Source organism: Artibeus jamaicensis, unplaced genomic scaffold (assembly GCF_021234435.1).
Source record: "Artibeus jamaicensis isolate MK-2021 breed Jamaican fruit bat unplaced genomic scaffold, CSHL_Jam_final contig_1016, whole genome shotgun sequence".
NCBI classification, from domain to species: Eukaryota; Metazoa; Chordata; class Mammalia; order Chiroptera; family Phyllostomidae; genus Artibeus; species Artibeus jamaicensis.
The window spans coordinates 9,483,554-9,554,780 of record NW_026521195.1 but is presented as its reverse complement, the minus strand read 5'-3'; the positions used below and the strand labels follow the sequence as shown (position 1 = coordinate 9,554,780).

General features: G+C 47.3%; 1 protein-coding gene across 4 annotated transcripts; it reads right to left on the bottom strand.

The window, feature by feature from the left end:
• Positions 1–33,749: 33,749 nt before the first annotated feature.
• Positions 33,750–69,083, bottom strand: NOD1 (nucleotide binding oligomerization domain containing 1). 4 transcript variants are annotated; one of them, XM_037126496.2, is made up of 14 exons: positions 68,869–69,082; positions 60,412–60,489; positions 56,109–56,205; positions 55,423–55,832; positions 54,034–54,208; positions 49,987–51,811; positions 47,348–47,431; positions 46,071–46,154; positions 44,961–45,044; positions 42,729–42,812; positions 42,125–42,208; positions 39,519–39,602; positions 35,779–35,862; positions 33,750–34,912 (listed from the first exon to the last, which is right to left on the bottom strand). In XM_037126496.2, exons 4-14 carry the CDS (start codon positions 55,624–55,626, stop codon positions 34,840–34,842), a joined length of 2,865 nt encoding a protein of 954 aa, XP_036982391.2. In that variant the 5' UTR covers positions 55,627–55,832; positions 56,109–56,205; positions 60,412–60,489; positions 68,869–69,082; the 3' UTR covers positions 33,750–34,839. The 4 variants fall into 4 exon arrangements, with proteins under 4 accessions (XP_036982391.2, XP_036982389.2, XP_036982390.2 ...); XM_037126494.2 differs by lacking the exon at positions 60,412–60,489; XM_037126495.2 differs by lacking the exon at positions 60,412–60,489 and having other exon boundaries at positions 55,423–55,732.
• Between the last annotated feature and the right edge of the window lie 2,144 nt (positions 69,084–71,227).

The following is a 71,227-nucleotide window of genomic DNA, read 5'->3' as shown; positions in this document are numbered from 1 at the left end:
CCTTAACATGTTAAATTAATGGAAAGTTTAACATTATCAGAATGCAGTCCAAAGAGTAATCAGGTCACATAATTACATTTTAATTAATTAAATCTCAGAGTGTCTCCTGAATTACAGTTCATTAAGTGTATTGTTTCCTCCTAAATAAAACTGCTGACCGAGAATCGGCGAAGTCGTGCAGCTGTGCAACTTAAAAAAACCACAGTTACGAGTTTTAAGTGCTGCCAGCTACGATGACTCTGTTTTAACGGGTATTTTTGTTTGTTCTTTTCATGTAATTATTTTATTGTGCTTCGCATCTCCAGGCAGTTTTCCCACATTTGGGTAAAATGCTTTTAGCAGGTTGTAAGCTTAATAACTTGTGAAAAGGGTAAAATAAAATTTTCTTGAGTGGAACTTGGAATAATTTGAGGAACTTTTTATATACTTTTAAAAATCAGAATTTAATTAGGATGCCAGATTTATAGCAATTTGCATCTTTAATTTTCCAGATAATCTGGAGGTTAGTGTTTGATAAATGATTTTTAAAGCAAATATGAAGATTTTGTTAATTTATAATTTATTAATGTGTTATTACTGTAATTGAAAATGTTATAGAACTTTTAAATTCAGTCTTGGGTAGAAAGAAATGTATTAAGCAAAATTATGTGAATAAATATTCCCACAAAATACATCTGAATGGTTAAAAAATACCGGAAGAGAGCTGTTAGGGTCACAGTACTGAATGTCCTTTTTTGAAATATCAGAAATATCAGTAAGTAGATTTCTGTTTCCAACATGGGGAAAATGTTATCAGTGAGCATTTGAGCCCCGCACTTGACTCAGTGTAAGTGAAGGTTGCTCGGTACTGTTTCCTTGTTTTAAGCCTTCTTTAATGTATTTAAGTATTTGCTTTTCTATTCATTGCTGCTACTCTTTATTCCCCAAATTTTTCTCTACTCTATTGCTTCTGTTTTATTTTTTTTAAGGGCATGTACAGGAGCAACTGCTGCTACCCAGAAAAAAAATTGTGTATTATAAACAATTAAAAGTTTTCCATTGCTCTCTGTGTGATTCAGAGCAGATAACATTTTCCCTAAAATTATGCTGTGAAATGCCTTTTGTTACGCTGCATCTGATACAGAGAATCTCAAACCTCCAGTGTACAGCTGACAGCACAGTTTCTTAGGTGCTTTTTAACAAGTTTTGGAAAATATTTTTCCATCAAGGAAAATATTCTTAAATTTTTTCCATTAATCATGAAATCTTAATATAAATCCATTTTATTTCACATTTTCAATTTTGTAAGCTTTCACACACACACACACACACACACACACACACACAGTCCCTCCACCAAGGAAAAACCTCTTAGAATGTGAATAATTCACCTTTTTTCTACTACTTGTCTAGGGTTGTTTCATTGTCTTCCATTCCTAAGGAAAAGATACACTGTTGCTCTGGTAGTTCACTTAATATTCTTCCTGGAGTTAAGTTTCTGATATGAATTACTCACTGACTTTGAAAATGTAACAACTCAAGTCCACTTTTCCAGCCTCCTCTTCTGCCGCCCCCTCCTGTCTTACTCTCTGTTGGTCAAGGTCTGTGCTGCAGCTGCCGCAATGGAAGCTCCTGCGGTTTCCGAGGTTTCCGAGAAAGTTCAGCGTTTGTCAGTGTCAAGTGCAACTTGTTACATTTGTCTAGAACAGTGTTTACTAACATGTGTTCATAGCTGTCCCTTTTTCATTAAAATTGACACGTCAGCATTGTTTACTTGAAACTCCGTCTCCATCAATGACTCCCTAAACCGAACTGAGAAACTGAAAAGAAAGTGGTTGTAAAGCCCAGCTGCTCCAGTTTTTCCTCAAAGTCGCTGTCCTGGAAAATGTCGTAAGTGGTGTTGTACACGACGTCACTTGTAATGTATCCGGACACTAACTAGTGTGAGTCGGACGAGGACTCATGTTAGGGATTTATGTGCGTGGCTGGAAGTACCGACAGCTGAACATTGTGGAGACAAGCGAGATCGAGAGCCTAGGCCATCAAGTTAGTTTCAGCTTTCTAGAATCTTCGTAAATGTTAATACTTGTTTTCAAATAAGATCACACTTGCAAATACAGAAAACACTATCTGAAATTTCACTTGAGTGCTGCTGTTTTCTTCACAGTGGATTTATTGCCAATTTTGACTCCGCCTTACTTTGATCTGGCCTCCCCCCCCCACCCTCACCCCAAAATGTGTAAGAGATAGCAAAATTACTGTCTGTCTTTGGGCTCTTTTCTAGAGAAACAGACCAAGCACATTAATCCTTGCTTTTCAGATCTGGGTGTAATCCAATGTAGATTGTGTTTTGAGAGCCGTGTTCATGGTTGAAATACAAATAATGGTTTCTATAATTGGGTTTTTGTGGTAGCTGAAAGAACATTTAAAAACTCATGTTGTTAACTGTTGCATACTATATACATTTTATATTTATTTTATATGTTATACAATTATTTCAGTTTTTGCCCACTAAACATTAATGCAGTGTAGCCCAAAAAAGCCTGAGGGGCACCCTCAGCATATTTGCAGTGTGTATTTGGAAAGAGTTCAGTTCAAATGCGTTAGTGAAAATGGCAGATTCCTTTCCAAATCTTATTTTAATTTCTAAAGTTTAGTTAGGAGTAAGAGCAACCATTTACATTAATACAATTACAGCCAGATTTAGGGGTAGTCCTTTAAATGAAAAAGATTGTAAATTCAATATAAACATAACCTAATTTTTTTTACTACCTTGGGGAGTGGAAAGGGGAATTTCCTGACAATAAGCTACATTTTAACAAAGCATGAAACCTCTTTCTTAAAACTCAAGAGTAATTGAATTTGCCATCTGATTGACATTCACATTATGTGTTGATAATATCAAAGTCATCTTACTCTTTCACAGAGGAAGTTTCCATATAAATTCGGTTATTGGGAACTCTATAAAACTTTAAGAGGTAAATTTAAGGGAACTTTAAGTGGGAACTTTAAGAGGTAAATATTGCTTATTAAGGATGAGGACTGTTTGTTAGTTGCAGGAAGTCTTCCCAGTCATTTCGGCCGTTTTCTTGCAATTTGTTTTATCCTGAGTTGTGCATATTACATACTGACAACGGGCAGTTAAATACGAAGTGTCCCTTGTTCTTGTACAGATACTGTCTAAGGTAAAAGCATCCTGGCAGGCCAGTATTTTGTCTTTGGCCCGTTCCCCTTCTGAGTTATGTAACTTCTGCTGTTTTCTTTGCTGTGTTGTAATAACAGTAGGTATCTGTTACACTGCCTGCTTTTCATCTCTACTGGGAGCTTTTTCTTCTGAGACTGAATTGCCACACGTTTCCTTTGGAGGAAGTTGCTACTTGGTGTGCTCCTGGTAGTGATTCTTGTTCAAGAATAGCCGGTGAAACTTTTTTGATAATTTTTTACCCAGATAATACCGTGAATACCTACCATATTCTGTGAATGCTGTGCTTCAGGTAGGGAACTGAATGTTTTGTTTTCTTTTTTAAATCACAGGATTCCTGTGTTGAATGGGAAATACTCTGGAAGGTAAAAGGCATTGAAGAAAACCAGATATGTTAATATTTATGAAAATGCAGCGATACTAAGGGGAGTTGGTATGTTTCCAGATACTTAAGCCATCATTAGTTTTACAACAATAGCTAATAGTAAGATAGACTGGTGGTTGCTTATTTATAGAGAGGCAAAGAGCAGCACAGCATAAACTGACGCCCCAGAAATAAATGAAATTTTTTTAAGTGGCATCATATTACCTATTAACCAGCATTGTTCTTAGCTCTGCCCTGGACGGTGGGTTACCTGTCAGGACCCCAGGTCTTCCACCTGACTCAGCACAACTGATTTCTTCCATTACTAGATTTGCATGCCTGCTTTTTGATTGGACACGCAGTGATTTGTAGGTACTGATGATTTGTGTTTGTAAACTTACATTTCTGCTGGCACCCTGTTGCCAGTGCACTGGGTACTGGCATCTTGGAAAGGTTTCATCATTTGTCAATGGCATTTTGAGCACTGAGTGTGTACGATACAGCTAACGGGCTCTATAGGGAGCTACACAAGACACTTGGGGGTGCTGTGAGGATACTGGCCTTCTATTACTACAGTGGTCCGCTTCATTTTGTTTCTTTGCAATGACTAGGTGGGTTTCATTGTTTGAAAGTCAAGGTACTAATAGATATTTACCTCTGTTGCTTTGTTTGTGGTCTTCACAACTCTTCTGTAATATCTCTTAATTTCCTCTATTAGAAATTGTCTTTCTGTTAAATGAGGTATCACAAGCATCAATCACAAGAAACACAGAAAATGCATTAGGCACTACTTGTATTAGTATGTTCCTAATTAAAACGAAGCAATTCATTATTGATATTTTTAATAAAGCTTCCAAATGATCTTGCCAAGTCATCCTGCTGTTTAGAAATAGAACATGAGAGAATGCTTTCAAGGAGATCTGTCATCTCCACCCTTACGTCTAGACGTTGGCAGCACCCTACAATAACACTGAGAATTAGCTGTACGCTAAAAGATTGCCATGAATTAACCAATGTCACAGTTTCATTATCTATTTTTGTTATAATCATCACCACAAGATTGAATCCAAAAGGATTAGTTAAAAATTTTTAATAGCTTAAGAAACAACTGTTTGTGGTGGTAATGGGTAAAGCTCTTTCTTTATTACACTAACCATGTGTAGAGATTTACTTTGGAATTTCTAATATAAAACCTATTTTTAAATTTTATAATGGAAATATGACTGGAGAACCATTAAGTTTTGCAGAGAGAGGGTCTGTCTGTACATCATGGTAACTTTTAAAATTTAAATTTTATTTAGTGACATTCCACCATGGTTTCAAAAGTGGACCCCTTCGTCTTTCAGAGCACGGTTCCAGTGGTGTAGGAGGGGCTGCGTTCGCAGCGCGGCGGCTCAGGGCACGGCTCCGTCTGCAGTCAGACCGCCTGGTCTCGCCCTTCCCGGGACATCGGGCGACGTGTGCCGCTTCCCCGTGCCTTTGCCTGTAAAGGAGATGCTACTACCGCCTGCCTCAAGCTTGTCGTGAGACTTCAGTGGGAAGGCACACATGGGTACCAGGCACGTAGTAAGCACCTAATAATGCTAGTGGTTATTATAAGCAATAAAAGTGTTTGCGTCCATCTACGAATTAATACTTTTCGTTATTCTCTCCAGTCATGAGGTGTAGACATAATAATGCCTAGACCTTAAGGGATGCGTTTAAGAAACCTAAGTATAATAGAGGGCATTGTGAGTTCCGATCTTCCCTCCTGCTAAAATCTAGAGATCTCCTACTTCGGCAATCATATATTAAGCACTGCTCGGTTCTGTGGATTGTTAAGGACCAAGAATATTGAAATCAAAGATAGCTGGCCTCTGGGCACGAATCTTTGATAGGTGACGCAAGCAAGTAAACAGGCGTGTAATAAGGAATAATAAATGCTGTGATAGACACGCGCAGGGCGCTGTGGAGGCAGGAAAGGGGTTCGTTAGACAAGGCAAGAGCACCCACCATTCAAGTCTAAGAGCAAGTGCATCACGGCACCAGGGGTACAGAGGAAAGGGTGTGTGGAGTGGGGCGTTCAGGAAGGGCATTCCCAAGGAAGAAAGCAGAGCTCAGACCGACATGACAGTCCCAAAGAGTGGCTCTATCTAGAGAAGTAAGCAGGCGACAAATCCTGAAGGGGCATATGTGCCAAACTATGACCAAAGGACCGTAAGCAGGAAAAAGAAACATCAGATTTGCCCTTCAGAGTAGAGAGGGAGGAGGCTAGAGGCAGAGACGCCCTGTCAGAGAATTTATAGTAATTCAGGCGAGATGATGAGGGCCAAAGCTGAAGCAACGACACCAGGGACAGCATGCGGGGAAGAACTGAAAGCTTAGAGTAGAACGAGCTCATCCTGGGAGCCACTTAGGTGTGAGGGATGGAAGGCAACACCAGGGCAGCTCCTGCTGAACTGCTTTCCCATGTTGAGGGGTTGGATCTTAAGGACGGAGTGTCTGTCCCTGGGGGAAGCTCCTTATGCCAGAAGCATCTGCTGGACGCCCTGAGAAAAGAATGCCGATTCGGACACGAGGGCACCGGGTCTTCAGTGGAAGGCAGGGTCTCGAGAGAGGCCAGACAGGGATGCCCAGTGAGTTGTGAGTGCGCGTGTGTGACCAGGTTCAGGAGGTGTGGAGACACCATTGTTGCCAACACTGTTAGATGAGTCAGTGTGGTAAGGGCACTGAGCTGGTTTCACGTCCAGGCTGCCTGGGTTAGACCTTCCCGGACACCCTCTTCTTCCTCCTTAACCTCAGATGCCTGTGGGAGGAGGGCCATGCTTTCCCAGGTTTGCTTAGTGAAGTGCTGAGACGTACTCTGAGGCATTCTTAGGGTTTCTCTTTGTTTCATTTGCCCCATGTCCTTCTGTCTGTCGCACCAGTGTGCTGAGACGTTCACAGCAGGGGAGAGCTATGGCTGGACGGGGAGCCTTTGCAGAGAAGCATGGAGGCAGGCAGGGCGAGTCCTGCCCCTGCGGGTGCTGCTGTTGGGGTGGGTGGGTTCAGTTCGCAAGAGAAGGACCAGAAAAAGCGGATCAGTCCCCTTAAGACTGGGCCTCTGTTGGCTGCACCGTGATCTCTTTTCAGCCAAGGACGGAAAACGAGGACTGGTAAACCTGCCCTGGAGGAGCAGCAGAAACCTCGGGGTGGCCTCACATTAGCTTAGGTCAAGGGGTCACTTCTCCCCACAGGTTTTGCCTAATCGAACGCAACGTGTCCATGGGAACAGCGATTCCAGCTTCCACCAGTTTTTCCAGGCCGCCTCGGAGGTGCTGCTGGAGATGATGTGGAGCTTTGCAGACCGGGATTCTGGCCAGGCGGGGCCGTGAGAATGATAGAGACTTCACACCAGGAAGGGAATGGCCCTAAAATGTTTTTAAATTCATTATAGTCATAAATATGCATGATTTAAGATTTGACTTCCCACTAAAAACAGTGAAAATGACTGTTCGGCATTACCAAACGATGCTGTAGCTATAATACAGAGTTGCGCGGTTCTGCCACATAGCGCCTTCCTCCTGGGGCTCTGTTCCATGAGCTTCCAAATTCAGTATTCATTACTTTGTGAGATTAAAAAAAATACGCAATCGAAAAATATCTTCCCAACAAAGTCCGTTTGAGATCTCAGTGCTTTCTGACTGGCTTGCTCTTTTAGTAAGTAGCTGGGTGACTGAAGCAAACTGCAGTGTTTACAGTGTAAATTCATATTCCAGAAGAGCATCAAATCACTGTATGTCATGAGCCTTTCAAACTTGCGCATTAATCATTTAAGTTTATCAAATTGGTAAATGTTAGGGGTGTTCATCACACAACTAGTCAGAGGACCCCCACGAAAGAAGGCTCAGGGCTCACCGCTCCTCGTCGTTGGGACTCGGGCACTGCAGGGGCCTCGGGCCTCCTTAGGGTATTTAAACCCAAACTGTCACCATTTTAGCATGTAACCGGTACAAAAGCTACAGCAGTGAAATATTTTACATTCTTTTTCTTGTTTCAGTCTTGGAAATTCAGTGCATTGTATCTCTGTAGCACATTTGTATTCAGAACTAGCCGTGTTTTAAGTCCTCAAGAGCCAGGTGTGACCCACAGTACCATATTGGGTGCAGGTTGCAATGACTGTGGGAGTTTGGTTTTCCGCTCCCGGCTCTCCTGACCTGGACATTTTTGAAGGTCTCACAGCTGCAACTTGGTGCAGACCTGTGTCTCTCGAGGTTAATGTAGCCACTGTACTTGAGCAGAGCTGGCCATCGCCTGTTACCACACTGATGCAGGTCTCTAATTTTTTCAGTGAAAGAGGCTGGAAATACCTCGAAAAGGCTGATAGTCTGATGAATCCTCTCCATGTGCTCTCACAGATCCCACTGGCTTTGGTTGTGTTTCCCGTTGTTTGGGTAGGAATGTGCAGGCTCCGAATAACAGGCTCCAGTAGCTCCGAAGGATTTAGTTGGTTGTGAGGTTCCAGCCAAGGCCAGCAGTAATTGTGACTAGTGCCGAGGAACAGCTCCTTTCTGTCCTGCTCCTGTGTTGAGCTCTGTAGAGGCAGGTCCACGAGTTTCCATCTTTCTAGCAGAAGCTGCCTCTTCACCATGTTCAAGCTGAAACTGCTGCACTTGTGCACCAGACCCTCAGTTGAAAGCTGAGCCTCTTCAAAGCCAGCTTGAGAGTCACCAGTAGCCAAGCCCAAGCTGCCTCCCAGAACGTGCTCCCTAGTTGGTGTGGGAATTGTGCCCAAGTGCCCTGTTGAGAGAGTCTGGGGGTGGGGTTGCGGGGAGTTTGCCTGCAAGGATGGACTATCCCAGGGGAAGACACACTATCTTCTGCTTGGGGACCCTCCCAAGCCAGAGATTCTCAACACTTGGCTAAGATTAGACCAGCTCAGGAGGGAGGAAGGGAAAGGCAGAGGCAGCTTATTAAAGATGCTAAGGCCTTGCCCCCACCCCAGAGATTCTGAGTTCATTGTTCTGGTGTGATCCTGTTCTATAGCCAGTGTACAACGCTTACTCGGGTTTTCTCACACCCCACTCATGAGGACGAGAGTACCAACCACATCTCAGACCTCTGTGATAAGCTCTCACTGCATTTTCTCTGGTTCTCTTAACCGCTTGATGGAACCGTTGGCTCTGTTTGAATGAGAAGACCACTCCTCTGTTGGTATGCATTCTTCCCAGCTCTGTGGTTCGTAGACTGCACTGCCCAATAAGGCCAGGCCCAGGCCCTTGATGTGCACAGTTACGTTTGTAGATTCCTTTAAGAGAAAACAAAAACCAAAAAAACTCTTTCTGCCTCCAGAACATGGTTCTGCCAAATAGACCTTTGGCCTTCAGACTCTTGTTTCTTCTTTTGCTTTAAAAAAATGACTTTCCCAAAGCTGAGCAGTGATGTCTTTGTTTTATCCTTATTGTTTCTCCCTCCTGGAGCAGCAACTGCCGGTGTAGTCACCGAGCACGCTGACATAACCAACCACAACGCAAGGAATGAGACCACGAAGCAGTTCATTCAAAACAGCATTTCTGTGTATTGCTTTCCTGTCGGTCACTGGTGAGCCACCATGGGCAGCTGTGTGTAATCGCTGTCCGAGTCCATTCTGGGAGTTACGTTGGTAATCTTCAAAAGTCGTCTCACCCTGAAGAAGGAGGTGCGGGAGTTAACTTGAACTAGATCACAGGATGACTCGAAGTGTTGGTTCGTTCACTTGCACAAGTTCATTGAATGTTAAACAGATGTAAGGTGCTGTGTGAGCCATTGCATGTCCGCCACTGGGAGAAGATAGTTCCCGCCCTTAAGGAGCTCATGGGTCAGCTTTGCAAGCGAAGGTTGGCAGCGGGGTGTGTGGCGCAGCAACCGTGTGAACAGCGGCATGGGCGTGCAGAACCTGCTGCTCGAACAAGCGCCTTTGTCAGGTCTTTCAAGGCATGAGATGTGTCAAGTCCCTGGGAAATAGGTGAGTTGACAGGTATGTGTCTGTGCAGCCGGATCAGGTGAGAACAGATGGAAGTACCACACACGCCCGGGCTGCAGCAGAGACAGCCAGGCAGAGATTTGTGAACTTGCCTTTGCTTTTAGAGGCCTGTCTCTTAGTAAGTGTGGTGCTGTGTTTCTAACCAAAGTTTTTCTTCACAGCTTTTTAAAAACAACTCGAATAAGTTCTAACTTCCCTACAGTAAAACATCCATCTCAAGAAGACCATCTGGTGAACTTGGACACACATAGACACTTGTGCAACTCTCCCCATGACCGAGCTGGGGACCGTTTGCATCACCCCCCAACATTACCTCTCCCACTGGGACACCACGTCCCCCCAGCCGGTCACCCTCAGCCCTGGGCAGCCATTGGCCTGCTTTGTCTCACTGGAGAGCGGCTGGAAACACTCAGTCTGAGCTTCATTTGTGTGAGGCTGTTTTGCTCAGCAGATCTGCGATGGGCATCACTGTTGTTGCTGAATCAGTTCTTTTTTATTGCTGAGTAGCATTCCATTGTACGACTATACTGCTGTTTGTTACCCGCTCTTTCAGGGGACACCTGGGCTATTTCTAATTTGGGGCTTTTATGAATAAAATGTCTGAACATTTATATATAAATTTTATGTGAACATGTGATTTCATTTCTCTTGAATAAATGCCCAGGAGTGGACTTACTGAGTTGTATGGTAAATATTATTTTGCTGTTTAATATTCTGCCAAACTGTTCTGCATAGTGGCTGTACCACAATACATTTCCACCTGCTTTGCATAGTGTTTGTGCCACATTATTGCCAACACACTCGGGTGGCAGTCGGTCTTTTTAATTTTGGCTATTCGAGTGGGTATGTATTTCATGGTTTAGTTTGAATTTACCTAACCACTAATAATATTAATCACCTTTTTATGTACTCATTAGCTATTTCTATATCTTCTTTGGTAAAAGGTCTGTTCAACTATTTATCCCACTACTTTTAACAGTTTCGTTGCAGTGTAATTTACATACCATAAAATCCAATAATTTGAAGTGTACATGTTTGTGGGTTTTAGTATAGTGACAAAGTTGTGGCCTCCTCAGCATATTCTGACTTTGGAATATCTTTATCAACGTAAAGAAACTTCACACCCATTAGCAATCACTCCCCACCTTCCCCTCCGTCAGCCCCAGGCAACCACTGATCTGCATTCAGTCTCTACTTTCCCACTTCTGGCTATTTCATTCAATGGGATCCTACAAAATACGGCTTTGCCCCTCGCTCCTTTCACCTAACATAGTGTTTCTGAGGTTCACCCATGCTTGGCATGTGTCAGAGATTCTTACTTTTGCTGAAGAGCATTTTAGCATATGAATGTACCACATCTATCCACCCACCAGCACATGGGCACGTGGGTGGTTTCCCCGTTTGGGGCCATTCTGAATAAGCTGCTATGACCATTGGCCTTCAGGTCCTTGTGTGGAGGGATGTATGTTTCTCATGTGCCTTGTAAGTACCTAGAAGTGGGACGGTGGGGTTATCTGCATAGACCTGTCGTCCCATCCCATTCCGGAGCGTGTCAGAGGGCCACCCCCTCTCATCCCCAGGTCACTATGTTAAATTTCTGCCCTCCTGCCCAGCTTCTGCTGGCCACACCAGTATCTCAGCCTCAGGCAAGCTACGTGGCTGGTCTGTCCTGATTTCCGGCAAGATTAACATTGTTTCCAACCTTGCCCCTGAGTGTGAGTTTTACCCACATTTGATCCAAAGCACTTCTGTCCCCTCCAGCAGGGAAGCTGTAGATCCTCAGAGCCACTCTGGTGGAACTACAGAACTTGGGGGTTATGGGGGGGGGTGAACCTATTCCTGGCTGAAATGGCAGATCCCACTGTTTTCGCCAGGGTTCAGCAGGTTCACTTAAGTAAATGTTTCTCAGTCTGTTACGTGCCTTTGGCGAGTTTCCAGAGTTCTGAAGTGATTGTTTGACAGTTGTGTCAAATTTCGTCATTACTTTTGGGGAGAAAATTTGCCATGCTCCTTACCCAGTTACTCCTAAAGTTTCATGGGGCTGCTTGTTTTTAAATTGGGTTGTGTATCATGTTATTAGTGACTTGTGAGAGTTTTATGTGTTCTGCATCCATTTACCAGATATATGATTTGCAAATGGCTTCAGTCTACAACTTGCCTTTTCATTTTTTAAGTGTCTTTGAAAGAGCAAAAGTTGAATTTTGATGCAGTCCAGTGAATTAGTTTACACCTTTCCTGTTCATGTTTTCTGTGTTTGAGATACTCGTGCATAATACAAACTCACAAAGATTTTCTCTATAGCACATTTAGATTTGTGATACAATTCAAGTTAATTTTTATATATTGTGTGAAGGTAAGTATTGAGGTTCATGTTTATTCATATGACTCAGTTTATTCAAATAATTATCTTTTCCCTATTGAATTAATTTAGCTTTTTTGTTGAAAATCAAATAACTTTATATGTGCGGGTCTGTTTCTTTTGTTCCAATGATGCGTGTGTCTGTGTGTGTCTCTGTGTGTATGTACGTGTCTGTGATGTGTGCGCGATGTGTGTCTCTGTGTGTGTATACAATGCCAATAGTACACTGTCTTGGTTACTGTAGATGCTAAGTCTTGAAATCATTCTCTTCAGTTTTGAAAGAAATCTTGCTGGACATCAAATTCTAGATTGTCTTTCTTTTGCCTGTGCTTTAAAGATACCACTCCATTGTATTCTGAATTATATAGCTTTAGGTGAGAACTTTGCCATCATTTTTTTTTAATTGTATTGAGATATAATTCATATACCATAAAATCTATTTTGAAGTACACAGTTTAGTGTTTTTAGTGTAGTCACAGAGTTGTGTGGCCACCACCGCCAATTCCAGACTATTTATATCACTCTTACACGAAAATTTCTACTGGTAGTCACCCTCCATTCTCCCCCTCTCTCCTTGCCCCTGGTAACCATTAAACTACTCTGCGTCTCTATGGATCTACTTATTTTGTACTTTTCATTAAGTGGAATCACACAGTTCTTTTGTGTCTGGTTTCTTTCACTTAGCATTATGTTCTCAAGGTTCATCCATGTGGTAACACATATCTGTACTTCATTATTTCTTCTTGTGGTTGAGTAATATTCTGTTGTATAGATACATTTTGGTGATGGGCATTGGGTTGTTTCCACGCTTTGGCTATCTTCAATAATGCTGCCATGAGCATTTGTGTACAGTCTTTGTGAACATATGTTTTCAGTTACCTTGGGTATATACCTGGCAGTAGTATTACTGACTCATACCTACGACAACCCCCTGTCTAACTTGCTGAAAACTGTCCAGCTTTGTCCAAGAGGCTGCCCACTTTACATTCCCACCAGCAGCAATGTATAAAGGGTTCAGTTTCTCTGCATCCTCACCAACACTTGTTATTTTCATCTTTAATGCAGCCAGCGCCCAATGAGATACCGTGAAGTGGTATCTCACTGTGGCTTTCATTTGCATTTTCATGACAAATTGTGTTAAGCATCTTCGTGTGCTCATTGCCCATCGATACATCAAATGTCCCTTCAAATCGTTTCCCCATTTTTTAATTATTTCTCTTTTTATTGTTAAGTTTCAAGAATTCTTCTTCTGTATTCTTCATTGTAGACCCTTATCGGATATATGATTTACAGATGTTCACTCCCACCTTGTGGATTATCTTTTCCCTCTTTCACCGGTGACCTTTGTGGCAGAAAAGTGTTTTACTTTGAAGTCCAATTTATCTTTTTTCCTTGGCTGCTTGCGCTTTAGGTGTCATGGGAGAAACCATTGCCTAGATCAGTTAGGAAGATGTACACCCATGTTTTCTTCTAAGAGTTTTATCATTCTAGCTGATACATTTAGGTCTTTAATGCATTTGGAGTTCATTTCTGTGTTCGGCATGAGGTGTAGGGGTACAACTTTATTCTTTTACACGTGGATAGCAAGTTGTCCCAACACTATTTGTTGAAAGGACTCTTATATGTTCCGCATTGAACTGTCTTGCCTCCCTTGTTGAAAATCAGTTAACTGTAAATGGGTGGATTTATTTCTCAACTCTCAGTTGTGTTCCACTGATCTGTGTCCATCGTGTGCCAGTGCTGCACAGTCTTGATAATTGTAGCTCTGTATTGTGTTTTGAAACTGGAATGTCATCTTGGCTTAGAAATGTAGGAAGTTCTTTTTATGACAGTTGACCTAAACATTAGTATTTTGGGCCTTTAAATTGCTGGGCAGTAAGCAATCCATTGTGCGAATGTACCGAGCATGAGCAGTTGAAGGATATTTGGGTTGTTTCCAGTTTCAATGACAACAAATACAGCTGCTATTAACTTCCACCCAAAGGTTTCTGTGTGAAAGAAGATTTCATTTCCCTCCCAAGTGTGGCATTGCTGGGCTGTGTGATGATTATATGCTTACTTGATAAAAACTGCCAGACAGTTTTTCCAAGTGGCTGTGCCTTTTTGCATTCCTACCACAATGTACAAGAACTCCTGGTGGTTTACCTCTGCCAGAACTTGGTATTGTCAGGAGGGTTGACTTTTTAAAATGTTTTTGTTTTGTTTTTTGGCTGGGTATATACATGATACCTCACTGCGTTTTCTGTTTTCATTTCCCCCATGACAAATGAGGTTGAGTATTTTTTCATATTCTTATTGAAAAATATGAGTTTTTCACCTCTCTTCTTTAGCAAAGTGTTGAAGTCTTAGAAATTTTTTCAAAACTGGGTTGTGTTCTTTTATTCTTGTATCTTGAGAATTCTTTACATATTCTAGATACATATCTTTAATTTAAAAGCAGGATTTGCCAGTGTTTTCTCCCAGTCTGCGGCCTGTCTTTTTATTTTCTTAGCAATGTCTTTCAAAAAACAGAAGTTTTAAATTTTGATGGATGTCTACTTTTTTCTTTTATTGATTTTTGATTATGTTTTTTATTTTTAATCTAAGGAATTTTTGGCTAACCCAAAGTAACACAGATTTTCTTTGTATGTCTTAGAGAACAGAGGTGAGCAAACTTTTTCTGTAAAGGGCTAGGTAGTAATTATATTAGGCTCTGCAGGCCATAGTGTGAGTCTCTGTGTTGTAGGAGGGAAGCAGGCATAAGCAGTGTGTAAGTCAGTGGTGTTCCAGTGTAATTTTATGGACGTCAGGGAACAGGTCAGATTTGGCCTGGGGGGGGGGTCTTAGTTTGTGGACTCATGTTCTGGGAGATTTAGGTGTTACAGTTAGTCTATGATGCATTTCTAATTAATTTTTTGATATGGTGCAAAGTATGGGTTGAGGTTCATTTTTTTTCTGTTCTTGAATATATGTCTGTCCAGTTATTCTAGCGCCATTTATTAGAAAGGTTGTTCTTTCTCTGATTATCTTTGCACCTGGTCAGAAATCAGTTATCAGCACATATTCGGGTTTACTTCTGGACTCTGTGTTCTGCCTGTTTCGGCCCTTCATGGTCCTGCTCCGTCCTGATTACCGTAGCTCGGCACTTTGCAATGAGTCTTGAAATTAGGTAGTATGATTCCTTCCTTGTTCTTTTCTTCAACATATTTTTGTTTTTCCAGTTCCTTTGGTCTTGCACATAAATTTTAGGGTCAACCCATCATTTGCTACAAAAACTCTTGCTGGTACTTTGGTTGAGGTTGCATTGACTCTAAGGATCGATTGTTTTAGTCTTGACAGTATTAACTCTTCCAGCCATTGAGCACAGTGTCTCTCCATTTATTTCAGTTTTTAAAAACATCTCCAGTATTTTATAGTTTTCAGCATATAGATCTTGATAGATTTTTACCTGATTATTGCATGAGAGTGTTATTGTAAATGATACCGTTTTAAAATTTTTAATTCCCAGTTGTTTACCGCTATTACAGAAAAACAACTGCATTTTGTGCGTTGATTTTGTATCCTACAATCTTAAACTCACTTATTCTTGTAGCTTTTTTGTAGATTCTTTGGAATTCTCTGCATAGACAATTGTACTGTCAACAAATAGGTCATTGCTTTCTTTCTAATATGTGTGCCCTTTTATTTCCTTCTTTATTTTTAGCTCCTCCCTCCTTTCCCCCTCCCTTACGTCCTTCCCGTTCTTTTTCTCTCTCTCCCCCTCCTGTCCTGGATTCCTTCTTCCCTTCTCTCATGTTACATTGGTTAGGATCTCTGGTCTGATGTGAATGGAAGTGCTGAAGCCGAGAACCTTGCTTATTTTGAACGGAAAGGGAAAGCATTCAGTCTTTCACTGTTAGATGTATGTGAGCTGTGAGACCTTTTGGTAGCCGTGCCCTGTAAACTTCAGGAAGTTGCCTTCTGTTCCTGTTTCCTAAGAGAAGTTGCCATGAACAGATGGTGAATTTTGTCAAACGCTTCTTCTCTATCCACTGAGATGATCATACTGTTTTTCTCTTTAATTGGCTGATATGAATTTCATTGATTTTTTTTTGAATGGTGAACCAAGCTTTTATGTATTTCTAGATTCAATTTGCTAATATTTAGGTAAGGCGTTTTTGGCATATATATCCATGAAGGCTGTTGGTCTGTAGTTTTCTGTTCTTGCAGTATCTTCAGTTTTGGTATCACAGTGAGGGAGCACTGATTAAAGGGGTTGGGAAGTGTCCACCTTTTATGTTCTGAAAGGGTTTGTACAGAATGCTATTAATTTTCCTCTGTGTCCTGCTTTAGCTGTAGCCCACAAATCATGATATGTTGGTTGAAAAAGAATGAAAACAAGGTTGGTTGAAAAGAAGGATGGGGGTAGACGATACTGGGAGTGGAAATAACATCACCTTAGACATGAGCCAGCCACTTGTCCCTTGGGGCAGGCAGAGTTCCTGAGTGAAGGTAAAGAGTTCTTCCAAATCGTCTCCAAAGAGAATAGACTGGCCATTTCCCCGAGAACAGCTCTAGTATTTGTTCCCACTCCTAGTGAGCCTGTAATGTCCATCCTGTAGTAATTCCAGTGGAAGTATTTTGTTGACTTGAGGTTAGGTTCCAGTTTTTAAAAGACTGGAGGAAAATTCAGGTGTCAGAAGGGACCTTCCTTTTGAGGTCTATAAAGTTAGAGCTGTTAGCTTTTGGTCGTGAGGTCAGATGGGGGGATGAAAATCATCTGTCGGTCAGTAGATTTAGAGCAGTCACCGTGGACCAAGAGGAACACGAGAGTGTTGGCTTTTCTTACATCAGAGGAGACAGGAGAATGGAAATACACCAGCAAGAATATGGAAAAGCAGCCTGGGAAACCTCAGGTGATTGCGAGCGAGCACCCAGGTATGCTGAGAAGTCAGCTTGGCAGCAAAGCAGCAGGAAGAAAATCTGAGATATCAAAACAATGAGCCTTGCCCTGCTCTGTGGCTTAGAAGCTGTCTGCCTTTGCCGTCCTCTCTCCCACCCAAAGCTCTTGAGTGGGCAGTCTCCACCTGCAGGGCCTCTGCTCTGGGGTGTTCGTGACCCCCGAGAGCTGAAGGTGTCCTGGGAAGCTGCATTTCTTGACTCAAGGTCAATTTTCTCCAATTTTCAATCACTTTTTAAGACGTCTATTATGATTTGTCAGTTTTTGTTCTTTTAGCCTATGTTTGGGAAACTAAAGAGCTCTCGTAATAGCTTTAAGTTAGTTAAAATTTGAAGTGCCAAGCAAATTGAATTATTTCTATTTTCCTTCCTTTTATGAGGTGAAAAAGCAAATTGTAAGCTACCTGGTAGTTGTTCCAGGATATCCAAGGAATATTTAGTTGTAAAAGACACATTTTCAAATTGGGAAAAGCAAAGTGGAGTTAAGGCAAAATATAATTATAAGTAAGAAGTATCTAAATGCAAGAAAGTTTTAGAAGTTGATCATGTAAAAACAGTAATGATTAAAATAATTTTTTTAAAGAGTAATTTTGTGTTGAAATAGTTCAAGGGTATGCCAAAAGTATAAAGATTTCACAATATTTTTAAATAGAAATTCTGCTAAGGCACATTTCTAAAGCCTTCTGAAATATTTGTTTAGGCATGGAAATATGTAATGTAAGTGAGGTTTTTAATTAGCTTTAAGATATCTTTATGAAGTACATTAAATAAACCAACATATCTTTGCATTGATTGCATTGACCTTGCCATCTTAATAAAATTAACAGGTCCCCTAGTTGATAAATCATATCTACGATCTCATGTAGGAGATGTCTTATTTGGTAACTGTGCTATAGTATAGAGTCCCAGCCATTTCAATAGTTACAACCTTAGCCAAAAATAACCCATTGTATTGCACCCAAACACAGAACTAGAATATATAAAATCAAAACCTGTTTAAATGTTTTTCTTCATGGTTACACATTTTGTATCCTTTATAGATTTAAGGTGGCAAAAATAATGTTGTCCAAAGGCATATGCAATTATTTTTCAGTCTTTCTATAATGTATAAAAATAAGAGACAAAGATGAATTAAAACCATGGTAGATGACCAGGGTTTTATATCTTTTTCTTATAAATTGTCAGGTATCTGAGGATTATTTATTAATTTAACTCAATTTCATATTAACCTAAGTTTTTAATATTAACCTAGTTCTTAACTGTGAATCTGGAAACTATGATTTAAGTTACATATTAAGTCCTTATGGTTTGTAGCATGATAAGAATTATGCATGACTAAATCAACTTGACCCACAAAACCAATGAGAGAGATTTAGGAAGTTTAAATCATAAAAACAGTAAATTCCAGTCTTGTACAAATGAGCACTTTGCACTGACATTATTTTCACATGAGGGTAAATTAGAAAACCTGGAGCTGTTTTTAACTAAAATTGAATTATTTCAATTTCCCAGAGGGATATGCTCAGGACTATTACATGAACTGTTACTTAGTATAACTAACTTTAATGCACGGAGACTCTCTGTATTTATTCATCTAAAATGTATATCATGCCTTAAGTTTTAACAAGGGCGTTATTCAGAGTAACAGTTAACTTTTTCTCCTGGATTGGTATTAGCAACAAAAATGTAAAGAGAAAATATGTGTAAAACTTGAGACTTTTTTAAAAAGTCATTTGAATTTTATTTGGACTGAATGGATGTGTGAATAACAACACAATATTTTTTATTAAGTTTTTCAAGAAGAAAGGGGAAAGAGGGTGGGGTGGGATCAAATGAGGGAGCCATATATAGGCACATCAGATGGCGGGAAGTTTACCTACTACCTGGAAATTTATAATTCTGAAAAGTTCAGTTGTACAATTATAGAGACAGTGGCCGGATTTATAGTACAACTAGTGTGCATCCGAAAGGTTTGTTCCCATCCTTCCACCAGAGAGAATTCACCTCATTGGGCTCAGGAACTCACTGGGATTCGGATGCTGCGGTTCCCCTTGGGTCTCCTTTATGCCCACTCAGGGGAGTCTAGTTCTTTCTCTTTGGGGCTCAAATGAGGCAGTTCCGCAGTGACCTTTTTGCTTATAATATCAAGTTTTTGCATCTCCTAGACCCATCAAAGAAGAGCTGTTTGATAGAGGTCAGGAAGATACATGGGCCAGGGCAGGATTTGAGAAGTCCTGAGCAATGGCACAGAGACCCCGAATGTAACCCGGAGTAGAAGTTGACGCGTTAAGAAACATTAGGCACCTCTTCACTGGGGGTTGTAACACTCAGGGACTTCAAGTTAGTACAGATTATTCCAAAGATGGAAGGGCCAGGAGGGAGAGGAAAGATAACAAACAGGAAAATTTGGAACAGGGTTAAAGTGAACCCACAAGCGAGGCAAATTTAACCATCTTTTCACCTATTATTGGTCTGGGTCAAGTCTTTTAGGGAAGTTTTATAATCTGAACCATATAAGGTGGGCCACTCAAGTTCATCTGTCCTGAACCTGTAAGCCAGGAGGAGATCAGTCTTGGGTTTGTTCATCTGTTTAGTGGAAATTTTTCAGTGTATACAAACACAGAACAACATAGTGGACTCCCACATATGGGACATAATAACCCACTAGTGTTAGTAATTGTCAGCTTGTGGCCGATGCATATCATCTGTGTTCTCCCCTTCCTCAAGTATGTTTAAAAGGCTCTGTTTTAAAGCAAAATAGTGGTATAAATACTTCAATGTGTATATGTAGAAGTTGGAGGCTTGTAAAAAATAACCATCGTCTATGTAAGAATGCAAACCTGCAGAGAACTTGTAAAAGAGAAAGAAAGATTGCATGAGGGTGGGAGAAGGCAAGGTGGAGGATTACAGGACGGTTAACAACATTATGTGCTTTCTTGAGGATGGAAATGCTTATTTCAAAGGCTTATTAACCTAGATGCGCAAGAGCAATGGACAGGGCTTGCAGAAGGCAAAGATGAACCTTCTACTAAAGACGCTGCATGCCTGGGGCGTGACTGCCACCAAGACCTGCCCAGTTAGGAATTATGATCAGATCACCCTAGAACCCCTTTTTGTCCACACCACAATAACAGTATCACACATTTAAAACAAACAATTCTGGAGGTTGTGGAAGCATGTGGAGGTGTGTCTGTATGGGAGAGAATGAAGCAAAGATGTGTAAATAGCCTGTAATGTGGAAAAGAAAGCATTTGGACCTCAAGTCCTGGGGGAGGGTCCAGTTCAGCAGCTCCTCCTTTCATGCTGACAGCCACCCCTTCTTTCTCTCCTACGAAAGCCCCTCCTTTTGTGGTAGTGCTGGTTTGTGCTAGGTTTTTCTGATTTAAAGCTGGGCATGCCGTGACTTCTGCTATTGTCTGATGGCTCAGTGTGCCCGTTCTCTTCACACTCTGATCTCTCACATCATTCAATTTAGTTACAATAACAGTGCTGTTGGCTACCGTCTGTCAGATGACTGTCACAGGCCACACTCTTCACATTTAATCCTCACCACAACCCTGGAAGACAGCAATTTCCCTACCTTGTAGACGGAGAAGTGGAGACACACATGGATTAGGTCATTTGCTTGGGTTGCATTGTTGATATGTATGGAACCGAAATCTTACCCAGCTCTTTCTAACCCCCAGCCTGTGTCCCCACTGTGCCATGCTGAACGTCACATAATTCTTCTTTCCTAAAGTCAGTACAACTGTGCAGCATCAAACTGAGCTGTCCCTCAGACTCCGTCCTCATCCTCATAGGCACAGTCAGACTCCGTTGCAGTTAGGCCGGGTCACGCGATTGGGTTCCACCCACCCGACCGACGAAATGTGAATCGAAGACACACCCTATTTTCTGACCAGGCCCAGTAGAACGTCCCATTTGCTGTTCTCTATGCTCTCTCTGCCCCCTCTGTCTGCTTTAAACAGCCTCCGGTGACCTTGGAAACTACATGTAAAAGGTGGCAAAAACACGGCCTGGGTCCCTGAGTGACTGTATGCAAAAGCCACCTGGAACTGACCCGAAACTTCCTCACACTGGTTATGTGAGCAGCGGCTAAACTTGTATTGTATTTAAGCCATTTTGTATTTTAGAGTCCAATTATTACAGCAGTTAGCCTTCCTTCATGTTGGGGTACCATTGCAATTATCCTTTGCTGGATCGCAAACCACCTCAAAATTTACTGGCTTAAAACCACAGTATTAATCTCACAGTTCTGAGTCAGAAAGGCAGGCTGTTGCCTGTACTTGTCCATGCAGCCACAAGCAGCAGGTGGGTCTGCTGGGGCCGATGGGCCTGGCCTGGCCTCCCTCGCTCTGCTGGAGGTAAGTGCTGGCTGCTGGCTGGATCTCGTGTCTCCAGCAGGTTTGCCTGGGATTAGTCACTTGGCAGCAGAGGGTTCTCAGCAGGAAATGAGGGCAAACCCTCTTGCATTTGAAAGGCTTCTGCTTGCTCTGGGGTGGGCGCATTACCCAGTGCAAGGCACACAGGCCGAGGGAAGTGAAATTTATTGGGGAGCCTTTACTGCAGCTGCCTGCCACACCTCTACGGAGCTCATGCGCAGATTGGGAAATCATTCACTACAACATCTTAGTCACACGTTTGGTAAGAGTCCAGCTAGGAGGTGGTTTTTCTAACCCATGAATTAAGTCCTAATATCAGTGTTGGGTATAATAAAAATCCTGTTGAATTTGCTTTAAAATTATATTTCAGGTCTATATATGACAATGAAACATTGACCAACACGTCATCAATTTAGGGTAGCAGAATTGACATCGAAAGAAGTGAATCTTACTCATTTCTTCAGACCACTGTAGCCTGTAGCTGTTTTAGCTGATGGTGCAAATTAAGGGGCCCTCTTTACCTGAGGTTTAATGGATCCGATTTCTCCAAGTCCTGCAGGTTCAAAACCAGGTCCATACTTCAACTAAAGCAGACTTTGAAAGGCTAAACGCAGGTTCACCCTTATTTAAAGTAACATGATTGGATGATGAAGTTAGAGATTCAGGCAGCCTCACTTCCCTTGAACTCCTGTACCAGGTCACCCTGAATCACCCACAAGAGCAGAACGCTGGCAAACTGTCCTCCCTGCCCGCATGACCGTGGTGACCGGGGAGCACTGTGGTGTCCGAGAGCCCGAGTGCCGTCACTTCTGCTCATTAGTTGTGTGCTCCTGGGCGATTCAATCACTCAGCACCTCAGCTTCTTCATTTGTGAAGTGGACATAATAACCCTTTCTCACAGGGTTTTTGTGAGGATTGAATGAGAGAAAATACCCAAAGCCCTTAGCTCAGAGGCTTGCCCAGCTTACAAGGAAAGTCATGCTGAGTTCCCTTTTAAAAAAATTTTAGTTTTATTGAGGTACAATTGACAGTTTTATTCTTTAATTACACTTCGTGTGTATGAGTGAACGAAATATTTACCAAGGCATCTTAAATTAGGTTTTGTAGGTGATTACCTATTTTCTTAGGAGATGCATGCTAAAATATTGAGATAAAGTTCCATGATGTATATAACTTACTTTTAAATGCCACAACAACAAAAAAATGCATTGAAAATATATAGTGAGAAAGACAAATATAATGAAATGTTAACACTCGTTAAAGGATGTAGGATATGAATGTCCATCATATCTTGAGTTGTGTGTGTGTTTGAAATTTTTCATAGTAAACATTTCAGGGAGGATGGAAATCTTCATTTCTCTCCATCTCCTGTGTCTCTTTGCATTTCTTTTCCCCTGAACTCACCCAAATCTCTCCCGTCTGTGGGCTGCTTATCTCTCCTCATCCGTGGGCTATCTCTTTGTTATTAATTATCTATAGCAGCTTTATAGGGGAAGTGGTTCGACTCGCTCTGGAGCCAGACCGCCGGCAGCGTGGGAACATCTGCCCTCCCATTCCTTGTATGACCAAGGGCCACTCACTTCGAACTCCGCAGCACACTTTCCTCGGCCCCGTGGGGTTGGTGCAAGGAGGGAAAAACAATGAACGTGGACTGTGTAAAGGAGCAGAAGAGGGTCTGGAACATGGTGAGCCTTCCACCTGGTTTTCCCACAATTAGACTAACATCTCCACGGCCCTGACTTCTTCCTTTGTCTGTAGTGAGGTGCACCCTGGGCCCTTCCTCCTGAGGGGAGGGAGTTGGCGGAAGATTGCAAATGCTTCTTTCTTAATACTTGAACTTTTCTTTCTCTTTGAACACACACAAAGTTGAAATAGGTAACAATCCTGAAAAATGTTTCTACCTTTTGAAAAACTATATTTCACTACCTCTTTCAAAGTTGCAAGGCCAGTAAGAGGAAGAACCAAGGCTCAGTGTAACTATATCTCACTGTGTGTGTGTGCGTGAATACACACACACACGTTACATCTTGTTGCTCATCTATCAGCGGACACCTGGCCTGCTTCCCTGTCTTGGCTACTGTAAATAATGCTGCCTTGAGCATGGGGGACATCTATCTTTTTGAATTACTGTTTTTATGTTCTTCAGATAAATTCCCAGAAGTGGGGTTGCTGGATCATAATATGGTAGTTCCACTTTCAATTTTTTGAGGAAATTCCATACTGGCTTTCACAGTGGCTGCACCAGTCTGCATTCCCACCCGCAGTGGTCTAGGGGCCCTTTCCCACCACGTCCTGGCCAGCACTTGTTGTTTGTTGATTTGTTTGTGATGGCCCTTCTGACCGGTGTGAGGTGATACCGCACTGTGGTTTTAATTTGCAATCCTCGGATGATTAGTGACGTTGTGTGTCTTTTCCTGTGTCTACGGACCATCTGTGTCCTCTGTGGGGAAGTGTCTGTTCAGTTCCTCTGGCTGTTTATAAATCAGTTTGTTTGGTTTTCTGATGTTGAGTTTTATGAGTTCCTTATAAATTTTACATAGTTATCCCTATTGGATATGTCATTTGCAAACAACATCTCCCAGGCAGTAGGTTGCTGAAGACATGGTAGGGATTGAACTCTTTCAGAAGAGCCACTCAAGTTCTGGAATTATTCTGGGCTTGGGAGGGAGATGACCGAGGAGACCTGCCGTTTCTCTGGGTTCATGTGTCTCATTGGAGAACATTCCGACCAGCCACCCCCTCCCCTTCCCCCCCCCCAGCATAAACTGCCCATCAGGGCCAGGCTGAGAAGACAGTTGCGTTTATTGAGTCACTTGAATTGGTGTCCTAATATCTCACTGGGCTTCGTGGTAGTTTCTGGTGAGCCAGGCACCCTGGGAGTGGGCGGGAGCCTGGATTCTGTTTCAGAGGGGAATTCAGGACATTCCTGGGTCCCTTGGAGGGGGACTGAGAGTAGGCAGGCCAGGAAGTGAGAAAGGGAAGTCGGATAAGAGCAGAGGCACACTCGGTCACCCTCAAGTTCTGCCCAGAGCCCTGGTGTCAGTAGCCGGGGATTTGCCGGGGAAATTCCGCCCGGAAGCTGCTGGCCCCAGAACACTGCTGACAGCTGTCCCTGTTAGGACAGACTTCCCCTTTCACAGGCAGCATGTTTTTATAGCATGAGCTGAGTTCTCTCACACAGACTAAAACTGTTTTCAGGATAGATCAAAGAGTGAAAAGGAGGAATGAGGATGTTGAATTTATAACTGTCGAGATTAACTGACTAGAAGCTGAACCGCCCTGTGGGTGACAGAGGGGTTCTCAGAGATGACAAGGGCGACAGGAATTGTCAAGCTTTCTGAACAGGAATGACATCCCCACGAAGACGAAGGGGGTGAAATTGGTTCTTGGGGACAGAAAAGACCTTGATGTTCGATGGTGTGTGGCCCTCCAAAGGTCCAAAGTATATAAAGTACAAAAATATAGTATATCTGTGGTATCAGAATGCCAGGGTGGAAGGGGCGAGTAGGAAACCGTGTCTTACAAGGTCTCCTTAAAGGTTAAGAGATGTTGGACTCGGAAATTCAAATGGAAGGGTTGCATTGACCGCCAGTCAGTGGTGGAGGGAATGGACAGGAAAGAAGCGCGTTGTCCCAGCAGAAGTGCCAGGCTGCCTCGGGGCCCCGCGGGGCCACCTGGAAGCAGCGTCGGGCAGTGGGACACCCCTCCCTGCTGCTCCGTAGGTGATGAGCTGCCGGCCCCCCTGAACTTCAGGTGCCCAGGGTGCTGCTCACGGCCCCAGACCCACCGGGCCAGTCCCTGGACACGACGACCGGAGGGACGAACCAGTGGACGTCGGAGTTCCAGGACTAAACGCACCCTTTCCCCGCCTTCTAATGTGTTTGCTCTTTTCTCCTGTCCTGCGTGCTCTCGGGACGCCCCTCATCCACTTCTGCTGCAGGCAGTGGCCATGGTAATGAGTGAAAGGAAAACGATGCTAGAAACTGAGAACCGCATGCTGGCATCAAAGAGAAAAATGACCCTCTGACCATCGGCCATGTGACTTCAGTGTGGAAAGCCAGATAGTGCATTCGAACATCTGTGACACTGAATCAAATGCAAGTGGGCTTTTGGGGCTTTTTCCTGATCTGAGCTTCTGAGTATGACTTGGACGTGCGATTTCTTAACAAAACAAAACCGAAGACAGTGCTAATACAGGGGACGGTTCGTCCTTATCCGACAGGTATCTAACCTTGGAAGTGGCTTCTGGTCTCCGGGCTGCTTAGAAGTCTACACTTTGCTCTCACTTTAAAAGTAGCAGTGTTGTTTTGGAGGGGCTCTCGGGATGGCAAGGGCGTCCAGCACAGCCCCCTCCTCTCTCGCCTTGTCCCTGCTCCTCATTAAGCCAGTGCTGTTGGGAAAAGGTCTGGGGAGATGAGAGTGACTCTTGCTGGAACCCTACTCCATGTCAGGTTTGAAGTGCTCCTCCTGTATTAACTTACTTCTCATAATCAAACAACCCTGTGAGGGCAGCATTATCATCATGGGTGGGAAACTGGGTCACAGAAAAGCTGAGTCACTTGTCCAAGGTCACACAGCTACTGGTAGCGCTGGGATTTGAACTCAGATCCTCAGCACCCAGAGTACTTTCTGTAATAGTGCTGTTTATGGTGCCTTGGGGCCAACTCTTCCTACTGACCAGTGTCTCTGAACTCAGGGATGAGTGGGCTTAAGATGAAATTGCTTTTGACCCCTTGTACTTTGGATAGAACCTTATTTAAAGAAAACAATGCATCCCTCACCAGGGCCCCTGACTCCTTCTGGCCACTTACATAATGAATCATTGCTGGGCACGTGCTGCCCTCTGGTGGTGAAACCATGTAAACAGGACAGGCTTTCCAGCATGCACCTGCTTTGGTCCTCCAGTGGGTGGGGGGCGAGGTGGGGGTGTGGCCAGAGAAGAAGGGGCAGGCTCTGTTGTCACCTGACGTTCTGCAGGTGTTCCTGTCCTTGGGAGGCTTGTCAATGTAGGCTTAAAGGTCAGGCTTCCCAAAGAATCCCAGGGACATTAAAGAGACCCCACATGGGTGTCATTTTGCATAACCTGCCCTAGGGGATTGGGACCAGGTTCAACAGAAGTGGCAGAAAGGTCAGTTGCAGAATGAACTGAAGGCTGCAGACTCTGTCAGAACTGAGGAGAAATAAAATCATCCAGAAGGCCCATGTTCTAGTTCTTGCCCCACCAGTATTACTTGACCTTGGGCATGCTTTTTTGCTCTGCAACACCAGTTCCCTCACTGGCAGAACCCGAAAAATGAACTAAGATCTCAAAATCTGAGATACTGTCAACTTTCTACATTTGCCAAAATCCCTGTCCTGAAGGGCTTTGCCCTCGTTTTGTTCCATTTATATATACATCCGGATTATATGTGTATAACTAGGTTGTGTGTCTGTACTCTCTGGTTCTCAGTTTCCTTATTCATGAGATCATTCCCACTTCACAGGGATGCTTGGAAGAAGTTTCCATGTGATCCGGTTTGAATGGGTTCGGTCAGACTGTTTAGACAAAGCAAGGGCACACACATATACACACTTATATATACTTTTTAACCAAGGAAGACTGTTTTTGAAGACATTGACATTCATACTACAAAATGGTCTCCTGGCACAGCATCCCTTTCAAAGAAATGCCCACATGTGGGTCATGCATTCCTCCCTGCAGCTTGGCTGTCTTTACCGCCGGCTCCAGTCTGGGCTCTGACCAGTGTGGGGGGCACCACCCAGGGTGAGGTCCAGGACAGCGGTGCTGCTCCCATTCCAAGGAGTCACCACTGGTTTCACATCTCACTGCTCGCCCACTCCACCTGCTTCCCGCCACGTGCTACACCCCTACCCTGTATGGGCTACACAGGGTGGAAGAGAATAAGCCAGACACAGAAGATAAATACTTCATTGTCCAACGTATCTGGAGGACTTGGTCAAAAGGATAGAAAGGGAAAGTGAGTTGCTGCCTGTTGGGGGCGGGGGAGGGTTGCAGTGGGAACAGCGGTTACTTCTTCACAGACCGAGTTTCACTTTCCCAGGAAGAGCTGTGGGGGTGAGGAGGTGGCGGTCCCACAGCAGTGTCAGTGTCCTTAATGCCACTGGACTGTGCACTGAAACATGGTTAAGACGGTCGGTTTTCCATCTTGTCTATTCGACCACAATTTTAAATATTGGGGAAAAAATTCTCAAAGGCGGCAAAACGTGGGAAGATGACGTGCAAAACTTGAAATAGCTGCATCAGGAATGTATGTTACCATAAACATTACTTTTAAAATTTCCCTATTGTGATACTGCTTTTATAAGAAAAATAAAGCACTGAGAAACAAATCAAGAAAAAAAGTTGAGATATTTTGATATTTGCCCAGAAAAGCACCCAAGGGTATCAGGAGAAACCACAAATTTGTTTAACATCCTGACCCTTGTTTTATCTTATCATTTAGTTTTTTTTTTTTATTAAAGATTACTGGGGGGCCATAACCTTCCCAATGTTTAGTGCCTCTGAAAGTTTTAATAAGACTCGGACGCAGGTGATTCACTTTTACAGCTGAGAGCACCGTGCTGGGGCGGCCCTGGGTCCCACAGCTTTGCTTCAAGCCCATCTGTGTGGTGGCTCAAGTCCCAGCTGCTTTTACTAAAATTCTTCCCTACGCACCTGGGATAATGGCCGTGGTTTTGCCTTTGAGTTCCAGAGTAAGGTTGGTTTTGTTGTTGTTGGGGTTTTTTAAATGTCTTGTTGTTTATACTATTAGAGTTGTCCCAACTTTCCCCCTTTGCCCGCCTCCGCCCCGCACTGCCCTCCCTCCAGCATTCCACCCCCCCACCCCTTAGTTCACATCCCTGGGTTGTGCATATAAGCTCCCTGGCTTCTCTGTTTTCTGTACTATTCTTAACCTCACCCTATTTTGTGCCTACCATTTATTCTACTTATTCCCTGTACGTTTTCCCCATTCTCTCCCTTCCCTCTCCCAGCTGATAACCCTCCTGTGATCTCCATATCTATGATTCTGTTCCTGTTCTGGCTGTTTGCTTAGTTTGTTTTTTGACTCAGTTGTTGATAGTTGTGTATTTGTTGCCTTTTGAATGTTCATAGTTTTGATCTTTTTTTTCTTACGTAAGTCCCTTTAACATTTCATGTAATAATGACTTGGTGATGATGAACTCCTTTAGCTCTACATTGTCTGGGAAGCACTTTATCTGCCCTTCCATTCTAAATGAAAGCTTTGATGGATAGAGTAATCTTGGATGTAGGTCCTTGCCTTTCATGACTCTGAATACTTATTTCCAGCCCATTCTTGCCTGCAAGGTTTCTTTTGAGGAATCAGCTGACAGCCATGGAAACTCCTTTGTAGGTGACTGTCTCCTTTTCTCTTGCTGCTTTCAAGATTCCCTCTTTAGAGACTTCTGCCAAGATGGAGGTGTAGGTGGAAGCACTGCGCCTTCTAGCACAACTAGGTTTAAAAACAACAAAGTTTTAGCAACAAAAATGCAGCCAAACCACAGAAAAGTGAACTACACGGAAGTCTGACAACAATGAACCCTTCAGCCAAACCAGTAAGAGGGGCAGAGCCAGCAGCAGAGCAGGGTCGGGCAGGAAAGATCCACCTGACTGACCCGGGCTCACAACCCAGACGCACCAGGAGCTGTGGGCAGATCCCAGCTGTGGAGAAGTGGGCAGACCCACTGAGGGCACAAGGCAGTGGACTCACTGAGGGCTGACCGCAGTCACGCATTAGCATGCAGATAAACCCATGAAGAAGCCAGCAGTGAGACGGACCGCGCAGGCCCCAGCGGCAGAGGGGACCACCATTGTCCCTCTCTGACCTCGCCCCCACATACGGCATCACAAACCCGCGACCTGGGTAGCCCCACCCTGGTGAAAAACTAAGGCTTCGCTCCTCAAAGGTAACAGGCACGAACAGATCAAAACATGGCTCAAGAACAACTCAGAGCCCCAGAGCCAATAAATATAAGCGATGAGGAAATAGCCAAACTTTCAGATGCACAGTTCAAAACACTGGTGATCAGGATGCTCACAGAACTGGTTGATTTTAGTCACAAATTAGAGGAACATATGGAAGCTAAACTAATTGAAATGAATGGAAATACACAGTAAACCAATAGTAATGGAAAAGAAACTGGGACTCAAATCAAAGGAGTGGACCAGATGGAGGAAAAAAATGACCAAACAGAAAAGGATGAAGAAACAAGAATTCAAAAAAATGAGCAGAGGCTTAGGAACCTTCAGGACATCTTTAAATGTTCCAACATCCAAATTATAGGGGTTCCAGAAGGGAAAAAGGAACAGCCATGAGTGGAACACTTATTTGAACAAATAATAAAGGAGAATTTCCCCAATCTGGCAAAGGAAATAGACTTCCAGGAAATCCAGGAAGCTCAGAGAGTCCCAAAAAAGTTGGACCCAAGAAGGGACACACCAAGGCACATCATCATTATATTAGCCAAGATTAAAATGAAGGAGAGAATCATAGAAGCAGCAAGAGATAAGGGGACAGTCACCTACAAAGGAGTTCCCATCAGACTGTCAGCAGATTTCTCAAAAGAGACCTTCCAGGATAGAAGGGGCTGGAAAGAAGTATTCCAAGTCATGAAATCCAAAGACCTACATCCAAGATTGCTCTATCCAGCAAAGCTTTCATTTAGAATGGAAGGACAGATAAAGTACTTCTCAGATAAGATCAAATTCAAGGAGTTCATCATCACCAAGCCCTTATTATATGAAATGTTAAAGGGACTTATCTAAGAAAAAGAAGATAAAGAAACCTGAACAGTGAAAGGACAGCAAGTTCACAGTTATTAACAACCACACCTAAAACAAAAGCAAACTAAAAGGACAGCTAGATCAGGAGCAGAACCATAGAAATGAAGATCACATGGAGGGTTAGCAACAGGGGAGTGGGAGAAGAAGAAGAGGGGAGAAGGTACAGAAAATAAGTTGCATAGACAGTAGGTAGAAAATAGGAAGAAGGCAAGAATAGTATGGGAAATACAGAATCTAAAGAACTTGAGACACGTGGTCATAAACTAAAGGGGGGGAATGGTGGGGGAGGGGGTATGCAGGGTGGAGGGGAATGAAGGGGGAAATAGAACAAGTGTAATGGCATTATCAATAAAATATATTTTTAAATGAAAAATAAATAAATACAATTTGAAAAACAAAGATTCCCCTTTAACATTTGGCATTTAAATTATGTATCTTGGTGTGGTCCTCTTTGGTCCAACTTGTTTGGGAATCTCTGTACTTTCTGGACTTGTATGTCTATTTCCACAACCAAATTAGGGAAGTTTTCTTTCATTATTTTTGCAAATAAATTTTTAATTTCTTGATCTTCCTATTCTCCTTCTGGCACCCCTATGATTCAGATGTTGACACATTTGGAGATGTCCCAGAGGCTCCTTATACCATCCTCATTTTTTAAAATTCTTTTTTCTTCTTGCTGTTCTGGTTGGATGCTTATTTCTTCCTTATGTTCCAAATCATTTATGTGAATCTTGGCTTCATCCCCTCCACAGTTGGATTCCTGTAGATTTTTCTTTATTTCACTTAATGTAACCACACAAACTTCTTTTTTCCCTGGGTCTTTTTTATGCTGTTGAAGTACACAGTGAGTTCTTTGAGCATCCTGATAACCAGTGTTTTGAACTGTTAATCTGATAGGTTGCTTATCTCCATTTCCTTTAGTTTTTTTTCTGGGGTTTTGTTCTATTCTTTCATATGCACCATATTTTTTGGCCTTCTCAATTTGGCAAGCCTCCCCATATTTGTTTTTGTGTATTAGGTAGAGCTGCTTTGACTTCCTGTCTTAGAAAAGGCACCTGTAAATTGTGTGGGGTGGAGCCTCAGGTAATTGCCAGGGTGGGGTAACCTGCTTCACCACTTCATGGCTCTGTGTGGGGGAAGGGCTCAGAGAAAGGACAGTGCCACTGCCTGGCTTCTGAGGGTTTGCCTGGAACTCGCCCGGTTTCCAGTCACTTCACTTACTCCCTGTATGGGACTGGTGCCCTTCCAGCTGCTGCCCTGGTGCTGAGTCTCAGAGGGGGTGGGTCTGCATAAGTTCTAAGTCTGTGCAGGCCCTTTGAGCAGGGTCTCCTGAAAATCCGGCAATTCCTTCCTCTGCCCCAACTCCCACGGCTGTTTATGGCCAGAAGTTACAGGGATTCATCTCCCGGGCACTGGAACCATGGGCTGTGTGGTCTGGCCTGGCACTGGGATCCCTCACTTCCAAAGTATCCCTCTCAACTTTTATCCACCACGCCCATCCCTGTGTCTCTGCCCCTCCTACCCATCTGGATGAATGTGGTGTCTAAATCCTTGGTTGTCAGATCCTCGGTTGTCCAGGCAGCTCGGTTTTCTGACAGTTCTGGGTGTTAGCTGTTTGGAGGTCTAGCTACCATTTTTTTCTGTAGTTGTGAGAGGAGGCGAGGCCTGTTTACCTGTTCCTCCATCTTGACCAGAAGTTGGGTTTGTTTGTTTGTTTGTTTAAGTGAGCAATCAGTTACTGGAAATAGACGTATGCCACAACCGGAAGTGGACCAAAATATCAACAAGCCAATGCTCCTTCCCAGTTAGAACGGAAGGGGTTCCGTTTCTAAGGCATGTGGACCTGGCTTTGCGTAGCGGGCTGGCTCCCTGCTGTGCCACAGAGCTGGGGACTCATCTTCCTGGTTCAGTGAGTGACACTTCCATGGTAGGACTTTTGGTACAATAATGGTGAATGCCCACGCTTTTCACACACAAAGCTAGGATGTTACCAAAAGCATGATGTCGAATCACTTTGGACTTGACTTGGAGAACTTCCAGCCCCCATTGGATCTTGTTGGGAAGTTCCTTGTGCCTAAGAGTGAGACGACAATGATGTGGGCTTCCACTGGGAGTAGAAAAGAAGAGCACCGGCCTCACCACGACCAGCGCAGACGGACCGCAGTGGCCTGTGCGGGGCACCGCGCTGACAGCCTCCATCGGCTCCTTTCATTTCCACACCCACGCCGTGGATCAGCGCCCTCGGATTCCATTTCTCAAGGAGGAAATTGAGATTCTGGCAACCTTAGGACCTGGCCCAAAGCCACGCAGTGACTTCAATGGCTTCTTTAATAAGTTCAAAGTCAGCAAGAACATGCCAGAAATGTAGGTCTGAAATCTGGGAGCTGTGATTTCTTTCCCCAAATCCACCCAGACATCCTGGGAAGAGACAGTTGTATCCCAAGTTTGTGGAGTTCTTTTTTTTTTTCAATTTTCAACTGTCTTTTTCTTTTCTTTTCTATTTATTGATTTGAGAGACGATTTGTGGCTCCACTTATTTATGCATTCATTGGTTGATTATTGTATTTGCTTTGACTGGGAATTGAACCTGAAACCTTGGCGTATCAGGACAATACCCCAACTGAGCTACCCAGGCAGGACAAGTGTCATTTCCTTGTGTAAGAAAAGTAACCTCATCTCTGCCTAGAAGCTCACCTGTGAGGAGTGAATGGAGAAGCTTTCTGGCAAATCAGGGGCTTGATTTTACTTTTATGAGAGAAGTGGGAAAATCTATCATTCACTATCTAGAAGACTAAAATATTTCCAAATAAAATGTAAGGCAACACCATGAACACTTTGATAGCCTCTAAAAGCAGTCATCTTTGGTAGTTTCTGATAAATTTTGGACTCTCAAAAGTTAAGAGTCAGTGGTACAATCAAATCAGAATCTATGGGATGAGGAGTGTGGCTCTGGCACCCGTGCATCTGAGGTCCGCCCCAGACACCCGGCCTTCCACGCCCACACGCTCCCTTGTGCTTTCTGGGTATCTCTGCTGCCCAGGGTCTCTGGTAGGGAGATAGTTACTGCCTCGGGGGGTGACTACTGGGTGAATGCACAGGTCTGGGGGCAGGAAAGGGTCGGGTAGGAACCGCCAGAGCCGTGCCTTATGGGAATGGCCGCCCTGTGGCTGAGTGACTGCACAGAATTTTCTCTGGGACACTCAGGGTAACTTCTTGGTCTGCACCCTTCCTAACAGGGCTGCTGTGCCAAGCAGGCCACACCTCCGAGAGTGCAAGGTACCGTCGGAGGGCCCCTCGCCGCTTCCCCTCTCACATTCCACCACGACCGGCGGGGGCTCTTGCCACGGTGAGTGACCGGCCCACCGGGCCCTCCCCTCAGTAGAACAGCCGAGGGAGGTAGTGCGCGTGGAGATGGGCCTGCCAGGACCTGTTGGGCACAGTGGAGAGGGCCGTGACATTCGGCCCAGGCTAGCATAGCCCCAGCCACCCCTGCCTCCAGTTATTTCCTCTGCCAAGTGGCCTGTTTGGATCTGGTGGCCAGATGAAGAGTCCTCTGTCGCTTCCTCAGCTGATTTTTGGCCTCTCCGTAGGTGGAGAGGCCTATGAGGGAAGGAAATGATGAGGCCTCAGACCCTCCCTCACAGGCTGTCCCCACAGCATGTCACCCCAGGGCCCCACCCCGGCACTCTGCAGGGGTCAGCATGGGGTCTGGGTAACAGAGCATGCTTACCAGATGCAGTCCCTGTCAAAAAAATCCCAGACTCGGCAGTTAGAAAGAGTGTGTTCACTATTTTATTAACAAATGAATCGGTAAGAGCACAAGTTACCTGGTCCTGTCGCCACCCCGTGCCCCCGTTCGGCATCCGCCCTGTGCCCACCGTGGCGGTCAGTCTGACGTGCTCTGCGAGCCGGGTTCTCAGCAGCTTCCCGAGTCTTGGCTCCAGCCCAGCAGCCCCCCAACTTCACAGGGGCAGGAGGAGACTTCCTCAGGAGGGCGAGAGAGGGGCACTTCTGTGGGGGTGTCAGGGCCACAGACGTGCACCATGCCTCTCTGCTTTCGGAGGCGGGCAGTGCTTCTTCCGGGGCAGGGGCTTTGCCCCTAGTACTGGTCTCCTGGAGGGTCAGCCGAGCCAAGCGGAAGCCCCAAGTGGAAACTCAGCATTACAGAGGCCTTGTCTGTTCCCTTAGACCTGCTCCAGGGGTCTTTGTTGGCAGTGACACCCCAGGATTCAAACTAAAGCCTGTGACGAGTTCTTTCCTTGGCATCGATTGCCTCCCCACCCTGCACACACCTCAGAATCTACAGCTGAGAAGTGGGAATAATAGCTGCGCGTGGAGGGAGGGACTGAGCAAGGAGAATACATCAGGCCAAACACGTTTCGTTTGCTGAGCATCTTTCCTCCAAGAAACTCGGCACCAACTTCTGCGCCGAGCCCTCGGTCGTTCCATGACTACAGCAGTGGCCAGCTCACTGCCCCCCACCCCCATCCTCAGGGCAGGCGTTTGGGTGAACTCCAAGTCTTATTCCTCTAGGTTCAGGTTAAAGTGATCGTGGACATGCATTCACATCTCTTCATAGCATGTTTACAGTAAACGTCTTACTGTAAAATGTCTTACAAAGCCCCCCCCTCCCTACGATGCGGGGAGTTCAGTGTCTGCCCCTCAGCACCTGCGGGAGGTTGATTTGCATCACGGAGGCAGAGGCTCCCAGCAGGCGGTCCCATCCTACCATCTCAGTGGACCCCTTCCGAGACACAGAAGACCAGGTGACCAGACCAAGTGACCGCCCAGCTTGGTGGTGGCTGCTAGGGAGCCCCCCAAGGGCCCAGCCCCACGGACAGGAAAGCGTCCTCTCAGAAACAGACAAGCCGCTTCTCATCTTCAAAGCCTTTGGCCTCCTCGGGCTTGATCAAGTTTCCATTCAGGCTGTTGGAGGAAAGCAGAGGAAACAAGCGAGAGGTCAGGGAGTGCCGCCCCCTCTGCGCCCCTCGCGGCCTTGTCCCCACAGGCCCGTCACATGCCCTCCGGTGCCCTCAAAGCCACGTCCCTAGAGGAGCCACAGTGCTCTTTTCAACGCAAATCCGACCACATCCTTCTTTGCTTCAAATCCTTCGGTGACTTTCTGTGTCCTCCGCCTGCTGCTGGCGCCTCTTCCGCACTGTCCGAACCCCGGGCACATCGGCTGCTTGGCATCATGCTCCTTCCTACCTCAGAGCATTTGCATATGCTGTTCCCCCTACACGGGACACTTTCCCTCCCACTTGACTAAGTCCTAGTCATCTGCAGGGGTTGAGTTTAAATGCCACTTCCTTAAGGGCCTCATCCCCAAAACCTCGCCTGCATTAGGTTCCCTCCCCAGCTTTCCCCTTGATAGCACTCATCGGACTGTCATTAAAGGAGTTCTTGAGTGACTTTTCTACCCTGTCACCCTCACTACATGGTAAAGCCGGGTTTTCAGGGCCAACACAGTGCTGGCACTCAAGCACTGGGTTGTTCAACAAATAAGTGAAGATGCAGAGCAAACCTTTGGGGACAGTGCAGTGACCAGGACACAGGCCCTACTTTCAAGGAGCTCACAGTCTGGAGGGGACAGCCACACAGAAAGCCGTTATAATGGAGTGGGATGCACCCTAACAATAGAATCAACAGGAAATGGGTTTAGTTCTTGGGAAGGGATCACAGGTGTGAGGGCAGCTGGGAATGAATGGGAACCGCCCGCCACTATACCAGGCGCGCAGCCGAGGGTGCTGAGCACATACCCATGGCCACCAGTAGCAGGGGACGCATCTTACCAGATCTCCATGATGCCGGTGTTGTTCTGCAGTGCGTCTGCAAACCAGGCGAGCCCCTGGGCGGTGATCTGGTTCTGGATAAGCCTGGAAGGCAGACATATCTTTTGTATCCAACACACAGTACTGAACAAAATCTGCCCCCTTCATTAGGGGGATGGTGGGATAAGAGACAGGGTCAGGGGGAGAACTGAGTCCATGCTATTTTTAATCTGGCTCAGGGTGTCTGGAGCCAATCCACTGAGTAAAGGACAGCCTTTAAAATGTTTCATATTTCTGTATCTTTTATGATGAGTAGGATATATCTGGGGGTTCACACGGAGATAACTTAGTACTCAAACATTGATGTGTGTGTGTGCTTGACATTGAGCCCGCTCGGAAACATTTGCAGACCACACAAATTCTAAGAAATGCTTCAGGGAACAGGCTGTCAGGTCTCCTTCCAGGTGAGCAGTTCAGGAGCTGCCAACTAGCCATTCTCGCCTTTGAGGGAAACGAAGGCTTCTAAGGCAGGACCGTGTCCTCCCCAATCTCGGAGCAGCAAAGAGGAGCAACCGTTCTCCTTCCTGGTGCTGCTCACAGGTCCAGGGGAAAAGCAGTGATAATGGGGCCATGACCAGTGACCCCATCATGTTGGGTGGCAGCCATCCAAGGGGAACAAAGGTTTCTGAGACAGCTGGGCAGCCCTGGCCACCCCGGCAGTGCCCCCCAGGCCGCCCTGCTGCCTACTGCGGCCAGAAATCAACCACAGCACCAGGCCGTTGATGGGTCTGCCCTTCATTGCAGGCTCATTCCTCACTCCTGGCTATGACTGAACTTGACCCTTTCAGGTAGATAAGGGCCAATGATGTTGATCATTGCAATTATAGAAATTAAGGGTGAAGGGGCCAACCACTGAAGAGGCAGTGGTTAAAAGCTTCACACACACACACACACACACTACTTCTTAGCTACAGATCCTTGAAGAAATAAACAACAGCTATCTGTTCCTCCATTGCCCTATCTGTAAAAGGGGAATAAGTCTAAGAGAAGCTCCGGGCCCTGGGTGTGTGAGGTTCGGGCGAGAGGATGTGCAGGAAGCATTTCTCACAACCTGCACCATGGTGCCCAGCAGAAGGGAGCCCTCGTCACCATGACTGCCCCCCACACAGGATGATGGTGGCTGTGTTCCCAGCCACACCTCCCAGAGGCTTGGACCCCTGGACTCAGCAGCAGTGATGCTGACCTTCTGGTAAGCAACTTGACATTTTTACAAAAGGAGTAAAAATAGAAACCTGGAAGTGGGCATGGAGTTCTGCTGTTCTCTAGTCACTTCCTTCACGGCTGCACTGCCAGCCTTGCTGGGGGCAGGGTGAGGCATCTCCAGCCAAGACCTGGCAAGAGGCTGGGCAGGCAGAGAACCGAACGGCCCAGCAGCGCTCAGGCGCATCCACCTGCGGTGCAGCAGGCACAAAGCCATGGAGACTGACTCTCTAGTCCTGTTCCAGCTCTGCTCCCCCTGGAGGGGCTGGCCCAGCACCCAGGAACAGGCACAAAAGAAAATCTACAAGCCAGGAAAAAAAAGAAAACGAAACAAAAAAAGGAGAAAATAGCACGGTCTGGCTTTTTTTTTTTTTTTTTTTTTTTTACAGAAACAGATAAGGGGATCTAAAATTCACATGGAAATGCAAGGGACCCAGAATAGCCACAACAGTCCTGAGAATGAGGAACAAAATTGGAAGACTCACACTTCTTGATTTCAAAACCTATGACAGAGTTACAATAATCAGGATAGGGTGTGGCTGGCAGAGGATAAACCTATTAATCAATGAACTAGAATAGAAAGTCCAGAGATAAACAAATAAACCCATATAGTTATGGTCAATTTATTTTTTGGCAAAGGGGCCAGGGCCATTCAAAAGGGGAAGGTAGTCTTTTCAACAAGAGGTGCCCAGACAACTGGCTATCCACATGCGAAAGAAGGAAGCTGCACCCTCACACCTCATACCGTGCAGAGCAATGAACCCCCAATGGGTCAAAGAGCAAAACTAAAACACTCAAGGAGAACTTCAGTGTAAGTCTTTGTGACCTGGGATTTGAGAAGTGATTTTTTAGTAAGATACCTAAAGCGCAGCTGGCCAAGAAAAAGTAGATAAATTGGACTTCATCAAAATTAAAAACTTCAGTGCTTCAAAGGCCATTATCGGCAAAGTAAAAAACCAGAAGCAGCATGTGGGTCTCTCTTCCCTTTTGTGGCCATTGCAGAAGAACCAGGGGTCAAAGTGAAGTTCAATCCCTTTGTGACTTCTGACTGCGGCAGGAACTGTAAAAGGTGGTATGTCTTCTCTTTCCAAAGAGCTCAGACAGAAGTGCAGTGTTTGATCCATGCCCATCCAAGAGGAGGATGAAGTTTGGGCTGGGTGAGGACTTTACAAAGGGCAGCAAATTGGCGAAGTAGTCCAGATTTGTAAGAAGAAATATGCTGTCTACACTGAACAAATGAAGTGGGAGAAAGCTAATGGTACTTCCCCTGCTCACCTGGGCATTCGACCCTGCCAGGTGGTTATCACCAGGCAAAAGCGCGGCAATGACCGCAAAAAGACCCTTGAAGGTAAAGCCAAATCTTACCAAAAAGAAAAGATAAAGGGCAAATACAAGGAAGAAACATGTGAGCATACACAGGAATAAAGTAACCTTACATAGAACTTCTATTAAAAAGTTAAGATGGAAAAAACGTAAGTGAAAAACCCCACAGAGAGGAAATATTTGCAAACCATATGTCTAACAAATGTCTGGTACCCAGAATATATAAAGAAAGCTAACAACTCTGCAATAAAAAGGCAAATAACCCAATTTAAAAACGGGCAAAGGATGTGGTGGCATTTCTCCAAAGAAGATACCCAAACGGCCAGCAGCAGCATGAGAAGGCGCCCCACACTGTTAGCCATCAGGGAGCTGCGAGTTGAAACCACAGTGAGGTCCTGCTTCCCACCACCACGATGGCATGATTCAAACAGACAGACGACGCCAAGTGATGGCGAGAATTTGGAGGAGCAGGAACCCTCGTACTTTACTGGTGGGAATGTCAAGCAGAGCAATGCTTTGGGACACAGTTCGACAATTCCTCAGAAGTTAACTGAGAGGGATTATATGACCCAGCAATTCCATTCCTAAGTACGTGTACACACGCAAGGAAATGAAAACAGATGTTCACACGTGAGCATGTCCACGAATGTTCACAGCAGTGTCATCCATAACATTCCCAAAGTAGAAACAACCCAAATGTCCACCAACGTGTGAATGGACATACAAACTGCAGAAAACCCACACGGCACAGTACCGTTTGTCCATAAAAAGTAGTGAAGTATCACTGATACGAGTTATAATGTAGATGGACCTTCAAGATGTATACTAATGACAGAACACAGAGACAAAAAGTCACATGTTGTTTGATTCCCCGTCTGTGAAATGCCCACAATGGGCAAATCCATAGACCCTGAAAGTAGGTTAGTGGGTGTCTAGGGCTGGGGGAGGAACAGGGCAGGGAATGACTGTTCAATGCACAAGAGTTTTGGGGGTCGGGGAGGTGGGCAGATAAGACTGTTCTAGAATTAGAGGCTAGTGATTGTTTGTACAGCCTTGTGAATATTCTGAAGACTAGTGAACTGTATGCTTGAAAAGGGTGCATTTTGCGGCATGTGCATCTTAAATCGATATTTTTTTAAAAGCAGCACAGACTGAGATTCTAAGGTTCTGTGAGTTACCATAAATGTTTCAACGTCTGGTTGACTTTCAGCATCTCTGCCAGGCTCCCAGCCACTTCATCGTCGAGTTCATTTTTGGTGAGCCTAGAAAGGAAAGGAAGTGTTACTCAGAGAGCCCTACCTGGCACACGTCTTAAGTGAGTTCGCAGGTGCAGGACCCCAGCCCAGGTGCCTCCCACTTACACAGCCTCCCAGCAGACAGCCAGGCTCCAAGCCCAGCCTCGGAGCCTCATGGATGACCAATGGTGGTTCATTTCCAGGGCAAATTCTACTCCTAAACTCTTACTTCACAGGTGCCCACGTTCTGTCTCCATTTTGCTGAGCCCTTAGATCTCTAAGAGGACCAAGCCCCCTGAAAATGAGAGGCCAATGCCTGCCTCTCAGGTGGCCTCCAGCCCCTAGACCCCTCGAACACCACCGACAGCAGGTCACCCGAGTCAGCCAGGTCAAGACCTAGAAAAGCCGGCCGATGGCCCATAACCACGTGTATAACGCTCTGCTCTGAGACCAGCTGTGAAGGGCCCCAGGCCGGAGACTGAAGGTCAGAAGTCTCCCAATAGTTCTTAAAACTGGAAGTGCTCTGGATAAAGCACCAAGGGCCAGAAGCTCTGGATATAAATAGGATTGGACCCTGTTGTGCCAACGGACGAAAGAATAAATAGAGAAGAAGAATGGGATAGAAACAACATTAAAATCACTCCTTGAAGGACAATTTGGTAGTGTCTACCCAAATTTTAAACGTGTTACACTTGGAGCCAATGATTAGGCTTCTAGAAACTGTAGTGCGCAAAGAGATACACAAGGACCTATACACACAGTATCGACTGCAGCACTGTTGGTCATAATGTAAATGGGAACAAAGTTAAATATCCATAGAGGCAACTGGCAAAATAAATCGTGAATGTCCACTCAATGGAACGTTGTGCAGGCCTTTCGAGAATGAGGTCGTACAGAGAAGGAGGCAGAGGTCTCAGTGTTTAAAGTGCTCTGGAGCCAGACACACTGGGTGGGTATCACCTACGAGCCAAGGCGACCTCGGTGGGTGGTTTCCCTTCTCTAGGCCTGACTTTTCTCACCGGTGAATGGGGACGGTGATAGTATAGACCTCATGGGGTCATCGTGAGAGTGAGCTAATACATACACAGGCTGAGAGTAAGGCCCAGTGTCATCGGTGCTGGGGAAGTGCTGGAGTTGACACTACTATCCTTGCGGAATAGTGCTTCTCAATCTCCAGGGGACATTCGCCAATGTCTGGAGACATTTTTGATTGTCACAATTGGGGGGAGACTACTGGTCTGTAGTGGGTAGATGCCAGAGATTCAGCTAAGCACCCTCAAGCCACAGGACAGCCCCTCCCAACAAAGAATGTCAACTGCTCAAAATGTCAACAGTATTGAAACTGAGGAACCTCTGCCCTGCCCAGAGGACCTGAGGCAGGAGTTCTCGGCCTCGCCTGCTGTCCCCAGGCTCTGCTGCTACCGAGTGCCTGCTCAGAATGTGGGGTCAGAGGGGAACCGTTGGACATGGGTGGGACCTGGAATCAAAGGAAGATGTAAAATGTGGGTGATACATGGTTAGGATTTTTTAAAAGCTACTTGGGAAATGCTATTCTATTCTGTACGAAAGTGGATATATGTATTTGAATAGTGGATATATATGTTTGAATAGACATGCATTCAAATGCTGCAAAGGCTAGAAAACACAGTCAGAGACTGGAAGAAACAGGGTGTATTTGGAAACCAGAAGGGAGGAGGTACTTTCACTTTCTACTTTTCAGACTTCCGTGTCTTACGTTTTTCAAAAAAAAAAGAGTATGTTACTTTCCAAACTTTTAAAACTATTTTTTGAAAGGAAAAGAATGAAAACTGCACTTCCTGGCCAGCAGGCCTAATATCAGAAGTCGCCTCATGATGCCATTGTCATGACTTAGCCGATATCTCATGAGCCCTGAGCTTCCAGAGGCGGACACCTAGACACGGAGCAGAATTTCCTCACCCCCGAGCCATGTCTGACACTGGCGGGTAAGTAAAATACAAATAAATAAATGAAATGAAATAATAATGACCAAGAGAAAAAGGAACAAAAAAAAAAAGAACACTGTCAGAGGTAACATACACTGGCGCCCCTGGAGTGCAGAGGGCGTCCTGTGGTAGGTGACAGGTGCCAGGTGAGCTGGCGCACCAAGGCCAGACCCCGACGTGGCTACATGAGGAAGGAGGAGGCTGCAGGGACAGGAAGACAGTTTAAGAAGGAGACGGAAGAGGATTTTGAGCCAAGTACGTGGCCACTGGAGCCCGCATGGCACAGGTGGCGGTTCTGAGGCTGCCCCTGACCAAGGCCAACCTTGCGGTTTTCCCGAGGCCCTGCTTGCCAAAGAAGACTAAGGCCTCGAACTCACACTCCTGAGCCTACTCCCCCTCCTGTGCCTGGTCGTGCTTCTGAAAACAGCTATTTTCTTCTCTAGCAGGAGATTATCGACCTAACTGAGGAAAGGCCTAAAGCCTTTTTAATGGAGAGGCAGCTTTTTTGCTAAGATTCTTGGCTGTGAGCACAGTCTTTGGAATAAACCCTGAGATCCAACCTTTCAAAATGCCTCTGGCAATTACCAGAATATTCTCAGAGATGTGTTCTGCTGCAGGGCCTGCGCAAGGCTCTTTCCTCCTTCTGTAGAAATGCCGTTGAATGCCAGGCTAGGACAGAAAACACAGGGAATGGGTAATTACATCAGGCTTTGGCTATAGCAACCAAAATGGCCAGGAGGCTCCGTCTGGAGCTGCCCTGCCCAGAGGACCTGAGGCAGGAGTTCTCGGCCTCGCCTGCCGCCCCCAGGTTCTGCTGCTACCGAGTGCCTGCTCAGAGTGTGAGGTCAGAGGGGAACCGTTGGACATGGGTGGGACCTGGGCACAGAGCAGACTCAGGGCTGATGAGGCCTGGCCAGCTCTGCTTCAGGGGGCTGACATTCTCCAGGTGCCCATCTGTGGGCTTCCTCGAGAGAAAGAGCTGGGTGGGCTTCCTCTGTTCTCATCAGAAAGGAACTCTGCCGTTGCCCACCATCTTGGGTTCTGTTCTCAAAAACATCGCACACGCATACCTCTGTCCCTAGGAAAGCCAAGCACCCTCTTCCTCCCGGCTCCTCCCCTGGCACACCAAGAGACCCACGAGGGGCCAGGCTGGCCCTGGAGACAGCGGGTGTCAGAAGGCAGCAGGTACCTCAGGTTGGTCAAGCTGGGGTGGTTCCTCAGAGCCTCCGCGAAGGCCTTTGCTCCTTCATCACCGATTTGATTGCCCCACATCCTGAGGGCAGAGGCAAGATGGGGAAGGTGAGTGCACGCCACCCCATATTCCCTGCGGGCGCCCACGGCTGGGCTGTACACTCAGCGGGCCGGCATTTCTGCTCCATCCTGGGAGCCGTGGCCTGGGGACCACTGCCTACGCCAGCCCCTTAGTGCAGTGCGCCGGGGATCTCAAATTCGGAGGGAAGCGTCGGGATAACAGGCGGTAGAAGCCTTGAGAACAGCAGCCCATCAGCAAGTTGCACAACTAGAGACCAAGTCTCACCCTGAGCTTTCAGAGAGCTGTCCGTCAGAGAGTGTAAGCCCAAGGCTGTCCCAGCAGTGTCACCCACAGAGTGTACAGCCTCGAAGGAAGGCCTGTGGAGGCGCTGGCCTCCCAGTGTCCCTTCGACTCTGTGCAGGGGTCTGAGAGAGTCGTGCAGGCACAGCCAGTCTTCCGTGAGTCCAGGCCCAGGACGCACATTCAGAAGCCTTCACAGTGATGACCCTTCGACGTAAGAGGGCAGTACCACATGGTGCCACGTGGGTCGTTGCAGTGTGGGTGGGGGGCCACAGTGACGGAGCCATGTTCTCTCCCCCAGAGTGGGTTACCCAAGGGACCCCGGCAAAGGCAAGGGTTTGCCTGAACAGGGTCTTCGAGGTCACAGGCTGGGCTCTGAGCAGGACCTCACATCCTGCCTCTGACCTACTACATGCACACGCTTGGGGGACTTATGTCCTTTCTTAGGTCACATGCCGGGGTTGTGGGTCAGGGCCCCTACTGGGGATATGCAAGAGGCATGCTATCAATGTTTGTCTCCCATTCCCCCCCCTTCCCCTCTCTAAAAATAAATAAATAAAAATTTAAAAATAGAGTATAGAGAAAGCAAGAAAGCTTAACTGACCTCAAATGTTGGTAATAGTTATTTCTGAGAAACTCATTTTTATTATGCTTTTCATATTTCCCATCATTAACAAATAAGATTATCTGTATTTATTTTATAATTAAATAAAACATTATGACAATATAAAAAGCTTAAAAACCCTCCACAGGGTCAAAACCACAGTGACATACCACCTCACATGCATTAGCATGATTACTATTAAAAAATAAAAACAAAATACAAGTGTTGGTGAGGATGTGGAGAAATTGGAACTCTTGTGCACTGTTGGTGGGCATGTCAGATGATGCAGCCACTGCAGAAAACAGTATGGTGTTTTGTCGAAAAAAATTAAAAATATAGCATCCGATCCAGCAATTCCACTTCTAGGTATAGAACCCCAAAAATGAAAAACAAAACAAAAGGATGGAAAGCAGAGTCTCCAAGAGACTTGTGCACACCCACGTTCATAGTGGCACCGCTCTCAACAGCTAAAAGGTGGAAGTGGCCCAGGTGCCGTGGACAGATGGGTGAGTAAACATAATGTGCTCTACACCTGCAATGGGCCATTATTCAGCCCTAGAAAGGAGGGAAATTTCCACACACGGTACAACATGGATGAATCTTGAGGACCTCAGGCTAAGTGAAATAAGCCAGTCTCAAAAAGACAAATCCTCTATGACTCCACTTACATGAGGGACTGACAGGAGTCAAATAAACCAGGACAGAAGAGAGAGGAGACAGAAAGTTACTCTTTTGTGAGTAGAGAGTTTCTCATTTTGCAAGAAGAGAGTTCTGCAAATGGGTATTTGTGATGGTCATACAACCATAGGAATGGACTTAATGTCCCTGAACCATATGCTTATGAATGATTAAGATGGTAACCGCTATGTTATGTGCATTAAACTACAATAAAAAATTTAACTAAAAATAACCCACCAGGGAATACACAATATTCTTAAAGTGAAGAACATCTGTCTGTGAAACTCTCCACTCAGGGCTAGAAGAGCTCCCTCCATTTGCTGGAGGTGATAATGCTGACTTTTGCATGAATCAAATAAAAGCCCACGCAATGAATGTTGCCGTCCATCTGGGGACTCCTCACAGCATTTCCCATGCAGGGAGCAATGGGGCCCTCTGGGGCCTCCCCGAGGAAAGCTCTCTGTGCCCCTCCTACACAGCTTGTCCAGCGGTCTGGTTGGTGCATTTATGCACAAGAAGCCCAGCAGGCGCTCACGGACCCAGAACAGGCAGGGTTCCGCACACACAGGGCATTTGTCTCTACTCACCCAACTTCAGAGATCGACTTGCTGTTCTTCACAGCCAGGGCGAGACACTTGCCTCCCTCACTCGTTATTCTGTTTTTCCCCACTCTGCAGAGAGAGTTGCGTGCGTCAGCCTCCAGCTGCAAGGGGACTCTGCCACCCTCGTCCCCAGCCCAGAGCCCCTCTGGTGCCTCTTGGGAGGTGTGGCCTTTCTCCTGGGAGCCACAGCAGCTGCGCTCTGCACTCCCCCTCAGGGAGGGACCTGAAGCCTGGAGGACAGCCAGTCGGGACTCCTCCCCAGGTGACGTGCAGAAACTCAGTGACCCGAGCTTTCGAGCTTTCCCGGGGGCTCTTTAAATGACCTCTGGAGCATCACTCATTCCCATCAGCAGACCGGGGAGGTTCCCGCTTTACTGCAAATGGCCAAGGTATGTGTTCCCACCACCAGGGGCTCCTTCAAGCCTGGTGCTCTGTCACCCTTGGTTAGGTAAGCTCTTCCTTGCAACTAGATGGGTGCTACGGTCTGAATGTTTGTGTCCTCTCCAACATCCATATTCCAAAACCCTAACCCCTAGGGTAATGAATTTGGAGGCGGGGCCTTGGGGAGGTGACTAGGTCATGAGGGTGGGGCCCTCAGGAATAGGGTTAGCAGTTTATAAAAAGGCCCTGGAGAGCTCCCTGCCCCCTTTCCACCAGGTGAGGACACGACGAGGCCCCATCCATGAACTGGGAATCAGGCCCTCACCAGACACCTACTTTGCCAAAACTTTGATCTTGGACTCCCCAGCCTCCAGAACCAAAAGAAAAAATATTTTGGTGTGTCTAAGCCACCTAGCTTGTGATATCTTATTATAGAAGCCTGAAGGGACTAAGACAAGGAGGAACTTCCTTGGGGGAAAAAAGACCTCCAAAAGGGTGGTAGCTGTGGCCTTCCTTCCCCCCACCAATACTAAGTGGTTCCTCCCAAACTGAGCCCCACCCACAGGTCATAGATCCTGCAGGTGGCCAGCTCACCTTCACACACAGGTCTCCTGATTTCACCCATAAGGCTCCTTGGCGCACTGAATAAGGCTTTAGGTGGGAGCTCTTATAAGGGTGGCCAAGAGACGCTCCTAACGAGCCCGCCCCACTTACTTTAGGTGAGTGAGGCCTTTGCACTGGTCCAGGATTCCGGCGATGTATCTGGCTCCGACGTCTGTGATTTGGTTGTTGTACAAGCTTTGAGAGAAAGCACAGTCATAACACTTGATGACCCCAATGTCGTCCTAATGAGCCCATTTAAAAAAAAATCTGAGCATGTGCATCTCATTTCCAAAGTCTGGGTTGAAGGAAGAAAGAAAGGGTACATGAAGACCAGAGTTCGCACCCCAGGGTCTCACAGGCTGGGCTCAAAGCCGTTCTGCCCCCTTCCAGCTTTGTGACCTGGGGCAAGTTACTGAACATCTCTGTGCTGCCGTTTCTCCCTCTGTAATACTGGGGTAGGAGTGATAGTTCCCTGACAGGGCTGTCCTGAGCGTCATGTGGCATCATTCCAAGCCCCTGTCTGTAAGCACTCAACAAATGGCAGGCGATGGGCATTTTGAGATTAAGATACCAACCAGCACCTTTCCGGTGGGGGGAAGCTCCTGAGTACTGGGACCTCCTCAGTGTCTGCCTTATAGTCATCTCACCAGGTGATACCAATTCAACAACGTGCACACAGAAGGTGAACGTGGGACTGGACAGGACTCCAGGGTTCCACGCTAACACACAACTCCCAAGCTGGAAGGTGGCCTGACACCCTGCCCTCACTCCACAACTCAGGGGACTGAGGCCCAAGACGATGCCAATGGGCTCCCACTTAGCAGGTCGACAGTGGCGTCAGGCTGGCTATCCCAAACTCCCAAATCCCGGGCTCTGAAAACCCAAAGTTTTTTATAAGTACTGTGGCAACTGATATGGAGCTATCTCCAGCCTTCATCTCAACTGGCTTGACTATTCATATACTTGGCTGCAGAAATATTAAAGTATTTAAAACGGGGTTTTGCCCCAGGCCCCACTGGTCATGCCCCAAGGCTTCTGCCCAGGGATCATGAACCCACCATCTCCATGAAGCCTAATACAGTTTTCTAATGTTTATAAAACATACCCCGAGATAGCCTCTCACTGCATTCCCCAGCCACCACTTGCCTGTATTATTAGGATCTAATCACACAAGTGAGGAAGCCGAGGCCCAGCGCGATTTCCTGACTTGCTCCAAGTGCTGGCTGGACCAAAAGCGGGCCCCCGGGACTCCTGGCTCCCAGTCCAGTGCATCTCTTGATACCCTTGACCATCAGCCCCAGCAATCTACTCACACATGTGAACAGCAATTTCCTGCTCCTCTGTGTTATTGCTACATAGCTGGCCTGGTGTTCTTGAGAAATACGTACCCTAAATACGTCACAATTTTGTACTTGGTCAGCTCTTCATACAGCACCTTGACCCCAGCGTCAGTGACCTGGTTTACACTGAGTCTGAGACAAAACAGCAGAGGAAGTTACACAGGACAGCAGCTGCTCACTGAAAGGGGACATTCATTCCATGAGGACCTGGAAGCTGTGTAGGTTCTGGACTTTTCTAGCTATAAATGCTACCTGAGAGAATGACCATAGCAGCCAGCCAGACAGCCCCAAACTTAGAGCCCAGAGTGGGGCCAACACACCCGCCCAAAATCAGCCCACTGGCGCACAGCCCTGACCCCACGCAAGGACTACAGGGGGCACGTGAAGGGCACGAGAGGATAGCCACCTCTGACATCCTGCATTTGTGGGTGGCCTCCGCGCCACTCAACTCCTTCGTGTGAAGATGCCAATTTGTAAACATATGGGTGTGACTGCTCCAGTAAAACTTCATCTACAAACACAAGCTGCAGGCCAGACTGCACGCACAGCTTGACTGTTTTGCTGAGCATGTAAAAGCTTGATTTTTAGACCTCATCCAAATGATAGGGTCAGACACTCTCGGCCCCACCCCCAGTGGTCCCCACCTTGGCACTGGGCACAGTGTCTGTGCACAGGGCACTACTGTCCCAACATGGCAGAAGCTGCTGGTCACTCCCAATATCTATGCTTTCCTAGAAACAGAGTCCCCATTTTTTTTAATCTAGGCACATGTGATCAAGTTCTGCCCAATGAAATTTAAGCAGAAGAATCATTAGCAATAACTGAGAAGTCTTCTTAAAACCATGGGGTGTGTCTTTCTTTGCCCTTCCTTCTTCCAGGTGGCTAGAATGTTGATTGAAGGGCTGGAGCGTGAGCAGCCATCTTGGGCCAAGAGGTGGAAGTCAGGAAGTGAGGGTGGCAGGATAGCAAGGCAGAAGGGAGCCTGGGCTCCTGAGGGTCACAGGAGCACATGCAGCCCAGGACTGCCCTCCTCTAGACTTTTGCCTGAGAGACAAGTAAGCTCGTACATTATCTAAAGAACTGATACTTTTGAGTTTTCTCTCCCATCTGAAACTAATCCTAATGGATACCTTCACAGAGCTCAAAATGTTTCCTTGGGGTGACCCATTCCCTCTTGCTTTCTCCTCTACTGGTGTGGAGAAGAACTTGGGACAGTTGCCTGGGGCAGGACCACCACACTGGTATGGAGATTCCTTCTAATGAGATGAGCACAGGGAGGCACTGAGTCTCAGGCTGCCCAAGGCTACAGACGGAGAGATACTGGCTGAGCACAGAGAAAAGACTGTGGGCCTCTCTCAATTCCTGGGCCCCGGCAGCCTTGGGCTCCCTATATCCCACTGTCCCCACACAATTTACACTCTGGTCTCGACATAACAGTTACCAAAAAAACAATTCCAAATCGCCTGCTCCCTAGAAATGCATGAGTCAACTAATGGAGAACTAAACCCCATGGTGAGATTTACAGGTGTATATAGGCAATGCTAATAGAAGAAAGCAGGCTGGCCTCCCTTTTCTCTAAAGCAACCAACAAAAAACTAATCAAGAGGCAGCGTTTTTTACTGAGATCCCTGGCAGCTCACGGATGCTGCTTTGCGACAAATGCCAGCTTGCACAGAGGCAGCTTTTTCTGCAACCAGGAGCTAACTCTGACCTTTCGTAAATCATAAAAGGTAAGTTCTTTTTGATTCTGGCTCCACCGTGGCCCAGCTAAGTGATCTTGAGCAACGTATCACCTTCTCTCTGCCTCTGTTTCCTCATTTGTCACTGCCATTGACCCTGAACAACATGGCTTTGAGCCATGCAAGCCACTGACACGTGGATGTTTTCAATAAATACATTGAAAACTTTCTTGGAGATTTGCAAAAATTTGAGAAAACAAACAAACTGTATAGCCTAAAAACACTGAAAAAATTAAGAGAAAGTCAGCTATGTCATGAATGCATAAAATAACATGTATTTTCTCTTCCTTATGATTTTCTTAATGACATTCTTTTCTCTAGCTTATTTTATTGTAAGAATACAGTATATGATACATGTAACATACAAAATATGTACAGGAGTGGGCAAAAGTAGGTTTGCAGTGGTTCATATGGAAAATAATATAGTAATTAAAAATTGATAGGATGATACACTCTGTTTCACGTACTGACAACTGTAAACCTACTTTTTTCCCTGCCTTATCTTATTGATCAACTGTTTATCTTCCTGGAAAGGCTTTTGGGCAACAGTAGGCCATTCATAGTTAAGTATTTGGAAGGTCAAAAGTTATATGTGGCTTTTGACTACAGAGGGTTCAGCACTCCTAGCCCCTGCCTTGTCCAAGGGTCAGCTGCACCCTAATGACTAGGATACGAGTGTTTCCTTTTTCTGGATGAGGACAGACACTGAGGCTCAGAGAGGTGAAGCACTCGTTCAAGGACACTCAGCAGGGGCTGCGGCATGTCTGCCTGACTTGGAAGCTTTGCTCCTTCCTGCCACCCTGAGATGGAGACAGTGCGCATGCTCCAAGACCAGTGGTTGTGATTCCCAGGGAAATCTATATGATCCCTCTCCACAGTGCTAGTCCTGGCATCCCCCAGCCTGGCCCACCTCAACCCACCAGTGGTCCCTGTGCCTGGCAGCCTCACCTGATGACGGTGAGGCAGCTGAAGCAGGGCTGCAGTTCCCGCACACCGTAGTCATTGAGATTGTTGTTGTCCAGGTCAAGAGCGAGCCGCTTTCGAAAGTGGTGCAGGACAAAGGAGAGGGCACTGCAGTCGGCCGAGCAGGCATTGCAGTAGGTCAGCTTGAGGTAGTTGGCGCAGATGCCCCTGGCTGCCAGCTGCCCCACCTTCTCGCTCTGCGTCTCGTAGATGCAGCGCAGCATCCAGATGAAGGTGGGCATGGCCTGCACCTGTTTGAAGCCCTCAGTCTGAACGCGGGGCACATTCTTCAGGTGGGACCTCAGGCTGGCAAACAGGTGTGCCCACAGGGCCTTGCGCTTTCTCCTAAGGGCTGCAGCTGGCACCACATGTTGCAGGAGTTTCTTTTTGGCTTTGGACAACAGCCCACACAGGAAGAGGTTGGTGAACTGAAAATGATCCTTGTTCTTGAAGGGGTCTTCCCTCACCGGGCCACTGTCCCCCAGGCACTGGAAAGGGAAGGAGAGGGGAGAACAGGACACAGCTGCTGCCTTCCCAGGAGGCACCCATTCCTGGAAGAACCTGAGCAGCTCGTGAGTGCCCACTTTGTCGTCCACCACGAGGAAGAAGGCAGTAAAGAAGGCCTGGAGGGTGATGTGGAAAAACTCATAGGACTGCTGGTCCCCGCCAAGGCCCACCTCAGGCATAGCCCGCAAGAAGCCCAGCTTCAGGTCAGCCTCCTGAAGCTCAGAGGCCTGTACCTCCTCCTGGCTGAAGACAAAGAGGTTCTTCTCCATGCCCCGGTGGGCCACCTGCCCCAGCGAGTGCAGGGTGCCCAGGCTGGTGCGGAAGGTCTCTGTCTGGCTGCGTGTGTTCCGCTGCACCAGGCTAGTGGGCTGCACCCTGTTCAGGTGGACCTCAGTGACCAGCAGGAAGACATCAGTCAGGGTCACAGTGCCATTGGGCAGTTGCAGGAAGCTGTCGGAGGTGCTATGAAAATGCTGGAAGCAGCGGAAGATGATCCAGCAGAAGAGGGGCACGGCGCACAGGCTGCAGAGGTTGGGGTTGGCCTCCAGCTGGTCCAGCAGGCGGTCCTGCGTGGCCCGGTCGGGGAACATCCTCCTGGTATAGGCCCGCAGGTGGCTGGGGGAGAAGCCCCGCAGAAGCACCTTCTTCCGCAGGAGCTGCCGTGGGATCTCGATGCCTGTGCGGGCCGTGAGCAGCTTGACGGCCCCCCTAAGCAGCATCCCGTTGAGCAGGTTGGCCAGCAGGACCAGGGGGTGGGCCAGCTCCCAGGGTGATGAGGTGTCAGGCACGTGACTCAGGTCGAAGTCTGAGTGGAGCTCATCCAGGCCGTCGAAGGTGAAGAGGACGGTGTGGGGGAAGCGCAGCAGGAAGGTGAATATCTCCTCGGGGTCCTGCTCCGGGTAGCAGTAATGCTTGAAGAGCAGGTCCTGCAGGCTCAGCGTGTCGCTGTCCTTGAAGCAGCTGAACATGCGGCAACGGAAGTGGAAGAAGAACTTGAGCCCTGCATCTAGCTGGCCGGTGGCCCAGAGGCTCTGTAGCTGCTGCAGCAGCATGGACTTGCCCACGCCGGCATCGCCGAAGATGAAGATGGTCTCCCCCTGTTCATTGAGGACACCCGTGGAGTGGTCCAGGAGGCAGGCCAGGCTACCCAGGCTGCCCAGGCTCTCGTTGCTGAAGTTGACGAACTCCATGATGGTGTCTGTGTACGTGTCCTCCAGCAGCACCTCCTCCTTCTGTGAGTAGCACAGGATGAACTTGGAGTCTCGGCCCAGTTGGTGTCGCAGCTTCTGGGTATACCTACTCACTGTCGGAAGAGTGAGGTGGGTGGGGCACAGGCGTCGCAGGAGATGAGAACCCAAGAGAGATGGAGTCAGAGAAAGAGAGAAAGAGATGGAGGCAAAGAGGATCAACCAGGGAAGCCTCAGGAGGAGGAACAAGCACACAGACAGACCCATAGCCTGGACCCTGAGGCCAAGGCTAAGGATGACTCCAAGGTAGGCCCTGAGGACCCTCAAAGAGGGTCTGCAGGATCTGCTGGTCCTCAGGCCTTGGCACCTCTGCCTGACCTCAGATTTGGCCAGCCAGAGGGTGATGGACTTCAACTGGAATAGTGTCTGAGACAGGCTCCCTCCTGCTCTGCACAAGTTGTCATTGAACTCCAGCTAGAAACTGAAGCTGTCTCTCACTCCAAGGCCACGCCCGCTGGCCCTGCAGCCCCACGCCCTCCCCAGGGCCCTGCTCAACTAGCTGGAGCCCGTCCCCACTGAAAGTCCTTGAGGCCGCACTGCCCTGGCCTTTCTATAACATATTACCCCACTCTGGAAACAACTCACAGTCTCACAAAACCGAATGCCAACATTTTTGGTGATAAAATACAACACGGGACGTTAAACTGGATTGCAAAGGAGCTGTGTGCCTCATCTAAATCACCACCAGTGAGCAAACGAGATGAAGGGCCCCCTTAGACCATGAGGGGCGCACCAGCCCTGCTCCCAAGCCGACAGGGCGTCACCGAGGCTCAGCATGTGCCCCAGGGCGAGCTCTGAGCCCGCCTGCAGGGGAGCAGACACAGCGGGGGCACTCATGTGGGCTCCGCCCCACGCTCTCAGCAAACGGGGGCTATGACCAGGGCTCACGCCAGAAGGAAGGTAGCCTTGCCCCAGACAAAAAGGCGTTCCATACGTTCCTTTAAAATGGGTTTGGAGCTATCATTATGATCTAGTTAACAACCCTGAGGCATACACACACATTTCCCCATGTATCTGCCAGCCTTCCCGTCCATCCAGCTGGATGGCCGGCTTAACATTTGCTGAGTGAATTATACTCTTTTGTAGTTTTTACTAAGACATAATTTACATATCATAAAATTCACCCATTTTACAGTAGCTTTTGTGTACTGGTCACTGATTTTTTAGTAACTTTACAAAGTCACGCAAACGTCACTACACTCCAGTTCTAGAGCATGGCCGGCAGAAGCCCATTTGCAGCCAGTGTCAGTCCCTATCTCTGGTCTGAGGCAACTAAGCCCCTCAGCTTCCTACCTCTAGAAACTCGCCTTTTCTGATCCTTTCATATAAATGGAATCATATGTAGCCTTTCACATCTAGCTCCTTGTAGAGTGAACCATACTTTAAAAATTATCAAAGTAGCTGGCTAACGGGACCCATGGAGAGTCCTTTGAAAGAAATGTTCATCAAGGGACTGTTTTCCTTCTTCCTGGGGGAGGATCTCAAGGAAGGGGGGTGAACAGTGAGGGTGGGGCGCTAGCAGCGGCAGTCGGGGAACTTGGCCCTGACCCTGCTGGTTGGCCTGGTTCGTCCTAAACACGCACCTTCTGGGCCATTGTCCTTTGTTTTTGTTTTCAAGGTCAAACTGGATTCTTTAAAAACAGGAGTGTAGGGCTTTGGTGCTGGTATGTTGCCAGCAACTGTCTCAAAGTGGAAAGGGTTCGAGCACAGGAAGAAGACCCCCCACCCCCGGCCCCTGATGAGGTGATACATTCGCATGATGATTTACTGTCACCTCTCTGAGGGCAGGAACCATATCTGGGCCTGACTGGACCCTGGCATCCCACAAGGTGCCTCGGCTCGTTAACACTTGTTGAATTACTCAGTTAATTCATGGGGTGCCATGGTGCTTTGGAAATAGGAACTGGCAGGCAGGGGTGAGAGAAGAATACTTTGCCTCGAATCAAATCTGGAAAGATTTTTAAAAGGGGGGAAAATGCAACCTTGAATTTGCACAACCATGAGAATGTCTACCCACGTCAGAATGGGAAGTAGGAGGTCACTCCGACCCTCCCATGAGCTCCTCCGTCAAGCAGACCAGCTGCACGTGGTCACTTCAGTGACAGTTCCCTGGGCTACCTGTGGGTGACAGGGACCAGCTCTCCTTTTCTAAAAGGAACCCAGCACCCGGGCCTGTGGTGGGCCAGCTTGCATGACCTGTTGAGTGCACCCTCTAAGCATTGCCAAAACCAGGGCCTTGTCCGCCTGCCGTCTGCTGTCCCCCAGGGCTGACTCATACCTGGGTCGGTGTTGACCACCGTTTTGCTCTGAATGAGCCTGGAAGGGGAGAAGCCGATCTCCGCCAGCCACGGCCTGAGGTCCACGTATGCGTCTTCGAGCTGCTGGAGCACGTGCAGGAGGAACTCTGACACCTCCTCGCCCTTGCTCTGCACCAGGTCCAGAATCTTGCGGACCTGGTAACGGCACAAGCATGAGGGCGGGAGCCTGGCGCTTGGGGTGTCCTCTCCTGGAAAAGGTGCACACGGCAGGGCCCCGTGCTCTTACTACGGCCTTAGACGGTCCCCCAGCTCAAGTGAGATGCTCTGTGTCAAAGGCCTAGAATCTGTGGAATGGGCCACATTCGCTAGAAATACTGTGTTTTGCCATGTATAATGCATACTTTTTGCCCAGATTTTTGAGGGAAAAATAAGGATGTGCATTATACGTGGGTATAATAAGTAGAATAGTCCCGTGTATAACTCACACAGAAACCCTGAGTGTACATCACACAAGGCAAAATGTGGGCACCACACAGCTGTAAGAGGCCAGGAGGCCTTCAGGAGCCTGAAAGTGAGGTCAGACTCCCAACCAGGCCATGCCCACCTCGGGAATTTTCTCTGTGTCTCCTTTTCTCTCTGAAACAAACACTATTGCTCTCCAGGAGTGAGGGCTGAGGGGAAAGAGCCACCCCAGAGGCAAGTGAGGTGGGCACTGGGTCACACAGCAAGGGGACGACAGACCCCCACGTAAGGCAGACCTTTCAAAAGGCTTTTTGTGTTCTTTAACATGCGGGGGGAGAACAATGACCAGAGTGAGCTATGGTACTTTGCCGACACCCTTCTGGTCTCTTCCGAGCCCAGCAGGCCTGCCACTGCTCTAAGCAGGAAGGAGAATTGGGTCTTGCCCATTTTATTTTTCAGATGACACAAAGCTGGTGTGACACCCAGGGCTGCTGAGACTTCCCACAGTGGAGTGGGGAGAACTCATTACTGTGGACCTGGCTTTGGATGCTGTCATCCCGAGCCAGAAGGCCACACCCAGTCTTACCAGCAGTGAGCAGTGGCCCAGCCTCGAAAGTGAAGACCCCCAGTGGACGTCACTGCTCTTGGTTTATGCTCATTTTCTTTTTCCCTCCTGCTAATTTAAAGTGACTTTACAAATCGGTTGCTGGGAACCGATGCTCACAGCCAAGAGAGATGTAGGAATCTGCTCTTCCCATGAGCACAGAGGCACGGCACCTCTTTGTGCAATAAGCCCATAACTCCAGCCTTTCTGTTCTAGAAATGGCCACAGTGAGAAATTCTGCCCAGTGGGCTACACTCCCAAAGCTCTTCACTCAGGTCCACCGGGAGAAGCCCCTCTGGCTACCAAGCCCCGCCTCCGGCCAGGCCAATCCCTCCCACCGCACCTTGTCAGGCTGCGTGGGGCAGGCGCCCACGATCTCCGTGTCTTCAGCCGAGAAGTAGTCATTCCTCAGCAGGTTGTCCAGCAGACACTGCGTGTTGCGGATGTGAGTGACCAGAAGTTCACGGTTGCTTTTCAACAACTTAATGTAGGAGTGAAGAGACTCTGAGGGGATTATTTCCATCTCACTGTGGCCCTGCTTCTCCATGGTTAAAGGAGCAAGTGGCTACTTGTCCCAAATTCATCTTTGGCTGAATGTGTCTTCCTGGCAGAGGACAATCAGGACCCAGGGCCCCTGCCTCTCAGCGTGGCCCCTGTAAGAAGGCAAAGACCTTGGGAAAGGTTCCTCCTGCTCCCTTTGGTCCTGGAATATGTCTGTTCAGAGCAAGCTGGAGTCTTGCTGAAAACAGGGATCTATCGTGGTAAAGAAAAAAATCCTCATTTAATTGCTTCTGCTTGTGGGTTCCTTTGCTAAGGTCAGTGACCAGAGGTAGACAAACTTTTTAGGGGATGACATGATTGATTAGTTACTAGTCCACTAAGAAAAGTGCTTATCTATGATATACCAATTCAGCCTTTTCTATTGTGGTCAATTCTATGACCCCTTTTAAGAGCCATAGCTTTAGAAAATCGGTTTCTAGAAGGAATACCAGTTGAGAATGTGAAATTTAAATTAGCGGTTAACAATACCTTTTTAAGTTCCTGGCATTGTTCTTTGAAGTAAGTCAGAATATTTTAAAACAACCTTCTCCCTTTCAATATTCAGTGTTCAGTGTCTTTCTGGCATCTGCAAAATCAAAGAAAAGATTGTAATGAATGGTGAGCGAACGAATGAAATTGGCCTTAGGAGAAAGGGGAGGGGTGGTAGGGCTGGAGGAACAGACAGCTCCACCTGCCCGGAGAGGGCTGCTCCAAGGCGGTCTTAGTGCCCGACGGGCAGTGGGGCTGCTGAAACACCTGAAAGTAAGAACAGAAGACTTCTGGTTGACATTCATAATTCTTGTTCAGTCACCGTGCATTTGTGCAGCTTATAGGACATCCAGGGAATAAAGCCCTCTGGGGGCTCACAGACAGACAGACAGACAGACAGTGTGACCGACAGAACCCCACCGAACCACCAAATGCAAACCAAACAGAATAACAGAAGGTAATGATAATGGAGGAAAGAAAGCAAAGGCTTCTGAATGAGGGGAACTTGGCACCCCAGAATGGAGAGAGGTCATTGTCCGCTGAAAGTCTGGGGAAGGCAGGTGAGGGGCTTAGAGGGGCACTGTGGCCAACCTGTTGTCAGATGCACGCAGCATGGTCTCCGGGACACCTGGGAGAAAGGACTCACTTATGAGGGAGTCCCACCTCAGGAGAGCAACCAGGACGCACGGCAGAGGGTGGCTTCCATTCCCGCTTCTGCCCCAGAGAGCACGTGCACGCACGTCCTCCCTCCCTCTGTCTAGAGGGTTCACCCCAGACTGCTTCTTTCCTCCCCTTCCACTACCCCAGGGGGCCCTGAAAGGAAATGTGCGTTCTTTGTAACTGAGATGCTAAAATAAAAAAAAACTTAGAAAGATGTTCCCCATCTCCAGAGACGTTCCTTTCTGTGCTTAAACAACTTTGCCCAAGTGTACAAGCAATACCTGCTCACTGAGGAAAATATGAGAGATAAAAAAAGTCACCTACCACCCACTACAAAGATTTTGGAGTATTCCCTCTCTGCTTCCCCCTACGGGCAGCGGTGCCCACACTGATTTTTCACGTGTTCGGTACCACACTATGGTTGGTCTTGAGCAACTCAGGGAGTTGGGGGAACGAAACCCCGTGTAGCCAAAAGTCCTTGTAGAACTGTCGACCCCCTAAAACTTAACTAGCCCACTGGGAGCCTTTCCAATAACAGAGTCGATGGACACATATTTTGTGTATTATATATTCTACTCTTACAAAGTAAATTAGAAAAAAGAAAATCATGAGGCCCTGACTGGGGTGGCTCGGTGGCTTGGGTGTCATCTATAGACTGAAAGGTCGCTGGTTTGATCCCCAATCAGGGCGCAGGCCTGGGTTGTGGGCCAGCTTCCCACCTGGGGGTGTGCGAGAGGCAACCGATTATTGTTTTGCTCGCACATCAGTATTTCTCTTCTTTTTCTCCTTCCCTTCCCCAATCTCAAAAAATTAAAAAAATAAAGTCTTTTTTAAAAAAGAAAATCATAAGGAAGAGAAAATACATTTACAATGTTTATTGAAAAGAATCCACGCATAAGTAGACCGGCAAAGTTAAACCCGTGTTGCTCTGGGTCAAGGGCACATACGTTTCTGCACCTTCACCATTATTTCGTGTTTCTCTTTTCAGCTGCACAGGCTGGTTTCTGACAGATGCTTTGCTCACCTGGGTTTTACTTTATAAAGAATAACTAAGGCCCACCCACCACTCTTTGCTCTATTAAAGCCCTGAATCTGAGAAATTCTCTGTGCCAAGCAGAGGAACAAAGACGACGCTGAACACTAGCACCTCCCCGTGCCAGGCCCTGGCCTGGGGCGCAGGAAAGGCGCCAGGATGCCACAGTGTCACGCATCCTTCTCCTGTGATCCAGCATCAAGCCTCGTGTCGCCTGGGGATTCCAGCAGGGAGTGATCAGAGTGAGCACTGGGTAAGTGCTTTACTTGAGGCCCTGCATGGGTCAAATCTGTCCCTTCGCTGTGAGAGGCAGGATAACCCAGGGTTAGACATGGTCTCTGGGGCCAGCTGGGCTCATTAGCAAGGTAACCGTTCTTGGTGCCTCAGTTTCCTCAAACGAGAGCCCCCACTGGCCAGTGTTACTGTACGGACTAACATTCCTTACAGTAACACGTTAACTAAGGATTCCTTAGTTAACATTCTCCAAGTGCCTAGACCAGGGCTGGCCTACAGAGAATACTTGGCAATTATCACCTCATTTCAACTTTAATCATTGAATCCTTAGGACTGAATGGTAGGAGGCAGAGGTCACTGGTACTGTAGATTTCCAAAGCAGGAAACTGAGGCACATTGAGGTTAAGTAGCTCCCTGCCCTCAGAGGGTTTACAGCCAGGCAGGGCAGAGAGTGCCCCATGGTAAGCATGGGGCAGGAGAAATGAGTGGAGAGGGCCAGAGTGTCCGCATCTCCCGAAGGTTTCCTCAGGCCTCCTGGAGCCCTTTGTAGGGGAGGAGAGAAGTGGTTAGAGCCCCGGTTCCCGAGGGACTTTGAATCTGAGACATCCAGAGAGTCCCCACAACCATGAACACATGAGTGGTGCACAGGCTGCCTCCTGCTGAGGGGCAAAGTCTCCAGGGTCACCCAGGCATGCCAACCCCTGTCCCATGTGTCCTTACACCCACCCCGTGGACAGAGACACTGCAGCGTGCCCTGTTCCTGGAAGGACACTAGCAAACTCGTGCACTCGGCAGCAGCTCCGTTCTGTGCCAAACAGCCCAGCAGAGTCTGAATGTAGAGGTCACCCTTCCAGCAGTGTGACTGTCCCCTCTTAGGAGGCACAGATGGAGTTTGGCCTCTATCCAAACTGTTGGGGGTAAGGCAGGGAGACCCTCAATAAAACCATTTCCTGTCACCCACACTGGCCTCCCGATGTCACTCTTTTCTCAGACGTCCAATCGTTGGGAATCACCATGTACTCTTTTATAATATATTTGTATATTTCGCAATAACTGATACAGCTTTCTGCAAACTGGTGTTGCAATCCCAGCAGATAAGATTCCTGACAGATGAGTCCTGCTCCTTAGACATTCTTTACCAATGCAGTAGATGCTGACCTGGAATCACACCCCCGAGTTTGTTAAACAGTGCGCTCTACACAGTCGGGCCATCCTACAAGCATTTCTGCTGCCGACCCTTCCTGCCTATCAGCTGGAACCGACAGAAACAGACCGGAAGCCTCTGCCAGCTCCGTGGAACCTGGCCCAGGGCTGGAAGCCTCTGCTCCCATCCTGGCCCTACCCTTCCCCAAGTTCTGTTCTCTTCTCAGAATGTGGTTCCCCAACATGCCGCTGCTCTCTGCAACCTCAGAGGCCTCAGGAAAAGGTCAATGGTTCCGTACATAGAGAAAGGAGGAATCTATGTGGTGTGACTTCACTGACCACAGATGGTTTCCATGGACTTCCCTACCCCTTCCTTGAAAGACATCACAGTGAGAAAAGGATGACCACATGAGGTGGTTGGGATTTTCCTCCTAAGCACCAGGTGGGATCGCCTTTCTCTACCCCCTTGAAATTACTGGCTTTGACTCATGAAATGTGCGCAGAAGGGGAATGAGTGACCTCGGGCAGGAAGCTTTTGACATCGGTGCATAGTTTAGCAACATGCAGCTCCAAGGAGGCGGTGGTGGCTTCACCCTGCAGGGCCCACTGATAACGCCAATAAAGATAGCCCCCTGCCAACCTGAGATGTACATACAGAGTGAGAAATGTGTCTTTGCTCTGTGGGCTCCTGAGAGTCTGGGATTATCTGCTGCTGGGGCACAACCTTAGCTCAGCCTGGTGGACACCACAATTTTGCACAAGAGCATTGAGCACATTAAGAAATGGAGGCCCAGTTTCCAGACAGCGGTCAGAGACAGAACTGTGAAGAGTATGGCCAAGAATATGTGCCACAGTCCTCTCCCTTCCTTGGACAGTTTCTAGGGGACAGAACCCACAACATTAAAGGACCACTCATGGTAAAGAACCCCTATAATTCTTCAGATACCATAAAACTGACTTTATTTATAGAATTAAAAGTTAACATAAAGTATTGTTTCCTGCCTACCTCAAGCTTAGAAGTTAACTACTTAAGAAAATGGACGTAAGAAGTAATCTACATTAAAAAAAAGGTTGAAATATGAAGCTATACACACTCTTGATTTGTATTAAGGTGGCCATATGGCTTGTTGCAGTCCCAGATGGCAAAAGGCCAATGAGAGGACACTCCGCCAGCCCGACTGTAAAGACAGGCATACAGTGAACATATCCCTGAATGCCAAGGGTTGTACCCACCTCTCCCCGAGGAAACTACTGCTCTCTTGAATAAGGCTCATTTTGGCGAATAAGATCCACAGCCTCTTCAGACCTTTCCTGTGAAGGAGATAGTTATACCATGTTTGTTGACATGAACCACTTGGAAATTCAAGGGCAAAGTGATGATCTGAGCAGCCTGGCTTTACCACTCTCAAGCTGCCCAACAGCAAAGTGGATGGACTAATGCAGTCCAAAGACGATCGAAGAGCAAGCGGACATCGAGCACGCTCGTATGCCAGGACAGAGCAGTGCAACGAACACACACAGCACGTTGGCTCAGAGCAGGTCTGCCCTTCCCGGCTGCACAATCCATCACAGTGTTAGCTCCTTTACACTCCTAGCCTTCAGAAACTAAATCAACTCAAGCTGCCACCATTCTTCATTGGGTCTGCATAGAACCGTGTCTCTCATGGTTGGTTTTTGTCTTTTGTGGAATTTTTTTTCTGGTCTATTCCTTTTTCTTGTTTTGTTTTCCTAGAAAATAAGCCCAGTCCTGTGTGCCTCTGCCATACCAGAAAACTAACGGCCGCCTCTGGAGAAAATTTAGCAGATGGACAAGGCTACAATCATTATTTGAAGCTGTTAAGCTCCATTAACACTCATTTACTTTAATCGGAAAGCACTTAATTCCTCAGAATTACAAGGCAGATACAAAAATCCCTCCGCCTCTCTCTTTTGCTCTCTCCCTCCTGCTCTCTATCTGCTTTTCTCTCTTGTCAAAGCAGCGCACAGTCTGACCTCCGTATAGACAATGCCACCCTGACTACAAAGAACGGAAGGCAGAGAGAGCCGATGGACACCCTGCGGGCGGGCGGCAGTGAGGGGCAGACATCCTTCCACAGCTGCCTGGGCCCCCCTGGGAGGAAGTCACGCGCCTCTGGCTCCTTGTCTCTCAGAGCCAAGCACCTATTTCTTCCGGCTGAGAAACCCTGTGGACTGCGTGCAGAGCCAGCCCCTCCCTCGTGGGCTGAAACCGAGGGCTTCTGGAATAGGACAGAATGTGTCTAATGTTCCTGTTTTAGAAACGATGAAGCTGAGGCCCTGGGAAGGACAGAATCCACCACAAGTAGAACCCAGGCCTCGCGGCTCTGAGACAAGTGCTTCCTTTGCTTACTTCTGGTTAGAGCAGCTCCCTCAGCAGCCTAGAGTGTCACCTCATCCCCCCCCCACCAGGGGCTGACACCTGTCAGAATGGGGAAAGGGCAGGGACTCCACCCTGTTCCTCTCCTTGCCTCTCTCCCTCCCACTTAAAACTCCCTTGGTTCTTTATCCCCACCCTTCTCGGAGGATGTGCTACTTTCTTTCCTAAATTCTCCGTCACACTGGTGGACGGTGGCAGTGAAAAACGAAGACTCTACACGCAGACAACCTGGCTCTAATCACTCACTGTGTGATTTGGACAAAAAAACACCACCCTTCTCTGCAAGGGCAGATAATAATAGTGCCCGCCTCACGGGATCGCTGTGAGGATTCTCACATTAGGACAACGGGCCCTTAGAACAGCACGGGTCACATTGCAAGCATTTATCAGGATCAAGGAGACAGAGGTCTAGGCCAGGACTTCTGTCTGGTCCATCGTCAAGTCCCAGCATTTGACTGTGAGGGCCGGGGCCCATGGGCTTAGTCACCGGGTCTCCAGCACATAAGAGGATGCTGGGTAAAAAAGGTCAACCGAGTGAACCTGGCAGAGTGCTCGGGGAATGAACACATTGGATTTCCAGAGTTCACAGGCTCACTTAGGGAATGTCACTTGCCGAGTTTACTAGTGGATAAATTCCAATCCGCAGGCCCCAGCATCTTTTACTGTGCTAAGGCATTTATTCTATCAGCTGCTGCCTTAACAAGTTTAACCAGAGCCCAGCTCTCAATTTCCAGAGCATTATCTTGGTACAGCGTCATCTACTGCTTTGTGATAGAGTCCCCGCACAGGGGCTGAAATATACTTGTTGACTGTCATTTTCCTGGTGTTATCCAGGCTTTGAAAATCCAAGTTCCGAAAACATCCTGCTTAGTAGTCACTTCTGAGGGGCCAGTGGTACAACCACCTTAATAAGAAAGACACAGAGCCTTGAATCAGAAACCCTGATCGGGAAGTCTGGAAGTGGGACTGAGTGCTTGTGGGAAAGAAAGGCTGCACAGCCGCAGGCCTGGGAGCCACAGGACACCTGGAGATGCCGTTCAGGGCCGACACAGAAGGTGTCGGGGTTTCTGGGATGAAAGGCGCTCCACAAGAACAAAACATGTAAATTACCTTAGAGGCTTGTGTTGCACTTGGCCTGGAGGAAATAAACACTCTGCTGATCAATAGCCAAAACACTTAGCCTGAGACTTTTATTCATCCCACTTGAACATGTATCCAGAGTCAGCAACTGCCTGGGACACAGCTCAACCCTTGCTCTTGGCTGGAAGATGCCTGGGATGTGTCAGGGTGATTCCCGGGGGGCAATGAAAGGGTAAGAAGATGCATGTTCTCCTCAGGCAGCAAGTTCCCCTGGCCTGTGCCACCCCGTGGGGCGCTGCCTCAGGAGCAGGCCAGCTCAGCTGGCCAAGATGCACTGACCCGCTGTGGCCTCTCACAACTTCACATGAAGGATGAGGAAGCGGGTAGTGTGGACACCCCAAAACCAGCCAGTATACATGGTACATTCTCAGCCCTTCACGGCTTGGAGGCTTTTTCTGTGACCTGAAAACTGAAAATAAAGAAGTTTTTTTTTTTCTAACTGTGCCTTTCAACGGTATGCAAATTCCCCAGTAAATGAACAGGGCAAGGAAATCAGATCTCTTGGGACTTTAGAGTTAAAGCCAGAGGGAGAACAGACTAGCATGAAAACTGTCTGACACCCCTTCCCTTGGCCGGAGGGTCCACAGCACTTTGTACCTGTGGATGCCGACACCCTTCACTTTGTGGGGCTTTTCCTTCCTGTTTCCAAGGAGCCAGGAGGACAGGGATCCACCTGCAACCATCCCCCCATCCAGGCTCCAGTTTACGGATGCTGGCACCCAGGAGACCCACTCAGTGACTCACACCTGCCGCAGAAAACTGCACAGAGGGGGCTTGCTCAGGGAGACCGCCTCCCAGCGCTGGTCCTGCCACCTTGCACATTGCTCCGTGCTTCAGCTCCTTCATGTGGAAACTGAAAACCATCATTTCTGTCTCCAGAATTGTTTTATGCATTAGGCATAAGGGTTGTTAATTATCTTTTTCTTGTAAGTTACTAACGCAGAGAATATTTGGGGGGGAGGGGCTGTGCTCCTTAAGGCCTCCTACTCCCTTTACAGGAAATCCTGCCCAGCCCAGGAGGCTCCGCGCGCCCTGAGCTTGGTGTTCATTCTTCAGCTGTCTCTGCACCCACCTCGTTCCCACAGCTGAGCCTTCAGACATGCTGCTCGAGGGGCCTGGCATGCTCCCACGCCTCTTCATCCCCAAGAATTAGATGCAAAGGCTCATTCGTGGAGAGGCGCACCCCAGATTCCCTGACCCCGGCACAGCCTGCTAATCTGTCTCACCCATGGTGTTGTTTTCACCGAAGGGGCTTACCCACTTATGCAAACCATTCATGTGCTTCCCGCCCCTCCCTCCTCCAAGAACCTGCAAACTCCCACTTGCCAGGGCCGGGTCTGTCCTATCCATGGCAATGCCTCACCACTTAAGAGACCCCTGCACCGGCACCATCTCCTGATACTATTGGTGGAGTCCATGTGCTGGAGAACTGTAGCCACAGTGAGCCAGGAGGAGACAGGAGCTACTTTCTAATAGCCTTCATTCAGCGCCAGGCTGGGGAGCCGACAGAGCCCTTCCCACCTGTGGGAAAGCCAGGAAAGCCATCGCCGCATGCCACAGCAGAAATGCTAAAGCATCCACAACCCACTAACTGGAGGACGTGCCTTTCTGGACCCCAAGTTCCACGGGCTCAGGGCTCTTGAACAACTGTCGAAGCTCCAGCAGAGGCAAAAACTGTCGGCGGGGGTGGAGGGTGATGAAGAGGGGTTGTGAGTAAGGAACTGTTTTTACACAGGAGCAAGTGTACGTGGAACAGGCCACTGCAGTTGTGATGGGATGTTGTTCGGCTGCTCTCGTGTTCACCTGAGTCCCATCCCAGGAACCGCCAAGCCCAGTTTCTGTCTTCCCAAATACCGCCCGCGCACCTGTGAGGTATGTGTTATTCCACCAGGCTAACAGTGCACTCCGAGGATATTTATCTCAAGACAAACATCATAATCCACTTTAACAATGTTAGTCAATACCAATAGCAGAGTTCCCCTACCCTACCGCAGCCCACCCAGGGGGTAGTAGATTATCCAGCATAAGCAGTGGCTGAGGTTAAAAGTTGCAAACCTGGGATGGATTCATAAGCAGGAAGTGCTTCAGAAGCTGAGGCCCCATGTCCAGAAATACAGCTCGATAAACACATCTGCCTCTCAACGACGGGAAGGGAGCGTGAGAAGGTGAGGGAGGTGAGCACAGAGGGTAGCGCACTCGCTGAGTTAGCCACTGGGACCCTGCTTCAAATCTCAGGTGCAACACTCAGTATGTGTGGGCTTGGGGCTAGTTACTTAATCCATGAAAATGGGGGAAATGATAACAACTGCATAGGATTGTTGGGGTGATTGAATGAGCTAGAAAAAAAGGAAGAAAAACCCAAACTTAAGAGCTTTTGGAACAGTGTTGCACACAGTAGGTCCTGTAAGGGTTTGCCGCTATTACTTAGGGTCTGTCTGTCTGGTAGACTCCATGAGGTCAGGCGCATCATCATTCACTTTCCTTTATAGCCTCAAACCAACCCTTCCAGATAGGTGGGGTCATCCCCAGTGTACAGTTATAAACCGGACGCCAGGGGTTAAGTGCCTTATCCAAAGCCACACAACCAGGGGACAGCAAGGCTGGTGCTTGAACCCAAGTAATCTTCATAACCAATATTACCACAGTAACTGTGGTTCACCGAAAGCGAGGTGGTGCGCTATGCGCTTTATATCGATTATTTCATCAGACGCTCAAAACCACTCTAAGGAAAGAATTATGGTAACTCTTTCACAAAGGAGGCACGGGGTGGGAATGGTTAAATATGTTGGCAAGGTCCAGCAGTCAGTGAAGGAATAAAGCAGTCCTGACACCAAAACCCACGGTTTCTCCCATTAGAGGCCTGCCTGTCTGGTATTCACTACATGTCTTTTGTCTCCACTGGACACATCCATGGGCCTGCGTTCCTGTGAAATGTAAAACTGTGTCCTTTCTGAATGGAGTCCAGGCGTGGCCGAACCCATCCACTGTCCTGAACTGTAAGGAGTTACGAAATTCCCCCAATAAAAGCCTAGTTTTCCATCCAGTTCCTTCTAGAGGGTTTGGTTTGGGGGTCAGAGACAACAATTGGGAAATGAATTGAAACAAATCACAGGAAGTCCTTAGTCATTCGACTTTTCTTTTCTGGGAGTTAGAACAACACAAACATTTTCTCATGTAAATCAGCGTCTGCTCACAGATCTTCTATCATAGAAGGCTTTTCCATAGCAATACGTGACTGTCCTACCCAGATATTTTCAGGGTCTCATGTGGCTCTGAAAATACCTACCAATCCTGACACCTTTTCCACCCCAACCTGTGTGGTGGTGATGAGACAGAAGGGCGAGGGATCGCAGCATCATGAAGCAACGACATCACAGGGGGACTTCGTGTTTTATTAAAATATTAACCAACCAAAACCTGGTGCTAATCTGGTGCTCACTTTGCAGTTACCTGGGCCTTCCTGTGGACTTATTAATTACTCTCTAACTTATAGTTTTCTAGAATTTGCAGGAACATGACTATTCAGCAAGACAAATTCCAAATTGGCATTTTTACTAGGGGTACCCTATTGATTTTAATGAAGGGCAACACAAAATTGCCTTGTTAGGGCACTGGGCCCCATCAGAGAGCCAACGCTTAGAGCGGCAGGGCCCCCAGCCCGGCTGGCTCAGTGGCTCCAGAGGCCAGAAGGATGGCGAAGGCGGGTGGTGGCGGCAGCAAGTTTGCCTTGGCTGACTCTGGCTCGCAACTTCTGCCGACAGTTGGGTCTGTGGCAGTCCCGGATAAAACACAAGAATGGGAACTTCCAGCCAGGAAGTCTCACTGTGACAAACTTCTGGCTCTGGGTAAAAGCCATCCGTTCTTTGAAATGGCAGCGACGATGCACTTCTTCATGCGAGAGTCAAGGTCAGAGAAACCGCTCGCCTTTGGCGGGCATCTGATGGGCCGGAGAGTTTTCCTGAAAACAAGGTCGGACTCCGTGGGCGGATGAAAGGAGGCTCTTGGTGTGAGGCACCACTGACTTTGTCCAAAAGATACAAGAGAACAGGACTCCCAGAAACTTGCAAAATGTTGTCGCTGCTGCTTGACAGAAATTCAGCACAGGTAACAATTTTAGCTTTTCTAATTTTGTCTTGCCTAAAATCCCCTCCTCCTAAAGGAGAATCATTTAAAAAAAAACAAAAACCCCCAAAACTGGTAACTCAAACAAACCTCAAAGGTTTATGTCTTGGATTTTGAAGAAATATTGAACTCTTTTCTTTGGATTAAAAAGAACATGAATTCGATAGTCTCTTAATTAAATGTCAGCAACTGCATAGACACTGAGAACACTTGACCTTATGCCTATATTATGTCACTGCTTATATTTCTAATGGCTTAATGGTGCTGCCGTTACTATCAAACTAATTGTCACTGACACACAGACTGGAGACCAGGGTGAAATACTCTGCCAGCGTTGACAATGGTAGGATATTGGTCCCCTCCCTCTCCAGATTCCTGACTGCTCTAGGTCATCCAAGAAGAATGCATTGTCCCTAGGCCAAGAGTCAGGGGGGAAACTCCCACGGCCGGGGTGTGGCCTAAGGAGGCCGCCAGCAGCAGCGTCCTGCGTGTGTCCATGTGTCCAGTCTGAGACTCTGTAGATGGGCCCAGCTTTCTTGGGAGCCCATTTTATTGACATATGTGTCAATAGGGCAGAGAGTGTCTCAAGATTAAGGGCCAGTTTCATTTATCAAGACATGTATTCCTATTACACGGAGTAACACTGTATTTCAGATTCGTTAATAAGTCCTCTTGGTGGGGAGTAGCCTGAGATTCCAGACCTCAAAGCACCCCGAGCCTGGAGCCACACAGCCTACCCCCCCCATCCCCACCCCAAGCAGGGCAGGAGGAGAGCAGAATAGTGTTGTGAGGGAGACGCTTTTCAGACACTTTCCCTCATTGCGGCTATACTAAATAAACAATTGCCAAACACAAATCACTGCTACTGTGTCAGAAAACTACCTGTGACAGCCCCTGCCATGTGCCTGCCACCCAGGCATCGAACACGCGTTGTCTCATTTCACCACGTAAGCCCCAGAACAGTGACAATGTCTACCCAAGTCACACAGGTGAGAAACGGGCTTGGAGAGGCTACATCACTTGCCCATGGTCCCAGGTCACTGGTGATGGAATCTGAATTTGGGCCCACGTTTGATGAACTCCAGAGCTTGACCTTATTTCTCCAGTCCACAAAAATAAAAACCACTTCTCAGATTCTCTGAAAGTCCAGGTCTCTCCCATCTCTCAGTTGTTGCTAGTTTTAAACCCCCCTTTCTTATCTGCCCTGCATATTCGGAGGAAGCCTGTCTCTAGCTGTCTGCCCCCAGCACCTACCCCAGGGTGAGGCGGGTCTGCCCTGGGCACTTCCAAAATCCGTGGGAGAGGTTATGGTTCTCTGCTCACAGTAAACCTTTGATTTACTTTCAGAAGGAGGGACAAGCTGGACGAGCCCTGTGGCAAGCATACCTGGCTTCATCCCTAAAGCAGAAAACCCAGAAGTTGTCAAGGCCACAGGTTTACAGGTTGCCCTCAGCTTAATGTGAAGTGCCAGTAATGGAGGCATTTCCCAGAACGCAGAGTCAAGAGGGCATTCCTTCTGTTTTGCACCACGTCCACAGGACTGAATGGCTGAGCCTCTCTTGAACACCCCATCCGGGCTACGCTGCGTGGAACTGTCTCCCCTTCTTTTCCACGCAGGAAGCCCCGGGACGTCTGCTGCCCTGGCTGCGACACTGGCATCAACCGGACCTTTCAACAATCCAGAGGCTGGGTCCCAGCCCCAGAGACTCTGAGGGATCGGTGTGTGGTGCGGCCTGAGCATCTGGATGTTGAGAGCGCCCGGCGATTCGAAGGTGCAGGCAGGATTGAGAAGCCCTGGCCAGACCCCCGGGGCCCAACAATTCTGTTGCCGCCAAAGTTCCTGCCTCTGAACTTTGCTCGCGCTGCTCAAAATCCCGGGTTTCTGCCCCCGTCCCCCACCCCGGGAGCTCTCTCAGAGCCGCCCTGCAGCCCGCACACCCCCGGGGTGCCGCCTCCCTCCCGCCCCCCACGCTCGCAGCACTGCGGAGCCGGGGCACTGCCCGGAGTGAACGGCCCCCGGTGCTGGGACTTACTTGGCCTCCAGGTTTGTAGAGCAGGCAGCGCGGGCTGGGTCTCCGAGACCTAGGTCGTAGCCCCGAGCCCCGTGCCCGCGGCACCCTCAGCAGAGCGGGGAACAGGGCAGGAGCCGCCGCCGGCCCGCCCAGAACGGGAAGTGGCCGGACTGCGGCAGCCGAGCTCCTCTCTCTGGGTGCGAGGTGGGGAGGCCCCGGGCGTGCCTGGTGGCGAGGCGGGGGCAGCCACTCCCCGCGCCGAGCGAGGGAGGGCCAGTAAGTTGGCCTCGGGCGTTCCCTGCTGTGCATTGGCGGTCAAGCCGCCGTGCAGGGGAGCGTGGGCAGGCCTGAGAGTTCGCCCAGGGGTGACACTTGGAAACTTGTGGTTCCATCTGGGCCAAGGCCAGCCACCGCCATGAGCCTTGGCCCATCCCCCTAAAAGTGCCAACCCAGCAGCTGCAACTGGAGGCAACGCCTGGGTATGACAGTGAAACTATTTTTTATTAATTGAATTTACTGGGTGACATTGGTTAATAAAACCATACAGGTTTCCAGTGCATAACACATCATCTTCATACTACATCATGGGCTCGCCACCCAAAGTCAAGTCTCTTTCTGCCACCTTCTGCCACCCTTTATTCCCCTTTGCCCTCTTCCACCAATACCCTCCCCCACCCAGCCACAGGACAGTGAAACTTGTTAAAATGCCACCCGTGCTCTCAGATGAATACTAGCTCAGAGAATTCGAACATTTCGCAACAGAGCATACATTTCGAGTTACACTTTAAAATCTAAGTTTTCCTTCCTGGCCTTTAAATCTGTTCTTGGCAGTTGTACACTTTACGTTCTGTGCATTATGCTGTGACGACTTGTAAAGGGATTTTTAACAGCAATAAATTTCCCCCATAAAATATGCTTTAAATGTTTGAAATGGGGAATGTCTGCATTAGGCATAGGGATGCTATACAAAATTGTTGCTTATTCACACTAAAATACATCCAATCATGAGACCACATGAGCTCATGAACACTGAAATTTCCATCACAGGCTGTCTTCATAACTAGAAAGTGAAACTTTGCAAATGCAAAATTGATGGGCTCTTTTGTGCAAACTTCTGAGCCCCAAAATTAAGGTGCTGAAGATACTAATTCCTCCCGTGTACCCTCCTAAGAACTTCTAGGATTCTGAATTTACTTTCCGTGTCTTTTTAACGCTTTTGTTTTTTCCATATGCTGTTTGTCTGGATACATCCTGGGTAACTTCTTCCATTTTTCCTTTGTTCATTACTCATTTTGTAAATAATTGAACCTGTACATAATTGAAAGGAAGACTAGTCTCCCCACCTCCTCTATGAGGTCCACCTCCCATACCTGGAACCTGTGACTATGGCAAAGGGGAATTAAGTAGCAGATGGGGTGAGGGGTGTTAATCAGCTGACTGTGAGATGGGAAGATGATCATGGATTATTTGTATGTGGGCCCAATGTAATCACAAGGGTCCTCACAAGAGGAAGAGGGAATCGGATGAATCAGAGACGGCGACCCCCAGAAGGGCGTGGCCGGATGCTGCTGGTTTTGATGACGGAGGAGCGGGGCTATGAGCCAAGGAACGTGTGTGGCTTCCAGAAGCCGGAGCAGCGGAGGAAACAGATTCCCCCCCCCAGAGCCTCCAGAAGGAGCGCTGACCTGCTGATGGTGTGACTTGAGCTCCAGTGAGACCTGTTTAGACTTCGGAGCTCTAGAACGGTAAGATAACAAATTCGTTTTGTCTTAAGTCACTCAATTTGTGGTAGCTTGTTGCAGCAGCAGTAGGAAACCAATACACCATCCATTTAAGTTTTTAACTTCCACCATAATGTATTGGCTTTCTAAGAGTCTTTTGGTTCTATTTCTAGTTTACTTGGTCATTTTTTAAGTCTCCTACACTGATTCCATTTTTTTTAAATGCATTAATATTTGTTTTTCCTTTAACTTTTTATTTTGCGATAATTATACATTCACATGCAGCTTTAAGAAATAATGCAGAAATAGCCATGTTCCCTCAACTCAGTTTCTCTCAGTGGTGACATCTGTCAATATGACATTCAGGATGTGGTGTCGATACAGTCGGGATACAGAGCATTTCCGGGACTACAGAGAGCCCTCGTGCTGCCCTTCCGTGCCGCACCGCCCCCTCTTGAACCACCAGCAACCGTGAGGCTGTTCTCCATTTCTGCAACTTGTCATTTCAAGAATGTTATGTAAATGGAAGCACACGGCATGTAACATTCGAGCACTGGTTTTGGTTTACTCAGCCCAGTTCTCTGGAGATTCATCCAGGCCACTGCATGTGTCAGTACATAGTCCTTTCCTTTCTAGTGCTGAGTAGGTAGTTTCACAGT

Bases quoted from the DNA above. Each gene is read 5' to 3' on its own strand.
- NOD1 (XM_037126496.2), bottom strand. From the start codon at position 55,626: ATGGAGAAGCAGGGCCACAGTGAGATGGAAATAATCCCCTCAGAGTCT. The intron at 54,209-55,422 runs GTGCGGTGGGAG...TGCCGTTACCAG, and splicing joins GCCCCACGCAGCCTGACAAG to GTCCGCAAGATTCTGGACCT. The intron at 46,155-47,347 runs GTACGTATTTCT...TTTCTCTCAAAG, and splicing joins AAAATTGTGACGTATTTAGG to CTTGTACAACAACCAAATCA.